We start from the raw sequence: 72,089 nt of genomic DNA, 5'->3' as shown, positions 1-72,089 counted from the left end.
CGTCATTTATATTGGTCGATGTGCAAACCTTCAGGGGGCCAGAGGGGGGTCGGAAAATTTAAAGAAATCTTTTTGACAATAAAAAATCAGATAATAATGTTAAAAAACGAGATCCAGGAATAGTCAATAGAAAATTTTCTACGAAATGGGGGGAGAGGGAGGGGAATGTATGTAAAAGTAGTTTGCCCATCGCTTGATTTATAACATTACGTCGAAATCTTTCAAATGTTTGTAATCATGTTGCATCAAATAGCTATTAAATGTTAAATGTTAAATGTTAAATAAGAATAATTAGTATGTGAATATAATTGATAATTGATTTTCTCTTTTTGGTATTAAACATATCGAGTACGTTTTTATCCCATTGAAATTATTTTCGAAAAAGAGAAACAGAGAGAGAGAGAGAGAGAGAGATAGAGAATATCTTGTTAAACGTCGGTGTCGGTTCCCTGTATATTTGCCGCGGAAGAACCACGCAACCAATCCCAGGAGGGCGATTTGTAAACGAGTTTGCATTTGTTGTTAATGCCGCGTAATACATGGCAAACGCGAAACGACAGGAATTATACCGGTGGACTGGCACTATGGGCTAAAATTCTTCCTCTTCTATCCTTAAATGCAAAAAAGGGTGGAACATTTAAATACGTTCAATAAAACGACCCCTTTAAATTGATCTTCTAGCTTCTCACGAGAGACTCTTACCCGATAATCGAAAGTCCATTCCTGTCGGATCGAACTCTTCCGTTTCGCGAAAAAGTCGTTTTCTCGCAAAGAGACGATAAATTTATGTACTCAAAAACCCGAGAGAGAGAGAGAGAGAGAGAGAGAGACCAAGAGGAAGAAAGATAGAGAAATGCGTCTCGATATTTTACGGTTGAACGTTAAACGTTATACATAAATTTATCTTACCGTTGGTCTCTCTTTTTTTAATATACTACGAAAAACGATCTACACTATGTAAATATATATATATCCATGCATGTATGTAAATAACTATTTTATCAATATATTTAACCCTTTGAATACGGAACTCGCGTAACGATTGTGATCGCCGTGGACGGGGAATGATTTTTAAATTAACGTTTAACTATATTGAATAAAATGAAAGAGAAAAGAAAGGAAAAAGAATTTCGAGCACAAGGTCGACCAAAAAAATTGATAAGCGCATATATGCGCCCTTAGTTCACGCGGATTACTTTCGTTGGGCGCATATATGCGTCCATAACATTCAAACGGATTAAATACGTAAGAAAAAGATGATATTATGTATATATTTACTTTCTAATCGATCCATTTCCATATCCAACTCTAGCGTAGAAATCGTATTGCAATAGGCCAGTAACAAACAGCAACAGCAGCAACAAATACTACCAGCTCGGGTGCAAGTAATATTACATTGGTCTCTCTGTTTCTAATATATTAAGAAAAAAAAACGATCTACACTATGTAAATATATATTTGAGCCGTTTATTTTGAAAGTGGCCTAACTCCATTTGTCAATTATTTCCAGTTACCCACGGTAACGTGTACAGCTTCAAATTATCTATCAATAAAGCATTTAAGATTTCTTATATTCCGAGTAAATACGGTAATTCTGGACACTTAAGTTTTCAGAGTTAGTTGAATTACTGAACCGTTTATTTTGAAAGTGGCCTAACTCCATTAGGAGTAGAGATTTTGGTGTGGTAGAAATGGCATTAAAAACAAATAATTTACTGTTTGTCCCCCGAGAGTATTACAGTATTATCAAAAAGTGTCGGAAAAGTAATAACTTTATTGTACATGAAATGAGACAAGAAGATTTTGTATCAACAATATTATTAGAAGACGCAATTTTTAAAAGGGTCAAGAATTCTAACGGAGAACCAATAAACTGGTTAAAAATATGTTGGATGCGTTTTGTCAAAAATGAATAAGATTTTCTATAAGACATCAATGAATGAGAACGAAAATTTGAAAGTCCTGAATTTAATACCACGTCGGGGTAGACCAAGAAAGTTCGAAAATATTGTATTGACACCACTGTATAAAAATATAAGACAAATTACAACCGCAAAATTCAAGGACATAATTGACTTATTACGATATATACCACCGGAACATCATGATTTCTTTAAATCCCTTTCACATACACAAAATGTAGATGAGTAGAAAATTGTTTTGTAATTTATGTTTGTAAAAAATATTTTGAATCGCATAATTTATGTTTTCAAAGTGTTATAAAGATATGTAAAATAAAATAAGTATTGTTTTTTCGCAATTTGAAGCATCTTAAATTATGTTGAATGGACTTCGGTTCCTTCAAATTTTATAACGAATCTGGTTGTTAATTTTGAAAGTGGCCTAACTCCATTCTTGGTAAGAAAACGCATATTATTCACTTAATAATTGCCATTATTTTAATAGGAACTGTAAATTTAACACCTTTAGATACACTTAAGCAACATAACTCATTGTTATTCTTTACGTATATTTTTAATTGCATTGAAACGCAAACCTTTAAATATCTCAATTTAAGGTTATATGGAGTTAGGCCACTTTCAAAATAAACGGCTCATTTATGCATGTATGTAAATAACTATTATATCTAAATGTTTAACCCTTTTAATACGGAACTCGCCTAACAATTGCGATCGCTATAGACGTGTAATGATTTTTCTGTTAACATTTAACTACATATATTGAATAAAATGAAAGCGCAGAGAAAGGAAAAAGAATTTCGAGCAAGGTTGACCAAAAAAATTGAAAAGCGCATATATGCGCCCTTAGTTCAAGCGGATTACTTTCGTTGGGCGCATATATGCGTCCATAATATTCAAACGGTTTAAATACGTAGGAAAAAGATGGTATTATGTATATATTTACTTTCTAACCGATCCATTTCCATATCCATCTCTAGCTAGAAATCGTATTGCAATAGGCCAGTAACAAACAGGAGCAGCAGCAGCAACAAATACTACCAGCCTTGATGCTAGTAGTATTGCACCGCAAGCGTAAAGTTTTCCATCGTTTATTGGATCAACTTCTACGGCCGTTGTCGACACGATACACTCACGTGTGCGCGCGCGCGTTCACGCAACGTTTTGACGGGCGAACGACGATCGCAATAGAGAAGCAGAAGGGAATATCGAGTGGACCCACAAATTACGTTCGCTCGATCAACAACTAACAATTCCATTGAACGTTGGGTATATTGTTCAATGCGTGTATCTGCATAGAGAAGCCAAACTACGACGATGACACAACAACACAACGCTCTTTACTTTCTCTGTAGGTGCTGTCCTATCTCACGCCTACACAATTTTCTTTGATTAACCTCAAAAAATGAAAACATTTGTTTTTCTCCCCCCACCCCGATTCCTTGTTTTCTTTTTCTTTCTTTCTTTCTTCTTTTTTGCGCGTAAACTTTCTATCATTTCTATCTATGCATATATATATATATGTGTGTGTATCCTTTGTATCTCGGTTTAATTGTTTTTCTACAATGTCTATCAAAACTTCCACAAACATATATATATATATATATAATCGTTCATATATCGCACGTATATTTCATACAACAATGCGTACGTAGTTTAAAACATTAAAAAGCCTCTGGTTATCGATCGAAACCAACCATTGAATACGACTCCGAAATGACGTTCCATTTATTCTGAAATTTCGTATAGGAACAATCGATCACAATTTGAACTGGGGGGGGTAGAGTGGAGGGGGCTAGAGGGGGAGTTCGGGTCATACCGTACTCACCCAAAACTTTGTTCTCAATACAACTGTATATACCTTCTATGCGTACATACACCCCCCACCCACCCCCTCGATCTGGTACACCTCATGCGAAAGTGTCCACACATACGCATGGTTATTATAAACCAAATCGAATAATACAAAAAGTTACACTATTCTCCCGATGATATTCTCCTTTTCCTTTCATTAAATATTCAAAATGGAATCCATCTGACTCTCGAAAAATAAAACGAATCTAAATAATAATAATAATAATAATAAAAAGGAAAAGAAAAAAGATCAAAATGATTAACCCTGTTATCGATCGTCAGTTTTTTATACGTGATTATCGTTTAAGGGTTGTAGCTGGTTTCGGGTAAATATGCGAGCAAAAATTTGCAATATTATATAAATAACATTTTATTGTTAAGAAAAATTATTTTTCTATTTTTCTAAGAAATTAATTACAAATATATGAGATTAATAATTACTTAATTATTATTATTATTATTATTATTATTATTAAAACAACAAAGTATTGTTGTCACGAGTGTGTGAATGAGGGTAGCTGATTTCGGGTAAATATGCGAGCAAAAATTTGCAATATTTTATGAATAACATTTTATTGTTAAGAAAAATTCTTTTTCTATTTTTCTAAGAAATTAATTACAAATATATGAGATTAATAATTACTTAATTATTATTATTATTATTATTATTATTATTATTATTAAAGCAACAAAGTATTGTTGTCACGAGTGTGTGAATGAGGGTAGCTGATTTCGGGTAAATATGCGAGCAAAAATTTGCAATATTAAAAAAATAACATTTTATTGTTAAGAAAAATTATTTTTCTATTTTCCTAAGAAATTAATTATAAATATATGAGATTATTAATTACTTAATTATTATTATTATTATTATTATTATTATTATTAAAACAACAAAGTATTGTTGTCAGGAGTATGCGAGAGTTGACGCGACCGATAAAAAGGTTAAAAATAAATATTCGAAAAAAAAGAAAGAAAAAAAGAAACAATCAGAACGAATAATATTAAATTTAACGATAATGAGCTTCCCTTGTATAATACTTTTCCATCGGAAACGTGATTTGCGATTAACAAGGTTACAAACACGTCGATGTTTAATCCGAATACTACTCCTAAGGTACTTACTATTCGACCTTCTAGGATTACACGGTCTCCACGAAGGTATCTACAAGATATTCCCCGCGTAACCGCAGACTGAAGAATAGACGTGCTATTCCGTGTAGAGAAACTACCGCCAATTTCTAACCCAAACTACCCAGGACTCTCTCACTCTCTCTCTCTCTCTCACACACACTCTCTTTCTCTCCTGTACGAGCTGGATTACATTACAGCCGCGTGAATAATCCGCCAGGTAGTTACGCGCCCGAAAATAGCGTGGACTTTGTGCAACAATCCCCCCCCACCACCACCACCACCAACACTGCCGCGTCCCCCCTCCCCTCCTCGCCCCTCTTCCTTTAATTCGCCTGAGCAACCTTTCGCGAAAACAATTCCGTACATCTGCGTAATTTTACAACGGTACGCGGGAGGACACTTTTCTTTCCGTATTTCTCTTTATCTTTCCTACGTTATACCTAGAGTGGTCGTCTCATAACAAAAAGCTTGATAAAGTTCCCCTAGTACTAGGGAAATTATACGATGATATAATGTAATGCAACAACGATTGTGGTTACTGGGAAGGAGAAAATAAAAATAGACGTTTTTTTAACGAGGTCAATGAAATTTCTGTTACAATGTGTCCGTCATTTACAACAACAACAAGCTTCGGATGTTTTTCTCTTAAGATTTGTTTGATCAAAATTCGAATAAGTTTATTCGTAACACCCGGTATAATCAACACCCCGGGGCGAGATGTTATATTCTAACTTTGACTTAATTCGTGAAAATATTTAAGAAATTTTTGATCAAGTAAAATATTTCTCTCGATTAAAATATACATTTACAGAGAAGTGTTGTACAGTAAAACCTCTTTTTGTGCGGTGGATAGGGACCGCATAAAAGAAATCGTACAAAAAAATATTCGGTAATTTTATAAATACTTACATATTATAAACAACTTTGTACGATATACAGTAAAACCTCTTTTTGTGCGGTGGATAGGGACCGCATAAAAAAAGTCGCACTTAGAAAATACATCAATTATTTGCGAAATATAGATGTGAAAATGCTTTCAATCAAATGAAATAATTGTTAGGAGATTGTTTAAATCAGATGAACAGCGTCGCGAAGTCCGGATACATCGTCGTCAAGGAGACCATGTAATCAGTTCGTCCACACATGTATATGACATTGAAAGAAAACATAAAACTGGTAGCAACGCTGCTGAGATTTAGATACCGCATAAAAATAAATCGCACAAAACAAATCGCACAAAAATAAAATCGTATAAAAAAGGACCGCACAAAAAGAAGTCTTACTGTATTTAATTATATAATTATATCGAATAAAATAAAAAATGTAATGGGAATAGTTTTGGGATAGGATTGGAAGGATTTTTGAATTTGGTATGGGGAAGAGAATATATTTCGTGTGAGAATAAAATTGAATTTACATAAAGCGAAGAAACGTTTCGGTTCAGCAAACCGAATGGTCGGTCGGTTGGTCGGTTGGTCGGTCGGTTGGTTGGTTGGTTGGTTGGTTGGTTCGACTGGATGCGCGGTTTACCTTAGCTTCACGGAAGCAAGCAGCATCGATGCTGTCATAGACCGGATGTTTCTCGAAGCCTGCAGCAACTAATGTCAAGAAAGCGATCAACGCGAAGTAGCCATCGGAAATTTGTCGATTGCAAGAGCAACTTGTGCACGTTCGTTCTGTACCGGTCACTTCGAACAGATGTTCTTGATCGGACAAAGTTACGACGGTGTCCGTTGTTGAAAAGTAACGTTTCTGGACAACCATTAACGGGGACAGATTCTATACTTCGACCATTGTGAACAAATTGTTCTTTGCTAAACGAATCTCGAAGCCCCATCGTTATACGAGACATCTTCAACAGTTTCACGTGAAATTAGATTCGTTCGATAAACAATATATCGAGAAAGGAAATTTGATTTCTTTATGGAAAAAAACTAACAGAATTTCTGTCTCTTCGCCTGATAAGATACTTGAGAATATTTAATGGATATTGTTTTGTTATTTGAAAACAAGCAAAATATGAACAACCGAAAGCAGAAAACTTGAGACCAACGGCAAAACACGGCTGAAGATTTCGTACTTGTTTTGGGGTTGCATGAATGCACCTGATGTTGGCAGATTAAAATTTATTGACGGAATAATGAACCACCTGACCTGTATTGATATTTTAAAATGTGCGATCTTTCTTCTATTACGGAAAAAATAAAAAAAAAAAAATAAAAAAAAAACAGTGCCGTTTAAAAGATCATTTTATTTTTATACGCGGAAGAAACGATCCCAATAAACACATTCCATACAATACGAGAATTATAGATATCGCATAATATCATCAAAAAACGTATTCGCGTATCAACCCGACAAAAAACCTTTTGAGGGATTACTACTCGTAACAAATCAGATCGGAAAATATGAAATGTTGTTTTCAAAAGAAGGCTTATTAAAATGTTTTTATAACACAAACATCGAATATACCTTTGTTTAATATTGATTGGTTTATATTTATGAGACCATTTCTATCAACGCATTATCACATTGAAAATGAAATGAATAAATTTGTAGAAAAAATATTATTCCTATTTTTGTTTGACGTAATAAAGTTGATGATTGAGAGGTTAAGGGTTCGACGACACCGGTACAACTTGCTGCACTATCACAGAACATAGATGAGAGGCCCCCCAGTGATTTATGTACCACACCGCGTTCTAATGGGGATTAGTAAACGAGGTCTGGTTGATTTACACGGCTCACCGGTGTTAGTACCCTACGCTACCATAACGCCAAAAAGGTCCGAATAAAAACGATAATTTGAATTTCGGGCAAACGTACAAGGCAACCTAACCTCAACATTTCTTTTCCACGTTTGACGTTAATAGAAACGTTTTTAATACGATTTACAAAGACTGCGGTATTACGTAATATACTTTATACACTTATTACGCATACTTTAACTACTTAATATTATAATTATTCTCGACGTTAGGTCAGGATCTTAATACCATAATCGATGTAAATGGGATTTAACATTGGCGACATACGTTAAGCCAAGTTTTTAAACGTTCCATAAATTGTAACTAAGTTAAAACGCATTTAATCACAGTTCAGCGTTTAATTAGACTAAATACGCTTTACGCTTCATGAACGATGCAAACCGAATTTGAAGTTTCCGGGCATTAGTTTATTTCGATCTCTCTCTCTCTTCTTTTTTTTTTTTATTTTTTCTTTTTTTTTCCACGTTAACAGATTTCCCCGCGAATACTTATAAATGTACGTTGATTCATTTACTTACTGAGGGTTTTCAAAAAAAAAGAAGAAAAAAAAGGTAAAAAAAATTCAGCAACATGGTCATCAATCCCGAATACTTTCTTTTTTTCTTTTTTTTTTTAAACGGGCGTTAAACGATGTCACACAAATAGTACGAAACTATCGGAAATTTTGACGTGATCGAAAAATCCATGATAACTAATTTAACTTATCCGGAAGAATCTAAATATTCGAGACCTTTCCGTTGCTATTATCGATTCAAACAATTTAATCAATTTCCGACGACTACGTCGTTGAAATATTGAAGCTTAAAAGTCAAATAAACGTGAGTAATCAAACCAAAACTTCATCTTCAAATCGATATCTAGGTTAAAATATAAAATACCGTTTAACCGTCAATTCTCATCTTGTAACATTTAGAAACAAAAAAAATCTTTTAAGGGGTTATACGCAGTTGCGAGGCTCGAAAAAGACGTATTTTCATGAATTTTTTCTAGAAACAGTTTTTATTTCTCAAAAAAAATTGTTGGTAATTCAAATAGAGTGAACTTTTGAGAATACAATAGCGCGTCGATTCTGTAAAAATATTAATCTGCACTGCTCCTGTAGATGATTTCCTGAACGTCCTCTAAAAAAAGACGTTTGGCGGTGATCTCCATTTTAGCGGTTTGGATTATACGAAATTAAAAAATATGGTGGATTCTTTTAAAGGATAGATTAATGCAGGTATTAAAACCAAGGAATAATAAAAATTTTGATTTTTGACAATATGGCGTCTATTTGAAAAAAGTTGTTGTTTTTGACTAAAATTTTCGCTCTAAATTGTTACAAAAAAATAGTAATAAATTTTTTGAAAAATTATTCCTTATACTTAATACCTGAGGAATATATCTAAGAAGATTGTGTAAAAATTTGAAACCGATCGGTTAAGTCGTTTTTGCAAAATCGAGATCACCGACTTTGAAAATACCGTTTTGAGAAAAACGCGTTTAAAGTTTCAAAGAGACGTTTACACATAGTTAAAAATTGTTGTTTGCAGCTTACACGAAGTGAAGAATATTTGTCGGATCGATTTGAAATTTTCAGAGAATATACTTAAATATATGTACATTCCGAAAATGAAAAAAAAAAAAATCGATTTTTTGAAAATCCTAACTGCGTATAACCCCTTAACGCGATAGTACAGAAATCATGTTAAACAAATTCGTTTAATTGTAAGCAAAGTGTGTCCTCCATTCCCCAACCTCCCACCGTTCGACAACTTTTCTAACAAAAAAGAAAAAAAAAACCCCCAAAAATGTGTGGTGGGGGTAAGTCAAAGAGAGGAAGAAGAGAAGAAAAGGGAAAGAAGGGAGTCCACGTGGTCTCGCACCCCCAAACTACCGACGTATAATACATAATGTTCTTGCTAGGTAGTAGAATGTACAAGGTTTCGGTTCTAACATCCATCTCCCGTGTCATAAGCACGCCACCAGGTCTCTTCTACGAGAGAGAACGAAAAGGAAGATGAGAAGTAAGAGGATGAGAATGGCGATGAGAGGGTGGAAGGGAGGTTAGGAAGGTAGTAGTAGGGAGGGGGGAGGGCTTAAAAGGTACCCACCGAGGTAAAACATTGTCGATTTTTCTTGCATAGGTGTTACGTGTTTTTGATAAATGGCGTGCTTCGAATATCGGCTGCTGTGGTTGTTGTAGGGATGATGTGCTCGCTGCTACTGGTTGAAGTCGATGATGGAGAGGATTAGTGGTAGGGAGATGAGGTTAGGTTAGGAGAAAAGTGAGGTTAGGTTAGGTGAGGAGAAGAGAAGAGTGAGGTTAGGTTAGGTTTTGGTTCCTATTCCGAGTACGAACAACAACTGGCCATTGTTTTCCTGACACTTTTCCTAGTCAGAGCTATCTTTCGTTAATAATCATTCTAGGCCGTTTAAATACGCCCACGTTTAAATACGTCCGACATTTAACCTAAAATACGTGTATACTATTGTAATATAGAAAATAACCGGGATAGGTAGATAGAGTAAATAGATGGAGATAAATCTCTTTAAACGTTACCCGTTCGCGGGTCTTTCCTTTTTATTCAGCAATTTGTTAATTATACTATTATAATATACCTGGGCTAAATTTTCCTTTACGAATTTTACCTCGTGGAATAATGATCTTCCATTTTGTGTTAATTGATGTTAATAGCTTTGTCTAATAATTTTCAATGATAAAATATATAAATGAAAAATATTTTTATCTTTTTTGTTTATTAATGAATAAGAAAGAAAGTAACTGTAAAAATAGAACTAGTATAATTCTTTAAAGAAGAAAAGAGAGGAGAGAGAGAGAGAGCGACTAGAGGAGGAGAGCGAGAGGAGAGTTCCTTTTTATTATTATGATTATTATTATTACTACTTCTGTTTTTGTTTTTCTTCTTCTTCTTCTTCTTCTTCTTTTTTCTATCCCTTGTCGTTATACTTATTTCTACGAGCGGTGTAGCCTCACTATGGGAAAATATTAGCATACATACATAAGCAATCAAGACGTTTGGGTGTTCCCATTTAAGTGCCTTGTCTTATATTGATCTCACACTTACGTCTCTTTTCTCTATTTTTTATTATCATATATTTATATATTTTTATATTTTATTATATTATATTTTTATGTTTTTTTATATTATATTTTATATTATTCAAACATTATATATAAAATGTTAACACATTTTACATTATTTTTATATTTTATTATTATTTTATATATTATTTTATTATATTTTATTATATTATATATATTTATGTTTTTTATATTTAAATATTTTATATTATCAACATTATATATATATTTAAATATGTTAACACATTACATTTATATTTTATATGTTTATTATATTATTTTTTATTTATTAGATTTTTATTATATTATATATATTTTATGTTTTTTATATTAAATATTTTATATTATTCAAACATTATATATATATTTAAATATGTTTAACACATTTTACATTATTATTTTATATTTTATTATATTATTATTTTATTATATTTTTATTATATTATATATATTTTATGTTTTTTTATATTAAATATTTTATATTATTCAAACATTATATATATTTAAATATGTTTAACACATTTTACATTATTATTTTATATTTTATTATATTATTATTTTATTTATTATATTATATATATTTTATGTTTTTATATATTAAATATCTTATATTATTCAAACATTATATATTTAAATATGTTTAACACATTTACATTATTATGTTATATTTATTATATTATTATTTTATTATATTTTTATTATATTATATATCTATGTTTTTATATTAAATATTTTAACATTATTGCAAACATTATATATATTTAAATCTGTTTAACACATTTACATTATTATTTTATATTTATTATATATTTTAGTTTATTATATTTTATTATATTATATTTATATTTATGTTTTTTTATATTAAATATTTTATATTATTCAAACATTATTATAAATATGTTAACACATTTTACATTATTATTTAATATATATTAAGTTTTTTGTTTTTAATTTTGTATAGAATTTTTTTTTTTTTTATCTTTTACTTCATATTATATATTTAATATTATTTTAACATTGTATTATATATGTGTGTGTGTGTTTTATTTTACATTATTATTATTCTATATTATATTATTTTATATATTTATTTCATATTATTATAATTTATATTATACTTGTTAGTTGATAAAATAAAACAACCATCAACGAAAAAAGAAAAAACAGATTAAATTAAATAATTAATTAATTAAATTTAAATAAATTCAAATTTTTTATTCCCCTATATATATATATATTTTACGTATTTTAAATTAACAAACATATCAACATTTCGAACGATTGTAACGTTGAAAAGAAAAATGAAATTAAACAAAAAATCAAATGACTGATTCCTCATCCCCTTTAAAGAAACGTTTAATGATTCATAACTCATCATCGGTAAGAAAGAAAAAAAGAAAGAAAAAAAAATCGATTAAAAGGTAGCCATCCCCGAATTGGGGAAAACGAGAGAGCATTTAACATCGAAGTGTCCGGCGAACATTAGACCAGTTAAATGGCCATTTCCTTGGAAGGTGCGTCGCATTAATATCGATCAGTTTTCTTGAAAGGAACGTCACATCAATATCAATTTATGCCTATGAGTAATAAAGGATCGCGTGCTTACTGCCAAAGGGAGAAGTCTTGTCCAACCCTCCTCTTCCACCCCTTAACCCCCCTTTCATTCTATCCCTTTCCCTATCTCTCTCTCACTCACACACTCTTACCCCATCTCATTTACCCTATCGGTGTTACCATAATTTCAACACCATCCCTAAGCTTACCCTATCGATACAACTTCTCATCCCTCATATTTTCCCAACTCACCCTCCCCCACCCTCCCCCCCCCTGATCACGTTCGATCTTATTAACTCACTCGATTGTCCCCTAACATTTTGCCAGCGTGAATCAATTAAATGCGAACTATTCGTTCGATTCGATCAAATTGATCTAAGACAGAAATATAATTGAACTTTAAAAGCTCGTACTATCGTATCATCGAATTATATTAATATAGGTACAATTGATTGCTCATTTTTATCTAATTCTTGCGTAGAATAATTCTATTAATTTTTTCTTTTTATTTTTGTTACCTTTACGCGAATTTTACAAGAAAATAATTGCGCGCTTGTGTCGTCGTTAAAATTCGATACATTTTTTATTCGGTAGTTTGTTTTCGTTTTCTTTTTTTTTTCATTTTTTTAAATGATCCTTGAAATAAATAATACGAAGGATTTTGAATGGAAAGAATTTTAATATCGTTTTTTTTCTTTCTTTCTTTCTCTTTTCATTCGACCGTTAAATATAAAATATAAACGTAACATTTACTGCCTATGTTGAATAAGTAAATGTACTACTCGTTGAAATATACTTTTTCATTGGTTACTTCACTCGAACGAGTATAAATGTCAACTTGGTTATTTTATTAATCGACGAATGAACTAGAAGGAAGAAAGTTTATTGAAAATATGCGACACGAGTAAACAAAATAAAAAGTCAGTCAAATGTAGTGGAAAGGGGTCGAGGGATAGGGGGGGAGGGTACGCTTTTTGCAGTAACCAGTACGAAAGCATATTCCTTGAGTGAAATATATTTGCGGAAAAGAAAGCAGGAAAAACAGAAATTTATATAAAATATAAAATATAAAATAAGAAAAAAAATAAAAGAAAATAAAAAGAAATAGGAAGAAGGCAAAGAAGAAGAAGAAGAAGAAGCATCGGGGTAAAAATTTGTGTTACCTATACGTGCAAAGAAAACTTAAATTGGCATATCGGATTCACGGAAAAGGATACACCCGGTGGTACTTGCTCGCATTAAAAGAAAACTCCGACGAGTGATGCGAAATATTCTGCTGAGAGAATTCTAGACGAAAGTCGGAGTCAAAAGATCCTCGTAGTTTTATACCGTGTCCCCGCTCTCTTTCACGATTTTCAATGAACAACTTAATCTTATCTTTCGTCGCGTCGATCATCGTCGAAAAGATATACAAAAAAAAAGAAAAAAGAAAAAAAAAACAAAAACAAAAAGATGGGAAAAAAAAGAAACAGATTCGTAAAATGCAATCAACATTTTTTCTTCCGTATGAAGAATACATAATTGAAACGATAGTTATTTAAAAATACGAGATGGCGGTAGGTTATGGTACGAATTTTATTTCCCGAATGAGCCGCTAGGGTGTGCTGTGTCGCAAAACAACGAATGGGGAAATTAGAGAAAAACGAGGCCAAAAAGAAACCAAAACGTGGACAAAACGAAGACAAATAGAGGGTAAATCAAGGACAAAATGAGGCCAGTAGGTAAAACGTGGGTAAAACGGTGGTGAAAAAAGATACGAGTTCTCTGTTGTGATACAACACAACCAAAGACGAATTTTAGAAATTTGTCAAATTTGTGTGTCAGATTTGCCATTTTTCGAACTTGCTGCATACAATATTATTTCATTATAATATCTCTTGTACTGTATAATAATTCAATATAATTTAATCATCGAAAATTGATTACTTTTTAAACGTAAATATTATTTTTTTCTATTATCAACCGAGATCTAATCAGAAATCTCACGAATAATGCGAGCAAAAAAGTGCCACGATTTTCGAGGATATTTTCGTCGAATTAATGCTTTTATTACCGTTAGTAGAGAAAATAAAAAAAAATAAATAAAAATAAGAAGAAACATCCTCAATCTTGCAATTTGCTATAAATAACTACATTGCGATTAGAAGACCATTTTGGGTGCGGTAATACGAGCACGGCAAATCTTTGTTATTTGATACCACCACAAGATAAAACATTCATGATAATCAAACGACGTTCTATCTAATAATAATCACATGTTTTATTTTGTTATTATTGTTGTTGTTGTTGTTGTTGAAAACAACGTTACTTATTTTCTTTACACGATCAAATATAACGAAATCGATGCACTCGATGAAAAAATAAATCTTAAAATATAATCAATAATATATTATTGATAAATAAATACATAACATTAAATCGAATAAATAACACACAATCGATTAATATCCTGAAATTAAATGTTTGTTAAAAAACAATGATCTATTTACCTGTAATTACGATTGCATATTAATGGGAAACTGGATTGCGGGCCCGCATCAGGAGCGTAATTTAAACGATTGTAACACTAATAATAGGTTAAAATGAGATTTCGTATTAGTCGTAATAATGAAATAAAATAAAATTCTTTTTCATTGATGTTACGTTCATTGATTTTACGTTCGACGATTTGTTGAGAAATCACATTAAAAAAATAAAAATAAAAATAAAAAGAAAAGAAAAGAAGAATAAAAGATTATTCGTGTTAAACATTTTTTTTCCCAACCTCCCACCCCCTCCTCCTCATTTACTATCGACTGATTTTTCAATAATCAACGAGAATTATTATCTAAAGATATACCCAGATCGAATCTGGAGATATTCTCAATGAAGTGATAGGATAAATGACTAGTTTTTTCCTCTGAAAGGAATAAAAAAAAAAAAAAAAGAAATAGAGAGAAAAGAAAAACCTCAAAAAAAAAAAAGAAAAAAAAAAAGAAAGGTAAAAGCAACTGTTGTTATTACATTTGGCTTTGATTTCATTACGTCTCGACATCTCGACTGAAGTAACGAACGTAAAAGAGAAAGAAAGAAAAAAAAAACAAAATGGAATAATTTTATTTTCTTTTTTTTTTCTTTTTTTTCTTTTTTTTAATAAGCCGATATTCTCTCTTTTCCAACAACAACTCCGTTGGATACCTTTACTCTACTTCGTTACGATTCTTTCCATCTCATTCTATTCCTCCTCGTGCTTGTTTATTCCCAAAGCGATATCGAACGCGTGCATCGTTAAGACCCCATCCCCCTCCCCTCCCCCTCCCCCTCCCCCAACCCTACTCCTACCATTCTCAACCATTTTAGTTTAAATCTGACAAACATCGTATATCTCGTTTGCCAAAGTAAGTATCGAACGGAAAATAAAAATAAGTATCGCTATCATTTTTTTTCCCCCGATCCTTAACAAGAAAAGATAGAAAATTTATTTATGCAACCATAATTATGAAAGTGATCAGTATACGTACAAGTTTTTACAAAAAGAAATTTCGTATTCATTTAATTAGTGTTCAAATGTCATACACATTCAAATATCTCGAAACGAAAGATAATACGATGATATATATTTTGTTTCCCTGTGAAATAAACTTTACGATATGGTTTATCATCGTGATTATTATTACTGATAACTATTGTGCTTACAACACATTTTTAAATAATTAATAGACACAAAAATCGTACTGACATTGGTGACTGGTTGCACAGTGTCACATTCTGACTCATTTCCACCGTCTCTATATTATAATATTCATTTTTTTAACCGATAAATATTGTATACATTATATTCAAAAAAACTGTAAAATCTAATTACCAAAACATTTGTTCACGTATTTTATTCTATCTTATAATAAAATAACTAGACAAAAATAATCAAGTTCAATCCTGATAAATTGGTACCGATAACCTCAAAAATACTTACATTTCTAACACAGAAGTAAAACAATAACTATGAGGTTAATATTAAAAGAAACGTAAGAATAAAAAAGTTCCCAAAAAAAAATTGCACGTAATTAATCTCAACGATCAAAAAAAAATAATACTTATTTTTTATTATATCATTATTCTCATAACGCAAATATATGAAAAGTACCGAAATGTTGCGGAAGCTAGGTGGCGCTAGCGTCGTGTAGGATTCTTATCAAAACAAACAATCCGATTTTCCTAACCTATATCTTCAACCTAAGAGTTACAAAAAAATATCTTACATAAATTTGTTTAATAATTTTACAAATTTATTATATATTTATGTTTAATATTTACAAAGTTTTTAAAATTTATATATTTATGTTTAATATTTACAAAGTTTTACACAGAAAGTATAGTATATAAGTAATTATATACTATAATTAATAAGTAAAGTATATAAGAAGCATAGGCTTCCCTTAACGCATGTTAAGGGTTTTTTTTGGCCATAACTCGGCACGCTGGCCTCACGGGTTGGCGAGTATAAAATGATAGGATATTAAGAAAGGAGAATTTGTGGGTTTGAAAGGAGAGTCAGGAATAGGACAATGGTTTCACCCGTATGGTCTTGGGAGATAAACCAAGGCTCGCGTAGGCAGGGGCGCGTCCCTGAAGTAGATTTGTCAACTATCGGGTTCATAGTTGAGTATCTACCCGCTACCTAGAGATATTTAATTATATCGCAAATATATGAAAAGTACCGAAATGTTGCGGAAGCTAGGCGGCGCTAACGTCGCGTACGATTTTTATCAAAACAAACGATCCGATTTTTCTAACCAATAAGGTAAAAGCCCCCTCGATTGGCCAGTTAAGCCGTTTTCTTTTTTAGAAAAATTATATTCATTCAATAAAATAACTTACATCTAAACTAATGGTTTAACTTGTAAGCTTGAACTTTCAGCTTTGAATAAAAATAAAGAAAAGACAAATTATTCATAAATATTTTAATAATAAATTAAAAAAAACATAGATTTGCAATGTCCCTATTTTTAGCCAACTTTCTCCCTCTTTGGGCCACGCATGTCCCCTCATTTGGCCATGTTTCCTATTTAAAATAAATAATTAATTAATAACTAATTTATTAAATAAATCAAAATTGAATAATTCAAAACTCGTGTACAAAGAAATTAATTACTCATTAGCATTAAAAAAACTAGTTGAATACTTTATGTACAAATATATATAACCTCAAAGCGAATAGCCATAAGTTGGCTAATGATAAAAACAGAGGCAATAATACTGTCTCCATGCTTGGCCACCATATTTTTAATGGAGAATAATTAAAAATCACTTAATTTTCAATTTCTATAATAATTTTAAGCTATGTTAATTGCAGAAAAAAAATATTTTGGTTGCTATTGTCAAAAATGAAATATATAGGTTAATAAAAATCACAGTATCCTTACCTTACTTAACAAGAAACCATCCAAAAACAGAAGTCTTGCACAACTTTATCTTTTTTCGTTTTTAAATATATTTTTAAAATAATCCGAATTACTTTCAATGATATTTTAAAATTAGAATTTTTTTTTTTTTAAACTGTCACCATGTGCACATCAGCATATAATTTATAATCACTGTTGTGGCATAAAGTGGCCAATAGAGGGGGCCTGGCCAACCGAGGGGGCTATTACCTTATCTTCAACCTAAGAGTTACAAAAAATATCTTACATAAATATACATCCAAAGTTTCACACAGAAAGTATATGATATTTTATTATATCGCAATTATATGAAAAGGGTGAAACAGAGGGAGGTTTAGAGATGGGAACGGCCTGGGAAGGTTGGAAAGCACCCGGAGATTGAGTCGAGGCTCATAACTCTTGCTGGTCGTAACGTTCAACTGCAGACTGCTCGACCCTGCGTTTCATAGGCCGCCAGATGTTACGTACCTACATATCAGCAGGTACCACTTCACGTACGTATTCATTACTAAATTACAGGCGTGGCAAGCAAGAGAAAGAGAAAGAGAGAGAGAGAGAGAGAGAAAGGGAAATGCGTGTAGATGTAAGCTAGTGCGTTTCAACCGCGAATCGCCGATGGCACGTAAAACAACGTGGTTTGTTCATGTTTGTTTAGCAACGGGTCGGTCACTCGCTCCTTTCCCTTTCTCTCTCCCTCCTGCATTGCTGCAGGCTAGGTCTCGTTTACGCTCTTCCTATGTGGGTATATGTATGGAAGTTGCATATGTTTATATAGGGTGAGTCAGAATAAATCAGACACCTAAATATCTTTGTTGGATTTAAAGTTACGAAGTATGTCTACGTCGGAATCAAAATGATTTTAAGGGACTCGCGTGATCATCGTAACATCCATGTTTAAGTGTTTTTTAAGTCACCAACATTTTTTTGTTTTTTAAATAACGAAACGAACCCATGAAATATAAGTATTGTATTATACTCATTATTATTCAAATCAACGAGTTGAGAATAGACTCTTCTCGTGTTTATGTAATTCACCCGAGGGAAACAATGATTAAAAAGAAAAGGAACGAATGTATAAACCCGTGACAATATAATTGGCCCCGCGTTTATAGAATTTTTCCGAACGAACCACGACTCGATCGATAATCGAATCGATACGTAAACGAGATCCCCGTATCCGCCATTTTTAATGCATCTTCTTTATTTTCTATCCGTTTATATCGAATCAGAAATTTGTTTTTTTATGCTGTAAACCCCGATGAGTTAATAATGATTTCCTGTTTCTGTTGGGCTCAATCACGCCTTTTATTTTATTTCATTTAATCCCTTTGCTTTGTTTTCTCGTTCCAGCTTATTCAAAATTACGATAGGAGGAGGAGGAGGAGGAGGAGGAGGAGGAGTACTCGGTGTTGAAGGAATCTCTGAACACGCGTACACCGTTGAACTAATCCAAAGTGTCGATTACAATAATTTATAAGAAAAAACAATAATGCAATTATATTTAAGAAAAAAAAAGTAACATTAAAAAACGCGACTTAATTGATGAACGTAACCATATTGATTATGATCTGTAGACATAATTGATAACTTTAAATTCAACATACAATAGATGAATATTCAGGTGTCCGATTAATTCTGACTCACCCTGTATACACTCATGTTAAAAAATACCGAAGAGAGAAAGAAGGAAGGAAAGAAAGAGAAATAAAAAAAAAATAAAAAATAAAAAAAAAAAGAAAAAAGAAAAAAGAAAACAGAAAACAGAAAAGAAAAAAAGAAAGAAAGAAAGAAAGAAAAAGGTAGAAAGGCTTTGAGATTTCGCGTAGTAGTAGCTCTCAGCCGTTCTCGACGTTACCACAATTTTTTTAAATAATCGTGCGAGTAAGAGGATTATTTTTTCGATTTGCCTTCCAATCTTTCCTACCCCGACATTTCCCGTGAATTAACGTCGAAGCCTTTTCGTTTTGCTCACGGTAGGAAGAAGACCCTTGCCGATTCTTTTTTATAAAACGAGAGCACTAGCTAGCTAGCTAGCTAGCTAGCTTGCTTGGCCCTTAGCGAGGAAAATCCTCGACAAAAATTTATCCCTCAATGAATAACGTTCCGATGGAAAATGGAAATGGAAATCATCATAGTGTATTCCGTCTGCTTCATTCACAGACACGATTGACACAAAGAATCATTTATACGGTTATGTTTATTATTAACGTTCGCGACATCTGATATCATATTTTTTTATTTTTAATCCTTTTCTCTATTTCTTTTTATTTTTATTTTACTTTCTTTCTTTCTTTCCTTCTTTTTTTCCTTTTTTCATTTCCTATAAGTGGATAACCGTCTTCGCGTTTTTCTCAAGTCCTACAGTTTTTAACGACTCGTAACTCTTTTCATTCGTACGTTATCAGGAAAAATATATATATATATATATATTTTTCATCGCAAAAGTTATTCAGATTAATAAGATGAAACTTTTTTTGAAACGTATTGAAAATACGTCTACCCATTCTCTACTTCGTATTATTATTCGAATCTTTTTCTTAAATCTAAAGCGAGAAATGCTTCTTCATTTTCTGTATGATCAAATTAAAAAAATCAAAATAATGGGACACAAGATTATGTAAGAACAGATAATCAGTTTCCATGAATATATATATATATATTTTACATTTATACGCATAAAAGTATATCCTTTTCTTTTTTTTTTCTTTTTCTTTTTTTATTATTCCAAATGATACGAAACAAAGACGAGAGAGAAGTGTTGTTCACACTTTCGTTATTCGACGACGGTATGCAATTATCTTTTCTACGTTTCGTGAACGAATGAGAAAGAAAGAAAAGCTTTTTTATTTTTTTCCCTTTTTCCCTTTTACTTCTTTTTTTCCGTTTTTTTTTTTTTTTTCTTTTCTTTTTTCCCTTTTCCTCTCCAACAGAGAAACGGTGAAAAATTCAATCTCGCTTTCCACGCACGCGGTTCTCCTTTCTCTCTCTTCCCCCACCCCCTGCTCCTCTCTCCTCTCTCTTTCTCTCTCTCTCTCTCTCTCTCATTCTTTCTTTCGTGCAGCACAAGTTCTCTCACCGCGTAAAACCGTCGGTTGAAAGTTGGAAAATGAATACATGCATTTCTGAAATATGGCAAGAAAGACTATCTCGCATTAGAATTTTCATTACCACGTTCCCGATAAAGAGAAATTATTGATACACTTATCGTTACTACGTAATAAGTTTTACAATATCCATAAATAATAATAATAATAATAATACTAATAATAATAATAATAATAATATATAATAATATATATTTTTATTTATCTGTTTTATTTTAAATATTTTAAATTATTTTGTAAAATAAATTATCAGTATAATATATGAATATTTTATTTTCTTATAAATAATTTATCAGTATTTATAATATTTAACGGAAATGCATTAATATCAAATATAACATGATACATTAATATAAATATTAATTATTTATTTGAAAAACTAATCAATAAGAAAAGTATAAAAATACTCTGATCCAATAAATAGCAAACATAATTAAAAAGAAACCCTTTCATTTCGTAATCGAATGCGACTAGAGTGGTGTGTCCGTTAAATCTGTATCGATGAATAGGTTCTGAATGTTGTGAGTGACCTTGGGGTGTTTAATTTTAGAATAACGAGGACTGTGTCAGAAAATTGGAAATGAATGCAACTCGGACCGACTGAACAAGGGCAGGTCAAAAATGGGAAACACGTTCCAGGAGACCCCCCCCATCGGACCCCATTTTTCCTCTCCTTCCGTAATGCCTTATTTTTTGAAAGGAAACCTCAATTTTTCACTCTCCACGAGAATTCTGAGTGATTCAGTAAATTTAAGAAAAAGTATCATAATTATTTGGAGAGTATTAAAAAAACTGCAATTGTTACAGAAATGAATAATCAATCAACCATTTAATGAGAATGTGTATCACTATTATTGGAAAAAGTATTATTATAATATTCTTATCGTGGAAAGTGTTTTTATATGAGAACGATATTTTTTTGTTATCTTGAAAAACCCAACATTATTGGAATCAATGTAAGATTCGTGAAAAAACTGAATCACTAAAAAACTGGTTATATTATTGGGAGACCGGCGGGATTCGAACCCACGATCTTTTGATTACCAAACAACTACTCTACCCATTGAGCTATCAAAGACCCACGGACTTATTTAGCATACATTTAAAGGATATATTTATACGTTTTAAAAACTGTACTCACTCGCTCGAGAGTAACGATCAAAAAATAAATGGGAAAAAAATAAATAAAAAAGGTAACAACCGTAATTATAATATACACGTATAACTATACGTAGAAACAGTTTAATGTTTCGAACTTCTCGACGAAACATTGTGATACGTTCTAAACTCGAGAGCATTAAAGTGCATCGTTTCCCATCTCTCTCTCTCTCTCTTCCTTTCCCCCTCTTTCCGACCCTCTCTCTCTTCTCTTCTCATCTCTTTCCCTCACAGTACAGTGACATTCGAGACCCGTAATTCGCAGAGAATGTTAAAGTCAACGTAACACACGGCTACGAATAGTCGAGATTCTACCATCCTAATTCTATTTCAAGTACGAATAATTATCGCGTTGTACGCTATATCCGTAGATGAGTACACCAAAATTCTCGTTTCGATGGCTTGAGACGAAACATAACGTCCAGAGAAACCGTCTATGCTTTTCTCTCTCTCTCTCTCTCTCTCTTTTCTACTCGAGAGTTATTCCTATTTTAATAGAAACTTCGAAACCGTCTACGCGGACGCACCTGATTATTCCAAAATCGACGAAAACTCGTCTCCCATTCTCGCTTCTCAGATTCGAATCTACAATGACATATATATATATATATACGTTTATATATTTTGAAAATGATATAAATTAAATCTTTTTTAAATGAGATATTAGGTATATAATTCTTAATTAATTTAGTATAAACTTTTTATTTATAATTAATTAATAGATCAATTTATACACAGTGTAACATATACACCTAATTCTGTTTTTACACGATTTTATATATATATATCAAAAGCTGTAAGAATTCTTGTGTTTCCAACTTTATTAAAAGGCGCTTTGCATTGTTGACAATGCCTAGGAACTGCTAACAATGGCGGATTTCCGGCTTTAACGGTAACATATATATGAGCCGTTTATTTTGAAAGTGGCCTAACTCCATTTTTCATTTTCTCCGGTTACCCACGGTAACATGTACAGCTTCAAATTATCTATCAATGAAGCATTTAAGATTTTTTATATTCCGAGTAAATACGGTAATTCTGGACACATAAGTTTTCAGAGTTAGTTGAATCACTGAATCGTTTATTTTGAAAGTGGCCTAACTCCATTAGGAGTAGAGATTTTGGTGTGGTAGAAATGGCATTAAAAACAAATAATTTACTGTTTGTCCCCCGAGAGTATTACAATATTATCAAAAAGTGTCGGAAAGGTAATAACTTTATTGTACATGAAATGAGACAAGAAGATTTTGTATTAACAAAATTATTAGAAGACGCAATTTTTAAAAGGGTCAAGAATTCTAACGGAGAACCAATAAACTGGTTAAAAATATGTTGGATGCGTTTTGTCAAAAATGAATAAGATTTTCTATAAGACATCAATGAATGAGAACGAAAATTTGAAAGTCCTGAATTTAATACCACGTCGGGGTAGACCAAGAAAGTTCGAAAATATTGTATTGACACCACTGTATAAAAATATAAGACAAATTACAACCGCAAAATTCAAGGACATAATTGACTTATTACGATATATACCACCGGAACATCATGATTTCTTTAAATCCCTTTCACATACGCAAAATGTAGATGAGTAGAAAATTGTTTTGTAATTTATGTTTGTAAAAAATATTTTCAATCGCATAATTTATGTTTTCAAAGTGTTATAAAGATATGTAAAATAAAATAAGTATTGTTTTTTCGCAATTTGAAGCATCTTAAATTATGTTGAACGGACTTCGGTTCCTTCAAATTTTATAACGAATCTGATTGTTAATTTTGAAAGTGGCCTAACTCCATTCTTGGTAAGAAAACGCATATTATTCACTTAATAATTGCCATTATTTTAATAGCAACTGTAAATTGAACACCTTTAGATACGCTTAAGCAACATAACTCATTGTTATTCTTTACGTATATTTTTAATTGCATTGAAACGCAAACCTTTAAATATCTCAATTTAAGATTATACGGAGTTAGGCCACTTTCAAAATAAACGGCTCATATATTTCATTGTATCTTTTAACGCACGAATTCTTCTCATTTGAAGATTTATTTTCGAAACACTTTGAACTTACAAAGATATTATTGAGGAAAGTATATCACGGATAGAAAGAAAATAGCTCTTTGAATATTGTACAAAAAGATTGGACGAAAAAATTAACACGCAGTTCGATCGATCGTGTTAACCTAACCTAACCTAACTTTCACGACTAATGTAAGTTGTTCGAGAGAGTTAAGATCGTAACCAACAGGTTTACTCACCTTCCCCACCTATTCTTGGAATAATAGTCAAAGGGATGATCGAACTAGGTCGCTTTGTAACATCATTGATCACCAATAGAAGGAGCTTACCTTTGCACTACGAATGCATATAGATTAACGAACGAAATTCGAAGGGGAAGATATCCTTCCAATATTACTTTATGTACTTATATATATATATATATATATATATTATATATACATGTAGACAGAATAAACCAAAATGGGGTGATTCGTTACGTCGATAATATTAACAATTTTTTATTACCAAAAAAAAAAAATCCAATATTAATGGCGATATTTTTCTATGAAAATAATGATTTTACAGATAACGTATATTTGATTTTTATGAATTTTATTTTTCTTTTTGTTTTTTTTTTTCATATATTTTTTGAAGATTTATTTTTAACGAGTTACGTGACTCATCCTTGTGTACACTTTCGCGTATACTTTTTTCAAAGTCATTCTTCTCTCTCTCTCTCTCTCTCTCTCTCTCTCTTGTTTTATATTCTGTTTTGTTTGTTCTTCTTTTATTTTTTATTTCTTTTTTTTAAATTCATACTTCTTAACTTTTTATCCCCGATAGTTAAATTTATCTTATTGTTGGATTTGAAAAGTTAATCCTGGAAACTAAATCGGAATATTTAAGATATAATAGTAAGTTTAATTAAATGTCATTGCAACGGGATTCGTATTATCCGTATATCCGATGTTCAACCATTTTCTTCTTCTCTTTCTCTTTATGTATATATATATATATATGCTATTACTAAAGTGCAGAAATCAGTTATTCCGCAGATTATCTAGGTAATATGCAAATTAACTAGGATTATCCGTTAAAGTATCGAAAATTGTTTCATTTGAGAAATCTGCACATTTCCTACCAGGCACTAGTTAAAGTAAAAATCAAATCTTTGATGGTAACAAAAGCAACGTTTCTTTACGCTTAAATTAACACAATGTTATTTATTTATTTATTTATTTATTTATTTATTTATTTATTTATTTATTTATTTATTTATTTATTTATTTGTCGATATCTAAAGAATCAAATTTAAAAAATTAACAAAAATTAAAAGAAAAAAAAAGACAATAATAGAATCAAACGGTTTCAAATATTATTACGATGAAGTAAATCAATTTGCAAAACGTATGATATAATTATGCTTATTTATTATACGTAAATGTAAAGATTTGCGACACTTTGAATTACGTAGCAATTGATTTTGACAAGTACACCTATTTGCGTTACAATTAAATTCGCATTAACATTTTCTCAAACCTTGCACAGTTTAGCAAGAAATTATTTGATTGCAGTTAAACGTAAAGATATTTCAAGACAGCGAGAACATTTTCTTTAACGATACTTTAACGATACGGAAACCGTTAATGTGCATAGTAATACCTAAATAAAATACGGCTCCGCTTGTCAACGAATCAAATCAAATGAAATAAATTAATCCACAGATTAATTAGATCAACGGGTAACATAAATACTCGATCATTTTTCTTACTTTTCCATTATTTTATTTCGTAAAACCCTCTCCGTATATCCGAAAATCTCGTCAAAGTCCAATTGAATTTTCAGGAAAGAATTTCATTGGATGATAAAAAAAAGTAAAAGAAAAAGAAGAAGGTATATATATATATGTGAGGGGGAAAAAAAAAAAGAAAAAGATACGAAAAAAAAAAGAAAAAAATAGGTAAAGGTTAAACAGAATTAAAGGTAAAAAAAAAGAAAGAAAGAAAGAAAGAAAGAAAGAGAGTGAAGGGAAACGGGGTTCCCGAAGATCCTAAAGTGGTTGGACTCGATCGAGAAACGATAGGAAGGAGAGAATAGAACTCTTAGTAGCCCATCGGGGTTGCCCCGGCCTCTCGAACATCAATATCGGACAAGATCAGAACTTAAGGCAATTGCGCACTGATACAACAAAGAGCATCGTCTAACGCGGTTATATGTCTCGTAAGCGAAACTCTATTGCTATATCCCATCTCTCCCAGTCCTCTTTCTCTCTCTATATTGGCCCTTCTCTCGTTCTGAACACAACTACTCTCTCTCTCTCTCTCTCTCTCTCTCTCTTTCTCTTTTACGCATACACCTATACACACTAACACATTTACCTATACACATCCTTCCTTCCTTCCTTCCTTCCTTCCTACCTTCCTACCTTTACCTTTACTTCCTTCTCTTCCTCTCACCCCCCCCCCTCTCTCTCTCTCTCTCACACACTCTCTTTCTCTATCAATACCAACCTAATCTACTTTGCTAGCAAATAGTGTTCACGTTCCCCAGACAATGCTTCTCTTCTCTTCTATTCTCTTCTATTCTCTTCTCTACCCTTCTCTTCTCTTCTCTTCCCTTCCCCTCTCTTCTCTTCACATCTTCAGGTCTCTCCGTCTTCCTCTCAGCTCCTTTAACCCCATCACCATCCACGTACATATCTACTCGATATCTACTCCAACTAGTATAGTTCGCTACAGTTTCCGTGTTTCATGAGTTTCGTTAATCGCTCTCATCCTCTATTGGTGGTGGTAGTAGTGGTGGGGGTAGTGGGGGTGGCAGGGGTGCTCTCTTCCTACATTTTTCTTTTATTTTCTGTTCTTTGTTTTTTTTCTTTTTTATCTTTGCAAGAACAATGTCAAGGAATTTTAAAGAAAAATTAATTGTTTAGTTGTCTAACAAAAACTGAAACAAACCAATCAATCAATCAATCAATTTCTATTCTTGTCTTGTCTTGTCTCTTTCTCTCTCTCTTTTTTTCTCTCTTTTTTAATCAGCTGTAAAAAAGAAGCGGAACAAGGAGACCCTTTCTTCGTTTTTCTTTTTTTTTGTTTTTAGGTTACTTTTTTGTTCCTAACTTTTCTATCATATTTCTTTTGTTGTCAACGAGGTTAAATTCTCCTCCGTAACTTTTGTCGAGTAAAAAATTTCTTAAACAACAACAACAACAACAACAAAAAAGAAGATAATGGAAGAAAATGAAATCCCATCTACATCTGAACGTCGAGTTTTACGTGAGTAAAACAACGTTTCACATCGAAATCATTGTTAATAATAAAGAATGAAGAAAAGAAGTTAAGGAGAAAGAGAGAAAGAGAATAATTATGAATTAATAGACAAGGAAACCGACAAAGTTTAGCTTTTGAAGATAAACAACATGATACTGACTTTACCATGTGAACATTACTCGAGTGTATAACATATTCACATCGTTTTCTAAACACACGGGGGCCCAATGTTGCCTTAAGCTTCGCTTTCTCTCAGTGCAGTTAACGTGGTAAACAATACAATGAGGTTTTCCTGAAATTGTAGAAATCAAATGAAATGTAACAAATGCAAAGTGTTTTTTAACAACATTTGACTTTGTAAAAAATAATTACCACTAGTTTTAAAATTAGTTTAAAACTAAAAGTTGAGAATTTGTCGAATCGAATTGTTATCAGAATTTATGATGATTAATCATGATGATTCATTGATTTTTACATTTTTACATTTTCCAGATGTGTTCTCGAATAATCTCAGTCGCCATAGGATGTCCTTTTATGCGGATTTATCGTTCATGGAATTTCAACTGGAAAAAAAAAGAAGAGTTAGTATTAGGAAATTATTTCAAAGAGTTTTGAATTATCCTAAACCGAAATATCGCAGTAAAAAATATCGCAGTAAAAAATATCGCAGTAAAAAATCTCGATCGATGTGGGGTGAGAAACTATTGTACAAACACTTGTTCAAATTCGTCCTGATCTTTTAAAAAAATATATATTTATTTTATAGAACATACTAAGTTTGATAAATATTCGACGAAAACAACGTGTCCAAATTGTTTGTATTACATTGAAACCAATGTAAAACATTACAACACTTGTATGACACATTTGATAGCTATTACTTTACTACCAGTGTGGTAAGATATTCATAAATTATTATAGTAAGTATAGTAACAATATAAACCCCCCCTTCCGCTAAATTTGTATTCATTTCAAACAGTATGTGCGTTTTGCCGTATTATTCTCTCAACTTTAAAGATACTGTACACAGTTGCCCAAGGTGTCAAATTTATTTAGGGACCAAATTTTCTGAAAATTTAATTTCCTTACACGATTGATTGCAAATAAAGATAATTGAGGAACGATTTAAATCAAATCAAATTTGTTGATTTATAAATTGTTTGTATAATTACATATAATTATATATACGTGTATGTATATATATATGTAAGATTTTATTTCTGTAATGTCGATAATATACCGACGGGTCAGTTTTGTTTAGTCGGTAACGTAGAAAATTATCCACTTTTGATAATATAAAAATCGAATTATCGATAACCGGTAAAACAGATTTGTCTCTGTTTTACCATTGGAATGACTCGAATGATAACTTAAATATTTTTTAATTTGACCGCATTTAACTCTTTCTTCTTGAAGTATAAAACGTATAAAGTGGCGTTAGTGGATCCACCTTAACAGAGAATCGGTGTAATAAGAAGATCCTGAAACTGCCAGTCATTCGATAATTCAAGCCCATTCTTTTGTGTTTCACGTCATACTTAATGTTATAGAAAACAATTTAAAAAAAAATAAAATGGGATCTGTACGTGTAATCAACAGTGAAAGTCAATTTTATAGCCAATTGACTGGTGCGGGTACGAAATTGGTCGTTGTAGATTATACAGCTACGTGGTAAGTTTTCAAAAGGTTATAGTTTTCCTCATTAATTCCACGTATTACAAATATTGAAAAGAATTTTTTTTTTGTTTTTTGTTTTTACTAATTACGACAATACCTTAATTATAACTATACATACATACATAACAATCTAAAAAATTGGTTGCATTTAAAGTTTTATCGACCCATGTGACATATCAAAATATCATGAAAGTATGAAATTTATTTAAAAAAAGAAAAAAAATATGCAAATATTTTCAACATGATAAATGTGTATAGATTGATGTTATTATTCGTAGGTGTGGACCATGCCAAAGAATCGCACCGGTATTTGAGCAATATTCTACGAAATATCCTAACGCCGTATTTCTCAAAGTAGACGTAGACAAATGCGCAGAAATTGCAGCTTCCCAAGGTGTCAGTGTAATGCCTACTTTCATTTTCTATCGCAACCGAACTAAATTGGGTTCCTGCCAAGGAGCAGATCCAGCTGGACTCGAATCAAAAATACAACAATATTATGGAAATGGTGATACCGAAGAATCAGAGAGTTCAGTTACCGGACATGTACGAAGTAGTGATAATGCCTATTATCATATATTTGGAATGATATTACTTGCTGCAATTCTTTTATACTGGAATAAGTATCAACCAAACCAATAAGAAAGTTGCGGTAACTTTCTTTCAGTGAATTTTAACATTTCATTGTCAATGCATTTATTGGCTTTCGAAACAAATATAGTTTTGATAAGTGGCAAGCGTTGATGATTTTTCTAGCCTTCCATGAATCTTACATTCGATATTAAACATTCCATATATTATTCTATTAGTACTACGTATTATTTTTATCTATCTTGTTTTTATATTTTAGATTTTATTTTATTTTTACTTTAAACGAACATTTAAAATAAATTAAATGAATTTAAAGTAATAACATATTATTGTACAAGTTTTGTTTTTTTAACAATGTGTAATTAAAGTTATTCTAATTACACAATAATAATATAATAAAAGCTTCATTTCAAATAATATTATGTCAATTATTAATTTGTTTTTATTATACAATCCCTTTGGATGATAGATAATTTGGTAAAATGTCTTTACTTTGCAGATGGATTTAAATACATTCATTGCTAAAACGCAATGCGAATGTTTAAATGAATCAGATGACCACAACTTTGTTCAATGCTTAACAACCGATGATGGATATCTAGAGAGCGATTGTGATGAACAATTAATATTATCTATTACTTTTACTCAAGCTGTTAAAGTACATTCCTTAAAAATCAAAGCACCAACAGATTCGGGCCCAAAATATGTGAAACTTTTTATCAATCAACCCAGAACTATAGATTTTGATATGGCAGACTCCAATACTAGTGTCCAAGATCTTACGTAAGTATTTTTCATTTATTATATATTATTATTTATTCATATAAATAAATACGTATGAAATTTGTTTACAGATTATTGCCAAAAGATATTGAAGACGGAAATCCAATTCCCTTGCGTTACGTGAAATTCCAAAATGTACAGAATCTTCAAATCTTTATAAAAAATAATCAAGCTGGAACTGATACTACTAGAATCGATCAATTGATTATATTTGGATCACCAATTTCAACAACCAATATGGGTGAATTCAAAAGAGTAACTGGTAGAAAAGGAGAAAGTCATTAATAAAGTATGTTGGAAACAAGTGAATTCAAAAGAATTGTACTCTAAAATAATAATTGACCATGGCTACCTACGTACAGATAATAAATGTTAAATATTCAATTTAAATATTCAATTTAAAAAATTGCATATTACAACAATTTACTTTACGTTGATACGAGAAAAACGTTTCATGTATTATATTTTTTATTTAATTTCCTACATATTGTTTAAAATATTGTATAAGATATCCTACTGAGATATATAAACCTAATACCAAGGTATAAACCTTTCTTATTCACATATTCTCAATAATATTAAATTGCTTTGAAATATATTTTCAAGAATTCTATCTTACTATTTGTGAAAGAAACAATTGTTCGTAATAATGACAAAAATAAAACTATAACTTACATCTGTATATGCGTATTTTATTTGTTTCATTTTAATTTAATCATATATTTGTGCCATGGTCAGCCTATACTGAAAAATACGAAAATTTATGCATTTTGTTGTATTTATATATTGTATTTGTAAAAAAGAGAAAATAAAATCAACATAGAAATTGCTCAATTAAAAATCATATAGTAAATAATATTTCTAAAATTTTCTATATATATATATATCATTTATAAGAATTATAATTAAAACTGTGTATATATATGTTGATGTATTCTTTTTTTTTTTTGACGTAACAATTAAAATATAAAAATGTATTCTAATTTTGAAATGGAATATACAATAGAAAACCTTAATGCAACTACTATATTACAAGAAAAAGATTTTTTTTAAAAACTATTTAATAATTCTTATAAATATCTACACACAAGTTTTGTGAATTCTCCAAAATCCTCCACATCTGCAAGCACGTGTCCACCTTTGATCCCATGCTCTGATGGCAGCTGTTCTTGTCATATTTTGAACTTGAACTTTACCACCACATCTAAAAATATATATATACTTTTATATTATATACATATTCAAATTGCATATGTGTGTGCAACTTATTACAAAATACCTTGTACACTGTTTAACAAGAAGCGGTTGTTTTCCAAGATATAAATGTCGAATGGTGTCTACTACTTGTCCGCTATGCATACACCCCTCCACAGGATTTAATTCAGGTGTATATAGCAATTGTTCAGGTTCTGTGCCATACTCTAACTAAATTCACACACACCCCAACATAATAGAATTATTTTAATATTTATACAAAAATATATAACGTGCTCATAATTATGAAAGTAGTCTAAGTCAAAATTAAGAAAGAAAAAAAATGAGTTTATCAATAATTTCACGTCAAATTATTTTAAATTAACTTAATTCAATATAATTTTAACGTTATATATAATTGTTAAATAGTACTTGTTATTTCATATTCATTTAGTATTCAATATCTATAAGTATCTTGAAACCAACAGATGACTTACAAAATTAGACCACTTTCATATATATATAATTATAAACTTATATATATTGTATATAAATAAAAGAAGAAAAGTTTTTTAATTACTTGCAAAGGAAGACTTTGGTAAAAAACTGCTGGCGATGTTAAAGCAGTAATACTACTGCCTTGATGTAGCTGAGGTATCATTATTTGATTTGGTAACAAACAACAATCATCTGAAATCAAATAAACCATTGACATACTTCTGTTAATTTTAACTTATTTTATATCTATTAAATAAATATATTATTTACTTATTTACAATCCAAAATTATCGATAAATATATCACTTCTTTGTAATCACTATATATATTTGTAATACTTTCTTTTTGTATTATTTTTAAGCTTATTATATTTTCTAAATAATTCTAATAAATTTAATATCATTTATATATATATAAAAAAAATATAAAACTAAAAATAATTCTTAATCTAAATTTGACATATTTCTATTATCTTTTACGCATCATCCTTCTCGATAGATTTAATTTCTAATACGGGTGGTCCCGAGTTATTTTCATTCATTTTAACTGTACAAACATCTAAACTTTTTTTTTTGCTATCAGATTCATCAAGTTCTATAAATACTTCAGTTATTTCACATTTCGGACTTCCTATTTCGGCAATAAAATATTTCTGTTCATTCTGAACTGATTTTTTATTATCTTTATCATCTTTTTTATTATCTTTCTCATCATCAGTATTATTTGGTTTACTGTTAACAGAATGATCAATCGTAGATGGTATAAAATTTTCTGGGAAAAATCTTGAATGATCCTTGCTTAAATCCTTTTCTTCATTATTTTCTTTATTTTTCTCAGCTTTCTCTGCCTCTCTTATCAAATCAATAAAAAATAAATCTCTCGGAGACATTGGTGATTTTGGTGATTTTGGTGATTTTGGTGATGATACGTTATTTTTATCTTCTTCGAATGGTGTAACAGTAACTAATTTCAAATAATCTTTTATAGAATTTTTATCAACGTCAGTCTCTCCTATATTGTCCATTGTTAATTCGTTATCATCATTTTGTTCTATAGTATTTGGACTTGTATTATCTGTGTTGTTTCTTGACCTTCTGTGAATTACCAAAGGTGGAAGATCACTTTTTCTTTTAGAATTTTTTCTAATAACACCACCGATTACTTTGGAATCGTTAACATTTTTCTTATCAAGATCTTTTTTATCTACTAACGATGAATTAATATCAATAATTGTTTTATCATTATTTTTATCCACATCTACCATTGATCGAATATTTTTACTTATTAAATGTTTATGACTATCTGTTTCATCCGAACCGTACGATCTTCTCTTTATATTGCCATAGTATTTATTTTTTATATATTTCCAAATATACATGAAAAATGATGTAATCAAAATCCAAACAATTAACGCTACTATCCAAAATAGAACAGGCCAGTATTTAGGCCAATGATATAGTACGGAAGATGAGTTACACAACGCAAATATCAATGGGCACATGATAAACCAAAATCCTATAAATGTGCAACACATAATTATGTAAAAAAATGACATTCCAAGTGATCTTGAACATAATCGAACACTTGTAGATCTTTCGTTTTCTCTCGATATCATTTTATGTTCATTTAATGCCATTGAATTTTTGTGTTTGAAAGCCAGTTTGTTGTTCATCGGATACACTTTCTTTATAACGCAATTATCTACGTATATAAAAATTTAATTACTAACTCGCGAATAAACTACACTGTTTTATTAACAATTATATATGACAATTTTTTTTAGTTAATATTTATACGTGTCGAACGATCGCTTAAATTTATATGCACTGAATCAAGAAACTTTCCTTTAGTTTATATATAATGAGATAGGAAGTGGTATCTTTATCTTACTTCCTACGGGCTAATGTATATTTGATAAAAAATAGTGAAGCAACTTATATATATATATATAAAATATTTTCTTAATTATAACTAGATAAGCAGAATATCTAATACGATTTCTTCATATGATTAAAATCATTTATATGAAATAAAACTTACCTATCAAACCGTCATCTATTTGTTGTTGCGTTTCACCATTAGGTTGTACAAGTTTGGACAATAATCGAAATAACAATGCCAAGACATCGAGATTATCAGCACTGCGTAGAAAAACTGGCAAACACAATGGTCGAAGAAGACCCCAAATCCTTATGATGACCAATAATTCTCTTATTGTGTTAAGTGCCTTATGATCTTTGAGTAATTCGTACTGTATTAAAAATAAAATATAACAAAAAAGATTGTACTACGTAGAAATGAAAAAAATTGTTTAAATAAATAACAAAGATAAGTAAGATAAATATACTAACACCGCCACTTTTCATTTGCATTCGTTGTTCAGGAAGTCGAGCTAAAAGATTTAACGCTAAATCTGCAACCCATTGAATTAATTGTTGTAAAGATTGCAAGGTGCTTGGTTCAACCGTAAATTCTTTTGGATCAAGATGTAGAAGTACCTATAAAACAGTAGAATATATTATTTTATTCATTAAAAAGTCATAAAATTTATAACGCAATAAGAAAATATACTTTATCTACGTCGCTAATGGGTTCTGTAATTACTGCAGCCAAACTTTCAGCGGGTCCCTTATCATGTGATATTAAATCCGATGGTCTTAACAATGATTTGAAAGCTGTTGCCACCGAATGTACCATAAGTAAAGAAGATAAATCAGCAGCTTTGTTTTGACCGGATACTATCATTCTATAGATAAATATTAATAGAATTAATTTGTTTTTTTCTGTCATACTATATGTTGAATTGATATATTTTATAATTTAATATATATATATATAATATACCTATACAAGGATGTTTTAATAGAAAGAAATTGCACATAAAGGTACTGTTGTATGGGTTGTGTTTGTCTCGTATAAGAAACATCTAATCGTTCGCACAATGTTTCTATCACTGAGCCTCTTAAACACAAAAGTACATCCAACCAATCTAAACCAGTAACTAAACAATATTCCAATAATGTACAAGCATAAGTGATTGTTAATGATGGTCCTATAAGCATAAATATTACAATAAAAATTATAATCATATAATATATTTGTAAAAATGAATTTTTAAACAAAGAATATTATGAAAACATACCTCCCTCAGGTAAAAGTTTATATAAATATAAACTCCCATAAGTATCGCATGCTAAGAGTACACATCCAAGCCATGAAATATCCATGTGAGCTAAGGATGTTGAACTTTTGAAATATTTATTACTAGGTTCATCTTGTCTCCATGCCATATTTAACGATGAATATGATACTTCCTTCAAACAATCACGATTGAAACAATGAATTGAAGAATCTGCTAATGCAACTATAACATAACTCGGTGGAGGTAAAGTTGTAACGATGGGCAATTTGGTAGTAGTTATTGCTGTAACCGGTGATTGACAACGATATTGTGACTGATGTTGCCAAACCTATATAAAATATTTCATATTTTAATTTTTGTTATTTTTCTTTATATAACTATAATCATTGGGATAAATGTATACATTTACGTACCACCGTTTTAAATGGTTCCAAAGTCTTTGGCTGAAATAACTTATGAACTGGTTGTGACTTTTCTCTTAATTCCCATACTTCTACGAAACCACCATTTTCACTATTTGCTGCAACTACTAAAGAATCTGCATCTTCTCTTACAACAAACTTAAGATGCGTAACATTCGTACCTAAAAGTATAATATTATTTATATTATAATTATATTTAATTAATTTATAATTATTATTTATATTATAATTATATTTAATTAATTTATAATTATTATTTATATTATAATATAACATATTATTAATTCATATACAGATTAATCAAAAGATTTAACTTACAAGTATTATCTTTAGGTGCTCCATCTTGTAAAAAAAAGCTTGGTAATGCCTGCGACGTAATTGTACATTTCTCATCGGTTTTGCGTACTAATACTCTGTAACATCTAATTGGTAAACAAATACTACCACTGCTAACAGCTACCAAAAAATGTCCATCTGTAAGAATAAACAGTTTTTTATAAATTGTAAAATTATCTAAATAATTTAATATTGTATTAGAAAAAGATATTAATAAATATATATACTTTTCCCATAACAAAGATCAACGGATGTTATTCTATGCCGAGTACTGCCTAAGCTTTCGGTAGATGAACATATAGGATTTTGAAAGTCTTTTGTAATCATTACAGCGCCGACCATTCCTGTTGTCGAAACTACTAATACACCTTCAGCTGCTCTGCCTCCAAATTGTCTTACAGAAGGAGCGAAGGGTAAATGACTGAACTTTTCGCTGTAATGAAAACTATCTCTTTTTTCAGCTACTAAACCAGTCTACAAAAATTATAAAAAAGATTGTAAAATATAATAAACGCACATGGGATTATATTCTTGATAATTTATATTATTCATTACGCCTCAAACCTTTTTCCCATTGTGAAACCAAGCTGCGCCTAATATGTGTTCGCCAACAAAACAAGTACAACCTATTAGCGTCCAATCATTGAGAACGTGGTCTTTGAACGTCCACAATTGAACGTTTCCAATTGAATTAGCAACCACAAGTTTGTCACCTGGTAAGTCCCATTCTAATGCTGTAATTGAATGCTTACTGGACAACACTCTAAAAAGAGAGCGAATAATATACAATGTAATATTTATCATGGAATGCATTTTGATTTTTATCCAACTTACTTGTGAACGTGCCAAGGCATATTTAAATCAACAACGTAAACATGAGAACCCCATGTTTTACCATTGTTATCATCTAATTCTGTAACTGTCGTAAATGCAGCGATATTACGACAAGACAATGTACACAATGATTGTCCATTGTAAAGACTAAAAATTAAAATCAAATTAAAATGTCATAAAAATGTTTATGAATAGATATAATTATTAAATAATTGATAATTTAAATCGATGAAACATACCTTTCTTGATTAGAGAATGATTTAGATAATGCTTTCCTATTAACAGTATAAAGCAATTCCATTTTTTTAATGTAGGATTAAATGTTTCTAACCACTAATTATATATCAACTATAAATCTAAATTATAGGAATGTAAAAAACTATATATACTATTGATAAATAAATAATGTTGCATAATTATAATTAATTAAACAATTAATAACACGATAAGTATTAAAAAATAACATAAACGCGTCCAAAACATCCAACGTTATGTCACGTTAACCTCATCACGCGTGTAATGAAACCTGGTGGATAATCGACAAACTAGCATAGGATATAAAAGAACTAGTTTCAAATTCCTAATTTAATTTTAATATTTCTTTCGTTCCTTTTATATTTTATATATTATATTTTAAGGCTTTACACATATTGATACGAATATTTCTTATAAATATAATTAATAATTAATCATTATTTTAATAATTAATCAAAACGCGCGAAATATTTAAAATTCAAACATTAAAATATTATTGGTTAAATTTTGGCGCATAATTTTAAATGGACGAATCACCGAAAATTCAAATGTAGTAGTATATCGTAGTATATAAATAAAAATAGAATATAGAATTGAATATTTATAATTAGAGAGAGAGAAACAAATAGTTTTATTTATATAATAATGTTTATACGCACAACATAATAAAAGTTAAAAAAAACGAGAGAGAGAGAGAGAGAGAAAAAGAGAGAGAAACGCGGGTGTATTGCGATTTATCGTTGTTTTCAACTATCGAGAAATCTCGATCGAGAAATTGTTAACTTCGTCTGACGTTTCTCACCCCCTCACCATCAACCTCTTTTCCGTCGTTTTAACATCGAAAAGTTAATAAATCAAATTCACAGAATAATTATACGCAATAATAATAAAAGTGCATAATCGATCATTTAAAAAAGTTTATTTCGAAATTGCACGGAAATTTAACCTATAGATCATTTCCGTTGTCCTCCAATCATCAGATGAAGCCATGATCTTTTTCAGTTCACTTGACATAGCACGATTTTATACACGTCTATTATCATTTACCAATTAAATTAATATTTCATTATAATTAATCTGTTTTTTTTAATCGTTTACGTAAAGTATACAAATTGTAGTGTATATTATTATTTCATCTACTGAAGAAGAAACGTAATTTGAAATGATCACTCTTCAATCACATAATCAGGTTTGTATCTTTCATTCGAATGATGCAAACTTTTTTTTCTTTTTTAATTTATTATCTTATAATTATTTTCTTGTTTGTTTTTCTTTGTTTTTTCTCTTTTCCTTTCGTGTATCTCATTAAAAAAATATATAAAAATAAATATCTTATAAAAAGTTAACCTTAAATTATTGGAAACAGTATTGTTCATTGTAGATGTCATTCATAAGTTTTTTATGCTATAACCTATCTTATAAAATGTTTGTTTTTTTAATTATACAAAAAAATGTTTTTGATTATTTTTACACGTTTTTTGTTTTTTTTTTAAATGTTACCGTTTTAAAAATGATCTTTGTTTATTAACTTATTTATACAACATGCATATACAAAAATTCTATAATATTTGAAATACATTTAAATACGATGAAATATATGAGATTTTTTAAATACACAATTTGTATAGGTGCTGTTCCATCTGACACAGTTAACATCGAGCATTAATCCTAGATTTGTACCATTCGTAGTAAAAGAAGAAAAAAAAAGCAAACTCATTCATAGGAATGAAGATCTTTGTTTAGACAGTTTTGTCGAGGTAATTTTCTAAACATATTGTTACATATTTCTACCATCATTCAAAATGTTAGTAATCATTTATATTAGGATATTATATATTTATACATTTTTATATATTTATAGGTAGCAAAGAATTGTAAAAATTTGCCAATACTCAAATTAAACGTCAACAATATAGCAAATATCTGCGGAACAAAAAATGATAACTTATGGTTAATATTGGATAATATTTTTCTTAAAACATCCAAGAAATCTTTAAGAATAGATTCCAAATGGAACGTGTCATATACATCGGGAACTAATTTTACTGAAAATAAAAGAAAATTTCCATGTTCGGAACTTACACAATCTATGATTTTACCAGCAATATATTTATCATTTAAAAAACAATATAAACCATTTCATAATGTATGGAATATAATACCGTCAAATTGTAATGTGCAAGTACGTTCTTTTAAAACAGAACGTGACATCAAAGTAACGTATAAAAGGAATCCATCAGTATTCACTAGGATGAAGGAATGGTTTGATTCGTTTGGTCTAGCCTCGGTATGATATATTATTTATTATTTTTTTTCAGAATTACTGTGGTAATAAATATATTAATTTAATTTATTTAGGATTCTCATAAGACGTCGTTTCCCAGCGATCTCAAACCACAAGATATAGAATTTATGAACAGGATTTTTGCAAATATGAATGATATTACTGGTGAAACAAAAAAATCCAAAGTTGCGTTTGCGGAAGGATATGCTTTAGGTTTACAAGCAAAAGTTAAGAATCGCAAGGGGTGGTTAAAATTCATTAATTGGTTAACGATAGCATTGTTGGTGCTCATCATATGCTTCCCTTGTATGCATAATAGATTATACTATCTTAAACTTCTTTTAGAAAAATGTATTAACATATTTTATTATATTAATTTCACATAGTTATCAACCTGGGAAGTGTATTTAGATTTTCATTTAGTAACAAAAGTGAAATTGACCCAGAAGAAATTCATTTTACGTTCGATGACATCAAAGGAGTGAGTAATTGCAACGTTATTTATAAACAAAAAAAAAAGAAACTATCGATTAATGTCATTTTCAATTGATTTTTACTATATCAATCACAATTATTTCCCATTGAAATGTGCAGGTTGAAGAAGCTAAACAAGAATTGAAAGATATAGTGGAATTTCTTAGAGATCCCGATAGGTTTACTTCATTGGGTGCAAAATTACCAAAAGGTGTATTATTGGTAGGTCAACCGGGAACTGGAAAAACGATATTAGCACGTGCAGTAGCTGGCGAAGCTGGCGTACCATTTTTCCACGCAGCAGGACCCGAATTTGATGAAATTTTAGTAGGACAAGGTGCACGTAGAGTGAGAGATTTGTTCAGTATGTGTTACCGATTAAAAACAAATACTATTTTTAAATAATATCTATAATATCTTGATAACAAAATTTTCATTAATCGTATTTCCTTTGCAGAAACAGCTAAAGAAAAAGCACCTTGCGTGATCTTTATCGATGAAATTGATTCTATCGGTGCAACGAGGACACCTTCTGTCCTTCATCCATATGCAAATCAAACTATTAATCAGTTACTTTCTGAGATGGATGGGTAAATTTTCTATTAATTTTGAGTTTTTTTTTTTTTTTTTTAATAATTCTATAAAACACGAACTAATATAATTTTGTAAAAATTTGTAGGTTTCATCGAAACGAAGGAGTCATTGTATTAGGTGCTACAAATAGAAGAGATGATTTAGACAAAGCATTATTGAGACCTGGTCGTTTCGATGTAGAAGTTAATGTTCGAATACCAGATTACACAGGACGAAAGGAAATCTTAGAATTATACTTAGCAAAAATTATGACTCGTGATATTGATGTAGACTACTTAGCAAGAGGCACAACTGGTTTTACTGGAGCAGATATAGAGAATATGGTATTTAGAATGATTTGTTAGTTTTTATAATCACATTGTTATTTATATATATTTAAAGATTATTTATTACTATGCAATGCATTTATAATTCTAATCTGATTCTTTGATGACCTCTTATATTTGTAACAGGTTAATCAAGCTGCTTTACAAGCAGCAATACTTAATTCAGATTACGTAACTATGAAACATTTGGAGTATGCGAGAGACAAAGTTCTTATGGGTCCAGAAGGAAAATCTAAAATTCCTGACGAAGAAACTAATCGTATTACGGCATATCATGAAGCTGGTCATGCATTAGTCGGATTATATACAAAAGAAGCAGATCCACTCCACAAAGTAACAATTATTCCACGAGGACCATCTTTAGGACATGTAATATATAAATTTTATTGTATATTTAATAATGGGTCTTATTAATAATGATTAATAATACATATGATATATATATTATTATATTTTTTATATATTGTAGACTTCATATATTCCTGAGAAAGATAATTATCTTACAACCAAATCCCATCTACTGGCTAGAATGGATTGTTTGATGGGAGGACGTGCAGCTGAAGAATTAATTTTTGGTCCTGACAAAATTACTACAGGAGCAGCTTCAGATTTTCAAGTATACATAACAATTACATATTTTATTTTATTCATATTTTACTAATAATTATATATTTTGTCTATAGAATGCTACAAAAATAGCAGAAACTATGGTACAAACGTACGGAATGTCTGATAAAGTTGGAGTGAGGATGTACGATTTTCAAAAAAATTCTAATTATGCTCCCAGTACCAACGAAATGCTTGATAACGAAGTTAAAAGACTTTTACAAGTGAGTAGAAATAAAATGATGATTTTCTATAGGTGTATTAAGAATTGTGATAAAATATATATTATTCGTTTATATATTTTAGGATTCGTATGAACGTGCTAAGAACATATTGAAATTGCATGCTAAGGAACATAAACAATTAGCAGACGCTTTAATCGAATATGAAATATTAGATTCTGATGAGATAAAAGCTATAATAAATGGAAAAAAAATTAGAACTGAAACTCCAAATAAAAAAGCAACAATTATAGATGTACCTAATAAGAATGTACCTAATCCAACAAATAAGGGATTATTAGATGTACCTAATAAGATGTAATTAATAATATTCTAAAGTATGACTTTTTTTTGGTGGAAATTGAAACGATCTAGACACAATGTACCATATTATCCCGTGGATATAAAATTTAAGAAAATAATTTCATAAACTTCAAATGAAGATGTGTTAAATTTTCAATTCCATATCAAAAAGTAAAAAAAAAAAAATTCATTCTGCTTGATATTTCTTTGAAACACGTTACATCTTTCATATCCACCTCTTTTATTGGATTTTCTTTTTTTCCTGTATTTCTTTCTACAACACTATTGATTTCCATTACACTTAATTCGTATTCTTTTTTTTTCTTTTTTTTTTTTTTTAAGACTTTATAATTGGTAAGTAAAATAAAATAGAAAAGTAACAGTAAAATTTTTTTATATTATTATTAATATTTTTCAGGAAAAAAAAATGATTAAAATAAATTCTATAAAAAATATCCTTACACACAGAAATATTTTTAAAAAGTAATATTAAACCAATTATAAAGTCAACCGGATTAATAATCCTAATATATATTTACCACAGGATATTGTGGTGCATGAGATAATTAATAATATAAGAAGTTGTATTATTTGAAATTTGTGGCTACTTTTTTATGTTATTATTATCATAATAATAGTGGTGTATTCACCACTTCCAGTCTGTCTACATAATAACTTGATTATTAGATTTAATAACATGCATTAACTTTTGTCAAGTTATTACTGTGTCCCCTCTTCTTGTACTAGATTATCTTTAATACAATAAAAGGAATGTTCTTTTAGAACAATACGTCGGAGATATCAAATCATTTTTGTCTCAATTATATTTGATTTTTAATATTACTTCATTTTTCAATACACACACACATACTTCATATTTGAAAATATCTTTCTAAATAGTAATATTAATATCGAATATAATGTACTTACTTACTTACCTACATTTATTAACAAAAACTAATAATATTTAGGCTGTACAATGTTAACATTTTATTTATCATCTCGCGTATATAGATATTATAAATTATACAAAATTATAATACATATATATATATGTATCTTATATTTTGTATATTTTCCTACCTATTCTCTGACACTACAATATATATATATGTTAATATTACAGATTTATAATATTGCCTAAGTTCTATATTTAATACACTGTCATCGTGCAAATTATATATTTCTGGAGCTTATTAATCCTAGAAATAGAATAGATCCTTAGCAGATCTTTTATAAAGATCTACATTGATTTTTAATAATAAATCCTTTTAATTAATTAATTTTAATGAAGTTTTAATTAATTACTTTAATTAATTAATTAATTCATGACAAATTATTAATTTAATTTAAAAAAAAAAGTAAAATGTATTTTATATAATTCGACGTTTAATTTTAAGTACTATGAAACGAAAAAAAAAAATACTATGTAAAGAAAATGACTCCTTAAATTGCAATACTTGGTGTTTGTTTTAAATTGACCAACTATGGTGTCATTATAGAGTTGTTTCATTTAAAATACACTGCATTCACGCATTGAACAAACATACTCAGAAATAATAAAATAATCTAAAATTTGATAGATGATAATAATTAATAAAATATCAAAACTTGTGGTAGGATTAGTAAAAGGATACAAAACACATTGTTATAATTTTTTTTGTTTATAACGTTTTCTAAAAAAAAGACTTTTTATTTACAAAGAAAAGCGAATAACAAGCGATACTTGAAAAACTCACTCAATCGGAAGACCGCTTTTTCCGATTGTTTGATTTTATTCGCTTGCCATTCGACGGTACAAAAGATCAAGGAAATTTCTTTCTTTTTCATTATCTCATTTAATATTAATTATTAATATTATCATTATTATTATTATTATTATTATTATTATTAATATTAATATTAATTATTATGGTTTTTTTTTGTTATATACTTTTTTTTTGTAATTTTTTTATAATTTATATCTATATATATATACGTATATATATATGTATATAGATGTGTATATATATATATATATATATATATACGTATAAATATATAGAAGAATGAAAGAATCTTCTTGATAATATGATATCGTTATAAACCAATTATTTTTCAAGAAATATATATATATATATATATATATACATATATATATACATATACATATACATATACATATATATTTCACCTGCGCGATCATTTTGTTTTGTTTTGTTTTGTTTTTATTTTTATTTTATGTTTTTTTTTTTTAAAACCTTTTTCTTTTTTATTTATACGATATTTCATTAGATTTATTATCTTGATGTGAAAATAATGCGATTGTCGCAAAAACGCAGATAGATCACTCCTGGCAAGATAACAATATCAACGTTACATTAATATGTATGTCAGTAAACGTAAACACACATCGAATTTTTTGTTTGTTTGTTTGTTTGTTTGATACTAATTATTTTCTCTCTTCTTTTCTAATTTTCCCTCTCTCTCTCTCTTTCTCTCTCGCATACACTCTTTCTTTATTTCTTTTATTTTTTTTTATTTCAATACAATATATCTCCCCCCTCCCCTCCCCATTCAACCCCCTTCTCATTCCATACCAAAGGTGTTTTTATTTTCTTGTTTCGTTTTTCTTTTTTTATATCCGCGTATAAATTCAATTTTATGCAATTTAATTTAACAAAGGAATTAATCAAGAGTGACTGTAATTATATTTTTTGTTTTTTGTTGAATGTTCATTGTTGTTTGAAGATCTAATTATAATTATAAACCGATTAGAATTTTTTTCTATGTATATATATATATATATGTAATATGCGTGTCCTGTGTGGCCTTTTTTTCTCTTTTTTTTTTATCTTTTGCACATCGATCAAAATCATTTGTAAATTTATTGCATTCTACGATTCTTCTCTGATATACAATGACTCAGGAAAGTATTTGAACATTTGCAAAATGATGCATTTTATGAATTATAATAAGTATATTATATAGAAAACTTATTTACATATTATTATTATTGGATGGAGGTATGACTCTGTAGATTATACAGGTATAGTTTCAAACAAATTGAAATATATATACAATAGTTATGATTTATTTCTTACAAACGTAACTATTGTATATATATTTTGATTTATTTGAAACTATACCTGTATAATCTACAGAGTCATACCTTCATCCAATATTAATAATATGTCAGTAAATGTTCTATAATATATTTATTATAATTAATATAAAATATATCATTGCAAATATTCAAATATTTTCCTGAGTCACCGTATGTATTTATGTAATATGTTATGTATAAGTTCACTGATCTACCCCATGCAATACTATTGATATCTAATGTAAGTAATAGTTTTGTTTCTTTTTTTTTTCCTTCTTTCTTTCTTTCGATAAAACCATTTTTCTCCTTCGAAATTTGCAAATATACTTTGAACCCTTTGCACTTGTTCCTTCTGTGTCGAGTGTGACTTGACATCAATTTTAATCTCCAAAAAATGATTGTACACTTGTAAATTACAAAATGCAACAACAATCGTATAAATAAAACACATTATTTCATTATGAATTTGTGTTTCTCTATTCTTTATTATTTATTTAAAATTTGATTTTAATTTATAATAAATTTCAAATTTAAATATCTTTAATAAAAGCAAGCGTTAAGAATTGTTGATAACAAAATTGAAATATAATTCGCAGTGCATAGGGTTAAACTTTGGAAAAGAAAACACTTAAGATAATTATCTCTAAATCCTAATCGAACAATAAGTTAACAAATTTATCGCATTGAACTTTCTTTAACATATATATATATATATATATGTATATATATTTTGTTTAAATAAAATCTTATAAAACCAACCAATCGATAGATTTATATAAAACAAAAAAAATATTTATCGTTAGATTTTTTTAAATGGGCCAACTATCGAAGGAGAAAATGAATACGCAATGTGTGATATTACAAGACGTAAATTATTGTTATACTATCTTGAGATAACAAAAACGATCTTGTCACGCTACAATCACATACTTGATTATTTATTACTTTCAAAAAAAAGTCATTAATAGTCTCTCTTTCTTTTTTATTGCATTAGAATAATTTTCGTGGCAGTTTTGTCGAAAACATTTCTTTTTTCAAATAGTTACTTATTTTTTTTTTTTTTTTTTTTATATATTTCGGACAAGATCGTCCCCCTTCTCTTTTTAAATATAACTTTATTTATTTAGTGTTCTTTTGCAAATATATATATTTTAAAACATGTATTGATTTTTTTTGTGTGTGTATATGTATATAATGTGTATATATGTACGCGTGTGTTCGTGTATTAATTTTCAGTTGTTGCAAATAAAATCTAATTATATATCTAGATACAAGTATTTGTATATATATATTTATATATATTTATTTATATATGTATAAATCGATTCGAAGTTATTTTTCGTACATAAGTTTTTTTTTTTATATATATAAATTTTTAAATGTTTCCAAATATATCGATCGAATGTACATTAATTAATAATCGTAGTTGAACTACGAATATAATACTAATCACAATAAGGTAAAATATAAATATCGAATAATCGTCGAAATATATTAAATGTATATATATATATAATTAATATATAATAATCATATTATATATAATAATAAAATAATATAATATAATAATTATATATAATAATAATATTATATATAATAATAGTAATATTATATATATTATTTAAATTAATATATTAAATGTATATATATATATATATTTTTTTTTTTTAAACTTGTATCTAGATAAATAGAAAAAGCACGTACGACAGTACGGTAAAAACCCTGATTATACGATTATATTGAATAACTTCTAGCTAAATCGTTTTTGTGCGTGTAACAATTAATATCATAATACGTGTTCCTTACTTATATTTAATTACAAGTAGCAGTTTCTTTTTATTTTATTTTATTTTATTTTATTTTATTTTAATTTTTTTTCTCTCTCTCTCTCTCTTATAGAAATTCACAAGATTTTCGAGAATTGGTCGAATGTTTTGTTAAATACTTTGCTTATATATTTCTCACAACAAGAATATTAATTCGTAAGTAAGTAGTTACGTTTGTGAATATAAATCCGGTTTTATTTCCTTTCATCTTTTCTCGAATAAGATCTTCTTTCTCTTTCTTTCTTTCTTTCTTTCTTTCTTTTTCTATCACGATTTATTCGTTAATTATATTAAATCCTTTTATTTTATTTTATTTTTATTTTTCTTCTTTTCTTTTCTTTTCTTTTCTTTTTCACTTTTCCTATCACACATACATATACTACTTGATTATTAATCAGTTTAATATTTGTACAAATATAATAAACTTTACTTTTTAATTAATAACTTTAATTTTTCGTTAATGCAATAAAAACAATCGTATTCGAATAATTTTTTTCGGTTGAGAACAAAAATGAAGGGGAAGAAAAATAAATATAAAAAAAAAAAAAAAAAAAAAAAAAACATCCATTTATTTTCTTACACAATTCGTTGTCGAATTTTGCAAAATGCGTTTATCATTGAAAATAATTGAATAAAAAAGAAAAACAAAAGACACTTTTTAACTAATGTAAGATAAAAAAGAAATAAATCGTCTATCAAATTTAATTCATATTTTATTTCGTACCATTCAATCTGTATGGTTCTTACTTCATTTTTCAAAATTATTTTATTTATCTTTCATAATAATTTCTTCATATCGAATATAATATTTGACGTAATCATCGTTTGTAATTGTTATTAACAAATAATTTGATAATGATCGTGCAATTTAAAAAGAATAAAATAATGATTGAAAAGTATACGCTTTAGTGCTTCTTTTTATCTCATTTTTTTTTCCTTTTGTTTTGTTTCTTTTTTTTTAATCAACCTCTTAAGAACATTTATTAAAATTTGTTTAGAAGAAGAAAAAAAAAAAGAAAAAAAAGAAATCATATAATTACATAATTTAATATAACATTTTGTTTATAGTCATATAACATGCCATATATAATAATAATTTATGCGTAAGTTAAATGCGAATAAATCATGATTGCCGCATTTTGATTTATTACATACGTAATGTATGTAATGTTCTACGTTGTAAAACATAAATTTAAAATTGTACACGTGTCATAAGTTCAACCGATAAAACTTTTAACCCTGCCGTTCCTAATTCGTCTCATAAAATATAAAATGAAAGAATGAAAAAAATTTTTTAACCGATCTCAATAACAAATATATATTCGATTAAAATATACATTCGATTTAAAAAGAAAAAAAAATTAAATACATATATATATATATATATATAATCTTAAATATAAAATATAAAACACTTTTTCTCTCGGGATGAATTTTTTTTACAAATCGTTTATTATTAAAAATAAGAAAAAAGAAAAAGAAGAGAGAAAAAAGAAAAAAAAAAAAATAAGAAAAAGAAGAGGAGCAAGAAGATCAAATAAGTAATTAATAACTTACAGTTGTTTTAATAATGATATAAAAAAATGAATATATCATATAAGTATACCAAAGTATGCAAGGGGCTTTAAAACGCTGCGTTCTCCTACATATATAGGATTTTAAAAACAACACCGTCTGTGAATAAATTTTAATTTGATAAGTAATAAAAAGGATCAACTAAGACTGTATACTTTATTACAAAATGTAATTACTAATCAATTATAGGATTATAAAGTATATACGTTCTATTATATATACTGGGTTCAATACCGCACAATACCAATGCCTAACAGTTGATTGCTAATATTTCATAGAGTGGTTAAATAACAGAGTCACATTAACATGTTCTTAAATGACTTAGAAACAAGCGCTTCAAAACGACGAATATTAAAGTATTTGTATAAAATCAACTTTTTTTTTCTCTCTCTTTCTCATATCTAATGTTTTAAGATGATATAAGATAGCAATAGTCCTCAGTTTGAGAGCAATTCTTTTTTTTTTATTTTCTTTCTTTTTTTTCTTTCTTTCTTTCTTTCTTTATTCATTGTCATTAATTTCAACATCGTTATAATTTGAATTTTGCATCAAAAGATAATTCTAAAGACCTTATTATTATAATATTATTTCTCATAATGTTTTGACAGTTGGCAGTCAGAAAAACACTATCAAAAGTTTAGAACTTCGTGTCACAGTGCCTTTTTAGTTTTATATAAATTATATAAAGACAACAATTCAAATAATACGAGTTTTAAAAATATTGGCAGTTATGAGCTTTTTTTTTTCTTTTTTTTTTTTTATTCTGTAAATATATTAGAGAACGTTTCGTTTGTGTTGTTCTCGTAAAATCATCGGAAAATTCTCAATATCAAATATTACAAAAACAGGCTACTATATAAATTGGTTCCATCGCATCTACTTTTAAATTATTTTGTTTCTTTTTTCTTGTTTTTGTTTTGTAATCCATTTTTATATCAATGAGTAAATTCATTAATTTTATGCAATGAAACTGCATATGAGAAAAGGTGATCCTAAAATTTGTCCAACTCTTGCAATAATTATATATATATATATATAAGCAGAGAAAAAAATTAAATTAATGAAAAGATTAAAACAAAATAGCAGCCTAAAAAGAAATATAATAGAAAATTTCCATAGCTAAACGTTAAACTTAAAATAGATTGACATCTGTGACACCGTGAATGAACTTAAATTCATTAATTTCTCTTTGTGATAACGATAATATCGAAGTACTTTGCATAATAATACTTGCGTATTTATTATTTTACAAAGTACTACATATGATATATAATTGATGAAAAACATGCAAACTACTAAATAAAAAAATATTTAATAAATTTCTATAAAGAATGCAATAATATCTGAGTTACCTCGTGTCAAAATAGACCTTTTTTTTTTCAACGATTAGGCTCTGTCACTTCATTGAACAAAGGAGTCAATGGATCAACATCTTGCAATCCATCAAAATTGCTAAGAGGATCCAAATCGTCTGTTTCTCCGTCGTGCTCTTCTAAGAAGGTGGTTCCAAGTAAATCTGCGACATTCCTACAACCATTATCCGATGTTGCAATACTCGTTGTGTCACCGTGTAAATTCAAAGAATTTAACGTAGGACTTGAGAGCATTGGTTCGTTAGACTCTTGATAAACTTCCTGAGATTGAACTGTATGCAAAGGTGTCGAGGGATACGATCTTGAACCATTACTATCTTCTGCGTAAGATGGTGTATATGTTGATACCGGTGCAGGAAGAGGTGTATTTGGATAAGAACGAGATTGTATGATCTTCTGCAATGCTCCATTCACCGAACTATCAAGAACATTAGAAGAGTCTAGCATGTCCTCTTCGGACAAATTGATATTAGAATTAGGTAAAGTATCTAAAACTATCCCATTATTATCTATCAAATCTTCTTCACCAGACTGTTCAGGTAAAATCTGTAAACTTTGTGATCCCTCTTCGCTCAGGATATTAAGAATATTAGTTATATTTTCGGTTGAAATCTCTTTGTCGTTCATTAAAAATTGTTGATCGTCCGATATAAAGTTAGGATCGACGTCATTTAATAAATAAGAAGTCCCTTCCGATTGACCTATAGAACCAAAGTCATTGAATTCACTAGGTACAGGAGTAGGAGCTATTGAACTGCTTGTAGATGGATTAAAACTATGACTTTGAAAACTTGAGAGACACTGTTGCGTTGAGATAGGAGACATTAACGCAGGATTTACCATACGATGTAAAGGAACAGATTGCGATCTATAAAAAAGCTGTTCGGTGGTAAACTGTTTATTGCCGAGCAATAATTCACTGATCTCCTGATCTGTTGGTTGAGATCTTTGATAGACGTTCTTAATCTCTTGTAAATTTTCTTGGCTTGGATAATTAATAAGCAATTGTTTTTGTGGTGCCAAATCGGATGCTAAAAATGGAGGGCATTGTGATCCTTGATTTTCTTGCTTGGATGTTATAGCAATATGTGTCGTGCTACCACCAACCTGTACTTCAGACGACTTTGTACAAGTAAGAGGTGATTGTGGCATAGACACTTGCCGTACTAATTCAGGACCACTGGTAGGTACTACAAATGTATCGTTCTTTCCAGTATATGGCATGCTGCACGATATGGAACGCGATAAAGATTTCTGACTTGCTCGTGATCTAAAACTGCCACCCTGTAGATTACTCCGTGATCGAGGCACTGGTGTATTTCTTGGTGATACGAAGGGACTCGCGTTTGCGGAATTAGATTTGGAAGCACGACCATTGATAGGCGAATGTGGACCAGGCGATATAGGTGTGAAATTAAATATCCTACGACGCGTATTTGGGCTTTGAGGTACAGTGTTCGCAACAACATTGGAATCTTGTACATGTTCAACTACATTCGTTTCAAAACTAACCCTGCGTCTGGTATTAGTCTGATTCGAATGATTTAACAATGTTGGAAGTATCAAATTATGCGTTTGAGTAACCTCCTGTTTTTCACTAACCGTACTCTGCCTGACAATAGTAGCGGATACTATGTCGATAGGTGGGTGCTCGGTACCAGCCTTTAAATTTTGTTCTAATATTAATCTTAGCTGAGACACTTTGTCGGATCTTGAGATTTGTTCTGTGTCCCCGGTAATGGCATTTGCCTCTACATCTGAACTAGACGAACTATTCTGTTGAAAATACTGCAACAATTCCTCTTCTTGTTCTTGAGAATTATTACCCCCGTTTAAATAATCATCCAAAGCATCCGCATCGAGGGAACATAGCTTATCATTCTTACTTATGAGGTTTGAATTTTCTTGCAACAATCTTAGTTGATCCTTGGTTAATAGAGTCGATGTTTCAGTTCCATTTCCATTGGAATCAAAATTACTGGGACAACCATTTATTTTGATGGAATTTTTGGAACATATTGGCAATTCAATATCACAGTTTTTGGCAGGCTGATTACTAACAGCCTCTGTGGCTTTACACTTGGTAGGCTTCAGGTTACTAGCTAATATCACTGATATTTTTCCCGCACGTTGTACAGATGAGAGCCTAGGTAACAACATACTGGAATGCTCTACATTTTCATGTACCTGCTGTTCTGCAAGTTTAGTTTGCTTCTCAGGACTGGATTCCGATGGTTGATTTGGTACATTGAGATTGGCACGCTTTCTGGAATTTTTAGGTTTAACGTCTCGCTTTGAATTAACGCAATTGGTCGTTACTACTCTAGTGCTGCTATTATTCTGAACATCTTCGATCGATTGTACCACTATATTATCACAGTTGGATTCCGGAGAAACGTTGTTGCAAGCTTGACTGCTAGCTTTAAGAACCTTTTTCTGCCGAACTGTAACAGTGGCAGGTAGATTATGTTTGTTTAACACATATTGTCCAGCTGGCGTATTTGTACCCTGAGGCGACTGATTGGTCTTAACTTTTTTACTTCCCTTATTCACTCCTGCTTTATTATCAACTATCTTTTCTTTACTCTGATTCTGAAATATTATTTATATTTACATATATATATATTTAATTGCATAAAATTTCTAATATCATGGATATTTTAATATCATACCAGTGTAACATTGTCAATGTGCCTATGCTTTTGATCTTTTATATGTTCTCGTTGTTGTAGCTTACGTTGTAATTGTATCTGCGCTTCTCTTAATTTTCCTGGTTTTCCAGATATCGATGTAACTGACAAATCAGTCGTTGACTCTATCAATAAATATATTTATTGATTAAAGGTAGTATCAGAATATTTCACATTATATTTTATATTTGCATATACCTTCGTTGGATGAAGTATCTGGTTTCCTGGAAGCGGATAAAATGCATATGGCAGCTAACGATCTTACATCGACGCAAACATTATCCACAAGATGACGTGCTAAGGCACTCAAAGTTGGAAATTTCAAACCTAACAGATTTTCTGCCCATTCCCTAATTAACGTTGAAGCAGCACCTAGCATTTCTTCTGTAATATTTTCTTCCGTACCATCCTCCTAAAAATATCAAACAACTGATATAATCATTATTAATACGCGTTAAAGTATTATTTAACAATTATATACATATTATAAGATATTAAAAAAGAAATAAGATGCGCCTCACAGTTTGTGTTCCAGATATGTTAGGCAACGTTGGAGCTTCCAATTTAACTCTCTTGCGCATTCCTGCATAACAATAGCGAGAATTGCCTCGTGTGCCTAGTCTTCGAGGACGTACCCGTGGATATACTTGTTTCATAACTTTTCCAAAATCTGCAGTTGATAGTGGTTTCATAGAATTCCTTATACAGTACATGCTAAAAATAAATATTGCATAAATAATACAATTTATTTAAAATTACAAGAAATTCATTATAGATGCGCAGTGTATATATATATATATATATATTTATGTTAACCATACTTATATTCTTCATAGACCTCTTGTTTCGGTAAAGAAACTTCGGGATCCTCTTCCAAATGTGTTTTAATCCACATAATAGTCTGATGAATTTCATAACGATTTCCTAATGGATTTAATGGCTGCCTCAATGGATCAACGGTTCCTCCTGTATTATTCAACGACAATGGAAGCTTCAGGTACAGCAACAATTTTTCTTCTATTTTAAGTTGCTCGACTTGGGAAAATATTTCCTGAACTCGTGATTTTGATTCTTCGCTATATTCAAACATACAAGGCAGCTTCATTAATTATGATGTATTTAAACAAAGAAAATCTATCACATTAAAAATCGATGAGAAAGTGGTTTGTTTATTTATTTTTACAAATCATGAATATGAAAATAATGGGTGACATCAATTATTCATCAAATATTTGTACTGATTTTTTTATGCCAACTGTTTCTTTGATTTTTCTTATGTTCTTCAACATAACAAAAGCGCCAAAAATATAAATCGAAATAATTCGAAGTTATAATTTACAAAAATAATATCGATTATTCGGCCTAACTCGAAAATATTTCAAAATACGATTATTATAATATACTATTTAAAAAGAAAAAAGAAAAAGAAAAACATTACCGACATAACGTAAATATAATTATTCCATTCGATAAAACATTAACGCGAATTATTCTCGAACGAGAATACATTATAAATAAACAGAACAATCTTTTCCAGGTATGGAATTACAGCAAAAGATATACAATGTGGTAAAAAAAAGAAAAAGAAAAATGTAAAGAAAGTAATAATACTAGCAGAGAGAATTTATCTTTATCTTTTAATCTAATGAAATACTTGTCGATTTTTACACGAAACCGACTTGGGTTGCGTTGATTGAACTTTTGCGAGCGCGTCAATTAATTAATTTACGAACTTTCAATGTAATATAAAAATCATTAATATGTATTCCGAATAAATCGTGAATAAAAAAATAAAAGAAAAGAAAAGAAAAGAAAGGAAATAAAAGAAGAAGATATGAAAAGCTTATGAATGAGAATAATGAAATAAAAAAAAGGAGTATGAAAAGAGAAATAAAATGAAAAATATGAACCTGACGCTGTCCTCGATCATCAGACGAATCTTGTCGTTTTTGCCGGTGGAACCGTGATTCGCCAGGGTCGTGAACTTGGCCGCGATGATGTCCTGAAGTAGGTCGCCTTCGTGGAACCCGTTGGAGAGTCTACCAGCAGCAGTTGGAGCGGCGGCGGAGGCGGGGGCAGGGGTAGGCCCCGGTCCTCTCTTGTTGTCGTTGATACCGGCTTTTGTGATAGTAGCAGGGTTTCCTCCAGGACCAGGAGCAACACCAGCACCAGTAGCACCGCCACCACCACTGTTTGCTCCACTGAGGTTGCTGGCACCGGCGCCTTCGCCGTTCTCGAGACAAGTGTCACTTTGTTCTTTCTTGATGCGCGTGCCGTCAAAAGCGTACTCGTCGATGGGTACGTTGTTCCTCGTAGAAGAGGATGATAGTGGCGATGGCGATGGCGGTATCGCAGGTGGAGGTGGTAGCGGTGGTGGCGGCGGTGGTGGTGGTAATGTTGCTGTTGCTGTTGCTGTTGTTGCTGCTGATGATGATGATGATGAAGATGATGTTGACGATGATGATGACGACGATGACGACGATGATGATGATGATGGTAGCGATGATGGTGGTGGTTTGGGCTTGGACTGATCATGATTATCAGTACTCATCGTACCCTAACCGCGACGGTACCGGATTATGTAGCACGTACGAATCTATAACCTCCCGCCGACAGAGAGGGCCCTACCATTTTGTCAGAGTCAGCTGGACTTCTATTACTATTACTATTACTATTACTATTACTACTACTACTACTACTACTACTACTACAACTACTATTATTATTACTACTTATTAGCATCGCACTCTCCGGTCTAGGTCCTGCGTGGGCGCCATTCGAGAGCCTCCACTCGCGCGTACCGACAATTCGCCGAAGCGCTTGCAATATGATCGAAAGCGCTTCACCCTCATAACTACAACGCGCGACACTTTAACGCCGATCGTTTCGGCATAAATCGGTCACGGTTGATAGCACTCATCCGCGGCCCATGTTGGACCTCTAACACACAGTCTCACGACAATCGGTTGACGGTCTCGCTCTCTGTATTGCCCACGGAAGTCAGACCGATAGCACTTTGCGCGTTCTTTCGTTTGTCATAGAACTTAAGCCTTTTATTCGACGCGATTCACCTATTACGTATTCGAAAGAATTCAACGAGTTTAGAAATTTCACCGCAAAATGGCGCCCTTCAGTCTGACAGCTGACACCTCATTGGTCCGTTAGAAAGTTTATTCACCAATCGTCTTCAATCCGTCAACTCTTCGACAACCAATAATCTTTCTTCTTTCCAATGTCCGTTCATGTTTTTTTCTTCTTACATATTTTGTTTATTATATTTAATAAAGATGCAACCCCGTTTTTCTTACTACGAGTTAAAGAAAAATCTTCGATTTATTTCATGTTTCATAATAAATGACAAATGGAATATTAAATTTATAAATTTCCCTTTAGTATATTTAGAAGTTATAAACGGATTTCATAATTACTTTGCAATGGCGCCATTATTCTGGAGACTGTAAATTTATGACTATAAAATGGTCATTCTTATGATTATTATTTCCCTGTTCGATTAAAATCGGTTAAACTTCTGATCAACCAACCGTTCGTTTTCAATTTGATTTTTAACCGAAAAAATACAAAGTAATAATCTGTCGTGTCAAATTAGATTGTCAAAACTTGTTTACATAGGAAGGCAATAAAATAAGGTAATAAATAAATTTATATTTATATAAAGTCATTAATCGTGATATAATTTCTTGTAACGCATCATTGACGACAACCGCTTTATTGCATCAGAATTTGTACAATTTGTATGTGTTATTAAGAATTATTTCAATATAAACGTTGTTTTAAATAAAACTATGAAATATTTTGTAGAAATTATATAAAGTAAATATCTTTCATTCAATTCATGATAATTCAGAGTAAAATATCTGTGAGTTTTATTACTTCCCATTAATTCTTTCTATTACTCATTTTTCCAATTAATTATCATATATTAATTATTATATTACTTTAATTAATGAAAAAAAATTTGATCAATTGTACTAATCTGAAAGCATAACATTATATTACCCATACAATTTAATTAATTTACATATGTTTATTGATTCTTTTTAGTGATAATCACAATGTTAAGATTACTGACACTTGTACGCAAAAACTATTTAAAGAAAAAGAACATATTGCATAGCTTAAAGCGACCTTATTCTGTAAATGTAAAATGCGAAAGAATAAATCACGATGGGATAGATAGTCTGTCGGATAAATTCCAGAAGGGAACTGTTCTACATGGTTTTATGGTAGATGAGGTAGCAAAAATAGATGAAATATATCTTACTGCGATAAGACTTACGCATTTATCTACTGGAGCACAATATGTACATTTAGCGAGAGATGACAGTAATAACGTATTTGGTGTTGGATTCCGCACCCTACCTAAAGATTCTACCGGTGTACCGCATATATTAGAACATACGACTCTTTGTGGCAGTGAAAAATATCCAGTCAAAGATCCATTCTTTCAAATGCTTTCAAGATCTTTAGTTACGTTTATGAATGCCCTTACTGCTCCGGATTATACGATGTATCCATTTTCGACACAAAATTTGCAAGATTACAGGAATTTGCAATCCGTGTACTTAGATAGTGTATTTAAACCTAATTTAAGAGAATTGGATTTTTGCCAAGAAGGATGGAGATTAGAACATACCGACGTAAATGATAAAAATTCTCCAATTATTTTCAAGGGAGTAGTTTTTAATGAAATGAAAGGAGTCTTTAATGAAAATCAAACGATATTAGCTCAAAAATATTTTAATTTAATCCTACCAAGTCATACTTATGCGCATGTATCCGGAGGAGACCCTCTTGTTATACCTACTTTGAAACATAGCGATCTTTTAAATTTTTATAATACTCATTATCATCCTTCAAATGCAAGATTTTATTCGTATGGCAATTTTCCACTTGAAGGGCATTTACAATTCATCAATGATCAATATCTTTTCTCGTCGAATAAGATTGATACACCGGTACCGTTAATTCCTTCAGAAAAACGATGGGATAAACCTAAACGTGAACATATTTTCTGTAGACCAGATCCTATGATCGCAGATCCAAATAGGAATGGTTCTATTGCAATAGGATTTTTATGTAATGATATAACCGATTTGCAATTATCATTTGAAATGGCTGTGTTAGCTAAGTTATTATTAGATGGTCCTAATGCGCCATTTTATAAAAGCTTAATAGAATCAAATATAAGTACCGGTTATGGTTCAAGTACTGGATATGAATCAGAACGTAAAGATACGATGTTTACTGTGAGTCTACAAGGTGTGAAGCCTGAAGATTTTTCTAAAGTAGAACAAATCTTTGATGAAACTTTACAAAAAGTTGTTGAAGAAGGTTTTGAACAAAATCAAATAGAAGTTGTTCTACATGGTATCGAATTAAGCGTTAAACATCAATCTTCAAATTTTGGATTAGGTATTTATTTTAAAATAATGTCTCTATGGAATCATGATTGTGATATTAAACAATCATTGAGAATAAATGAATTAGTTACAAAGTTCTTAGATAAAATGAAGAACAATCCTAAATATCTCCAAGATCTAGTGCAGGAATATTTAATAAATAATAATCATAGATTGACGGTAACGATGTCACCTGATGAAAAATATGACGATAAAAAAGCTGCTGCCGAACAAGAATTGTTGAAAACAAAATTGAACGAATTGTCTAAAGAAAAATTAGATCAAATATATGAGCAAGGACAGATGTTACTAATGGAAAAAGAGAAAAAAGATAATAAAGATGTACTTCCAACTTTAAAAGTCGAGGATTTGAAAGAGGACGTAACACGATATCAATTATTGAATGTAAATGTCTCTGGTGTTCCGTTACAAGTGACCGTACAACCAACAAATGGAATTTCTTATTATCGTGGAATAATTAATACGCAGAGATTACCACAAGAGTTAAAAGATCTGTTACCACTTTTCACTACTATTATAGACAAAATGGCTACAAATAATTATGATTACAGAAGTTTTGACCAAATGATACAATTAAAAACTGGCGGATTAAACTTTGATACTCATGTGGCTCAACATAAAAGTAATGTAATGCAATATGAAGAAGGTATTATGATAGAATCATATTGTTTAGACCGAAATATAAATGATATGTGGGGATTATGGTTAGAATTATTCAATAATGTTAAATTAGATGATCTTCAAAGATTTGAAACGTTAGTTAAAACGAATGCGGCATATTTAGTTAGTGGAATTGCTAGTCAAGGTCATCGTTATGCATCCACGATTGCTAGTAGCTTGGTTTCGCCAGTAGCTAATCTTAAAGAAAATTATTCCGGATTACAATTTATAAAAAGAATGAAGAACATAGCGCAACTTGAAGATTTAACACCAATATTACATCAAATGAATGAAATAGCTGGATACGTTTTGAACAAAAAACATTTAAGATCTGCGCTTAATTTCTCTAATGAAAATAAAGAGAATATCTTACGAAGCATTAATTCGTTTTACAAGTCGTTAAAAGATGATATAAAAGAGCCATATATTATTACTACAGCTGCAGATGATGATGATGATAATAACACCAAACAAAATGCAGTTCAATATGTTTTACCATACACAGTTAATTATTTATCGAAAGCAATTTTAACGGTGCCATATATAGATCCAGAATATGCCACATTGCGAATACTATCCAGACTTCTCACATCGCTTTATTTGCACCCTGAAATTCGAGAAAAGGCTGGAGCTTACGGTGGCGGAGCTTATTTGACTACTTCAGGAACATTTACGTTCTACTCTTATCGGGATCCTAATTCGACTAAAACATTTGATATCTTTGACAAATCATACGAATTTCTTCAGAATTACAAATTGTCTCAAACAGAGATAGACGAAGCAAAACTAGCCATCTTTCAACAAATTGATGCTCCATTATCTCCTTCCCAACGTGGTATGCTTAAATTCACTAATAAGATTACCGATAATGACATACAAGTACAAAGAGAACAATTAAAAAGTGTAACCAAAGAACAGATTATGGAAGTAGTTGAAAAGTTCTTAAAACCGGAACAAAGAGGTATTAAAATTGGTCGTGCGCTTCTTGGACCGCAAAATAATGAATTGTCTCTAAGACAAATGGAAAATTGGACTATTCATAATAATTAAGAAAAACGATAAGAGTTGAAGTAAAATAATCAACTGAATGAGTATTATCAAATAATAATTATTATTAATTCGAGAAATTATTAATATTATTTTGAAGATATTTATAAGAAAATGTATACAGTGTATATATATATATTATGTTTATTTATGTTAGACGAAAAACTTCTGAGGGAAAATTTGTATCTGAAGACATAAAGAAGACCTTAAGTAATAATATATAATCAAACTTAATAATTAGAAGCACAAATATTTGTTTTCGAACAAATAAAAGCTTCTCAAATGTTGACAGAATTTTATAATAACGAGCTATCAAATAAAACATCAAATTATAAAGAATATTTATAAAAGTAATTGAATAATTTATAATCATCGTCATTTATAGAAAATTGCATTAAAAAAATGAATTAATTTACTTACACCCACAAAGTGTGTTTAGATATTTTTTATCATAATTAGAAAGTGCCAAAAATCTACATTACCGACAGAGTCTTAAATAACAAAAATTGGCGCTGATATCGTCACGGTAATGGCGGTGTAAAATCTTCATAACTGAATATGAAATAAAAGATATTATTTTGTATTAGAAAAATAAAATTAATATTTATGAATATTTCAATTAATATAATCATTAAATAACAAATATTTAATATATATTTTAAATATGATTGAAAGTGTATATAAACGTTATTGTATTGGTTATTACGCAGATGAAATAAGAAGTTTTGTTTTCCTATGTAACAATATATTTATAATAATATATTTGTAATAATTTTTGTATGTAGAAAAAGAAGTTACACATAATTATATTAATTTTTTTGTATAATTGTTTTGTTTTCTTTATTAAAAAATTCCTTTTTTCTTGTCCTATTATATTCCTGGAAAAATTAACAGTTCCTATCAGATATAATATCTTCATTTGTTGAAATTCTATTGAAATGAATGTAAACATAGGAAACATTTCAAAAAAAGTAATGATAAAATTTATTTTATTTTTTTGTCTAATAAATTTGAAATATTCATTATAAACGCGCGTCTTACATTTTCTAAAGTTTTCTAAAAATAACATTAGAAGGCGCTTCAATCAATTCAGATAGAATCTCAAGTTGAAACATTAAGAAGTTAGAATAATTTTAAATGATACTTTGTATAATTAATAAATTAATTATAATCGTGCACGTGATAGAAGATGTAAAATTATTTATCTCACAATTATCACATAATTATGACGTATTGTCAACGGGATGAAGAATTGTTAAATAAATATTTTCTAGAAGCATTATGTTTATTTCATAAAACACAATGGATTTATAACCATCCAGTTACTGAAATATTAGTTAAAGAATCTTTAGATGCTATTCCTAAAGAATGGTTAGATGTATTGCAAATTTTATCAAACGAACAATTAAATAACTTTGTTGTTAATAAAACATTGGTAAGTATGTTTGAATGATATGAATTTGGTATTGATACAAATTATTATGAACAAATATTTTTTCCAACATTTATAAACACTTGTGATAATTGTTATTTTTTTAAATATTGCAGCCTGTATGGCCTAAAACACTTCAGAATTTCATAGAAAAATGTAAATATATTAATAAGTTATCACGTGTAAATCCCTCAACAACATTGAAAGTGCCACAACAATTTATAAAAGGATTAAATCCTAAAAAACAACATGAAATAATACATTTGGCAGAATTGATACATAAACAATGTAAAACATTAAATATAGAAGTTATTGTTGATTTTGGTAGTGGTTTGGTAAGATACCAATATTTTTTTCATAAGAATATCAAGAATGTATTGTGTGTTTCACAGAAGTTATAATTCAGATTAAATCTATATTATATTAACATGTTTCATATCACGTGTACCACCAGTGGTACACGTAGTCATATTTATTTAATGCGCTAAACATCAAATGGCTTGAACGACAAGTCAGGCAAAAATGACTTGGCATAGAACGTGTTAAAGTATATATAATTTCTTTTTTTAGGGATACGTTAGTCAATTACTGTACCATTTATATGGATATAAAGTGCTTGGATTAGATGGGAACGAAACGAATATAAATATAGCACGTAATAGGCAAATGAAAATCTATCCGACATCTGTAAATCATGTTAAATATGCCTATTGTAAATTATCGTGTCATTCCGTAGAGACAATAGAATCTCTATTATTATCTGAATTTGGAAAAATCGATAATATTTGCTTTATTGGATTACATGCCTGCGGAGACTTAAGTGTATACGTATCAAAAATATTCAATAATATGAAGAACGCGCAGTTATTGATTTTAATTTCTTGTTGTTACCATAAGCTTTCTGTATCCCAAAATGAAAATGTCATTTCTAATAGCGTACAACATTTTGATCATTTTCCAATGTCGCAATGCCTTCAAAAAGCAATTACTTATTCTAATTTAGATACTAGTACGTTCTTAAGACAACCATTTTTAAGATTAGCATGTCAAGAGCCTGCTGAAAGGTGGATTAATATGTCACAGGATTCACATGATACACATGCTTTTCACGTACTTGCTAGAGCTGTATTTGAATTATATGTAAAACAAAGTAAGTAAACGTGTACATAAACAGATATATACATACATATATACATATATTTATATTATAATTTATATAATGGATTTTAGATAATTTACATTTAAAAAAACAAGTTCGAAAAGCTACAAGACGATCTCAATGTTCTAGTATTGAAAATTACGTGAAGGATACCTTACTGCGGTATACTTTGGAACCAATCAATGAAACTATACCACGAAGAGAAGGTAAAATATTATGTTTCATAATTACATAAAATTATCACGCAAATTATAAAATGAACTTGTTTGCATTTAAGGAAAATTTAATGACCACGAAATGATTGAAAATGATATAACTGAATTATGGAAACATCATTGTCAAAGATTACGACAAGTTGAAGTTTATACTGGTTTACAATTAATTTTACAAGCACCAGCAGAATCATTTGTCTTACAAGATCGATTGTGTTGGTTACGAGAACAAGGCTTAAATGCTATTATTATTCCTGTTATGAATAATATATTATCTCCACGATCTAATGCTATTATAGCACAAAAAGTAAACAACATCTCGTTAAATAGAATTGCAAAAAGAAAAGAAAATGTATAAATATAATACAACATGTATACCTTTTTTCAGCAATAATGTTGCATGTTCTAATTGAAAATATTAATATTTTCTATCTTCCATAAGGATGAATTTGTGATGCAGCTTTGATATTTGTTTTGATTGCACTAGGAGCTTTATTCATTTGTCCCACTGTATCAAAATAATTTGAAAATTAATAGAATTCTATAAAAAGTATTATACGATGATTTAGAAAAATTATTTAATTACTTTGCGTATTTCCAAGTGGTCCTTGTCCTCCAGACTGTTGTTGGTTTGCAGGTCTGCCTACCATCATACCACTTGGTACAGGATTAACATTTGACTGGACCATTGGAACTGAATCTGACTGTAGAAGTAATTAAACAATAATATTTTTATATAGCATCGATGTAAATAAAAAAATGAATGAATATATTGTGATTTTAAAAAATATACAAAATTATTACTTTCAATCCTTTTCCCATTCCAACCGCAGCAACAAGTGCATGAGTATCCGCTGCACTACTTGTTTGGGCTTGCGTTGCTCTAGAACCAGCTTCGCTTTCCCATTCCTCTCGTGCCTTATTCGCTATATCCCAAACATGACTAATTACTTTAGTATATTGCGTGACTTGTTTCTGAAACCCGTAGAAACTCATATGAAATTTAAACAGTAATATGTCCTTGCGAGTTCCATTCGCTAAATGGACTGTATACGACAAATGCTTAATTATAAACTATATATATAAATATTAATCAAGCTTTTATCTTATTCACAGTCCAAAGTTAATGGAACTGATAGAAATACAAGCTATCTGGTGGTAGCTTACATTATATTCCTAGTCGTGGTAAAGTTAGCACATTAACAAAGAAATAGAATAAATTACTTAAATGCTTATTTATTTAACAAATTCAATTGTGAAAATATTTTACTTATTATACGTACACAAAAATATAGAATTGTCTTACGTGCGAAGCTTCATGATTTAAATTAGCTGCTTTTGCTTCTAGCTGCATCATTTTTTGTTCTACTTGAGGTTCCAATTTGGTTCTTAAATAATCCGGTACCGAATCATGAGCAAATGTGGGAATTCTGCCTTCGGTTAATCGAAGCAGTTCTTCATCCTTTTCAGGATTTAAACGCAAAGGCAAAACTGTAAGATTTCTTAAATTTGGAGCCTTGTCGTGGCTAAGTATCTTTGATAAACTGGTCAACTATACAAAAAATTATTATTTATAGTACATTCAATTGATATACGTACAATCTAATAATAAAAAAGTTTACCTACATGTCCAGAAATAAGAGCGAAGTTATCGAGAAAATTTGGCCAATTTAAAGTTTCATATTCGTGTTCTAATTTAAATATCATTGATGCAATAGATGTTTTCAAGTCATTGACTCTCATAATAGTAGCCTCTAAGGTAGCATCTAATTGTTTTTCTTCTCGTTGCATCTTTTTTATTTTTGTCTAAATCTTGTCTAAATATAATATCTCTAAACACATGTATTATATGTGTAACAAAAGTAACATATAATTTATTCGATGTTACACATACTTTATAAATATATCTAATAATCAATTAATAAAACAATCGTACAAGTATTTAATTGTCATATTTATAAAAATGAATAAAATGTATTTGATACAATATCACTTGTCTGATTTATAAATACGTATTATTAATATTTATATAATATCTATAAATATATAATTTTCTTTAAAAAGAAACAAAATCTTCGATTACTTAACAAATTAAACGATAAATTTCACTAACGAAATTACTTTTTAATAACAGTTCAAAAAATATTATGATCACTCGTAACATTGTACACAATAGGTTAGGTAGTTCAATCACTGCCATCTATCGACAAATCACGAAACTACTCTCGATATATCGAATTAATCGAATTCAAGATCAATCGATTTTTCGTGGTGCATTATTAAGGAGGGAAATAAATAAATTTTGAATAATTTCGAAATATGTTCTCAAATATATGTGTAAAATGACTTTATAATATTAATAAATAACATAAATTTTTAATACGTTAAAAAAAAATTCATGAAAATCATAATGAAAACATCGTTTTACACGTATTTCCCTCCTTAAACGAATGATTTTAATTCACCAACCCCCACTAATATACATTTATTTCGATGAATTATATTAAATAATAATATTAACAAAACTATTTGTAAAATAAAAATGTAAATAGAATTGCAAGAGTAAAACACCTTTGACTAACTTATCGCGAAAACATCAAAATGAAGTATTAGAAATATCAATAGAAACGGTAGAGAAAATAGAAAAGTGATTATCCTCCTATGTTGAATGTACAATAAAAGAGAAATAATAATTCGTCATAGAAACTCAAAGGAAAACTATCGGAAATAATTGTTGATCATAAGTTTAACGTTTTAATGTACGTGTGTAAATGCACACATGTTACATACATAATTACGAATGTCCTCTTATCGTCAGACAGCTATTATCGTCACTAAGGGAATCTTAAATGACAAGAAAATGAGCGAATGTATTATGTGCACTTTCATATGGAAAGGGTATTTCTCTTTTAGTGTCTATTTAATAGTACACCAACGTAATGGACTTCTTTGACGGTCGTCACTATAAGATCAATAAAGTTTTACTATCCTTTATCGGACAATGGCCTTATCAAACGATCACACGAAGAAATGTTACTTTATTTATCTTATTTTTATTAGCTGGTACTCAATACATAGCCAAGGTATCAATAAATTCATTAAATTATCCCTTCTGCCGCCTTATTTTTTTCTTTCTTATCACAGATAAGACGTTATTTAATATTCTCGTTTGATTTTCTTCATAGTTGTGCGCTTTAATACTTTCATTAAATGAGATAGATGTTTTATTGGAAAATTTGTCGCCGTTCATCGTTGATTTTATTAGCGTAATTAAAATATTAAATTGTAAATTTAAAATGAACAAGGTAATGTCGTATTATTCGAATTCAATTTTATATAGTATCTTCGTGTAATTTTTTTTATTTAATATAAAATGAATAAAATTATTAATCGTAGATGGAGATACTCATTGATCGTATTCGTACAGATATTATTTCATATGCTAAAGCTGAAGAAATAAGTAATCTTAAAAAATACGCCGAAGATGGTAGAAAATTTACGATTATATACGCGGGTAAATAAAAGTAGAATTTACAAAAAAGAAAAAAAAAAACAAACATTTGTTAAAAATAAAAAGTTAATCTTACGAATGATGGACACAATTTTCCAGGCTTTTTGTATGGGGCAATGGCGATGTTTATGATTACGCCATTGAAACCACTTATTTTTAATACGTTAAACGAAACGACTGAACGACCAATGATACATCACGTTGAATATTTCATTGATAAAGAAAAATATTATTATTTTATTATTCTTCATTCTTACGTTACCATTGTTATTTGTATTTCTGTAGTTGTTGCAACTGACACAATGTTTCTTGTTTTCATACAACACGTTTGCGGATTATTTTCAACGATTGGGTATGTACGTGACTCTTGTTTTTCTTCAACCCCCATTTGCAACCAAAGTTCTTTCGTTTTATCTAATATGCGATCATTTAAGTGTTAATTGTGTTATACACGAGTATAACAATAATATCCAAACGATATTTTTGCAGATATCAACTTTATCATTTGGCAGAAAAAGAAACATTAGATTTAGACATAAATCTTGCTATAAAAGATGATAAACCTTATAAATATATTGCCGAATGCATTTATAGGCACCAGAAAGCAATAGAGTTCGTAATATAATGTGAATTATTTTCCTTTAGTAATATAATGAATTAATTCATTAATAATAATAATAATAATATATATTATATAATAATAATATTTATAATATATATATTTAATATAATATAATTTAATGTAATATATATATTTATAATATATATTCTTATTATTAATAATATTTTTATATTATTAATATATGTATATATATTATTAATAATTATATTATAATATTTATAATAATAATGTATATTACTATTAATAATAATATAATGAATTATTTTTCTTGTGTACGATATTAAACAATGAACAATTCTAAAAAAAATGCAATAATTTCTTTTATCAAGGTTTGCTAATTTGATGGAATCCTATTATTCCACATGTTTCTTTCTGCAGGCAGGACTTGTTATGATTGCAATGAGTATTACGAGTTTACAAGTACGTATTTATTCACGATTCATTTTGATTTATGTTCAAAATAATTCATTTTCATTTTATTTCCACATAATTATAGATGTTTCTTTTTAGGCTTTTATGTATATGAACGAAATGGCAATGTTTATTCGACAATTGTTGTTCTCTTATGCTCAATTAGCTCATTTATTTTTTGAAAGTGTAAGTGCTCAACGTCTCATGGATCACAGTAGTCAAATGCATGAACATTTGTAAGTTAATAATATAATATATTATATTATTTATTTTTTATTTTATTATTATTATTATTATTATTATTATTTATTGTATTTTTTATTAATAATAATATATTATATTATTATTATTATATTATTATTATTATTTTATTATTATTATATTATATTATTGATATTATCATTATTATTATTTATTTGATAATTATAACTATTGAAATTCTCCAAACGTTCTAACATTAAGTTTAACTTTTATATTAATTCTTATAGAATAAATGTGCAATGGTATCAAACCTCAATTAGAACGAGAAAAGTAATTAACATTATGTTAATTAGATCACGAGAACCTTGCAAATTAACTGCCGCAAATATGTTCGTCATATCTATGGAAACTTTTAGCGCTGTAAGAAATGATTTATTTTCCATATCGATTATTATACGCGATATTAAACATAATTTTAATATTTATAGTATAAACAAATTGTTATTTTTTGTTCTTCTTCTTTAAGATCGTCCGTACGTCCATGTCGTACTTCACTGTTCTGCGTTCTACGCAATAAAATTTGAGAAATTTCTGAACAATGTATATTATCAAGATTTAAAATAAGATTTATTAAAGTTTAATCTGATTGTGAGAGTAATATAAATCTAATACGTAATATATAATAAACTAATTATTTATTAATGACCTGTTATTTAAGAATATTTAAAAAAATATTAGAAAAAAAAAACAAAAAAAAAACAAAAAAATAAGAAAATAATAATTTAATATATTAATATACATAAATATATTTATCACATATGTTGAAAAAAGAATTCTTTTATGCACAATATAAAAATGTTCAAAATATATTTATTTGAAATAATTTATAATATTGAATAAATATATCTATATATATATATATAGATTATAATATATCTATTAATATATTATAAATAAATATATTATAATAAATATTAATATATTATATAAATATATATATAAAAAAAAATGAATTCCTGTGTTTCCCTTGGTCACGCCATAACTTGAGAACTACTTTATCGATTTCATTTATCTTTTTTTTTTTTTGTTTTTAAGTTTTCTAATACTTTGTAGAAGATTCTTACGGAAAGAAAAATACAGAAAATTGTTCAACAAATGTACAAATTTGAGAAAAATAAAACCGTTAATTATATAAATTTATATATGTCGGATAAATTACGTGAAACTTTAAATATCATAATATTATTATTATATTTTTTCTTTCTATACTTAATTTTATAATAAAAACAAATGTTTATCAACGTGTCGTCCAATGTCACAGATAACGTTGTTGATTACAAATTTCGATATTTTTTGATAATCGAAATTAGACTCGATTCTCGAGATATCAATTAAATGAACAAAATAATTGATATTTTTCCAAGTAATTTTTCAAAGAAAATATGTTCTTTTCAGAAGATTTTTTAATCAAATAAATCATATAAACTTGGTTTAATTAATTATTTACAAGTTAATCTATAATTTATAACATTACTTAAATAGTGCGTGTGTAAATATATCGTAGTTCGAGATTCGATACTTGAGAATCGAACTATTCAAGAATTGTTTATAGTATTCGAATTGTATCATATTTAATTTAATTTCAACGTTAATTCTGTACATTTTGTCAGTTTGTGTTAGTTTGGTAGACAATCATTACGTAAAATGTGCTCCTTTTATCATTGATAATCTAAATTGCGAAAATATAATTAATTACAATTAATATTGACTAGTATTTTTTTTTTTCAAATATTTACTTATCGAATTTTTTTAATTGTGCTTTTTTACTTTTTTTTTTAATTTTTTTTTTTAATTAATAAATTAAAACATTAATAGAAAAAACAACCGATAAAAGAAAAACCGTAATAATAATAATAATAATAATAAATTGGGGTAAGTTATTTTTCATGAAACAACAATCGATTTTGTCAAAATAAGTAACTATGATTAATTTTTTATTCTGTTTAATTTTGTAAATTATTTTTTAATTGATTTTTAAATCTTTTTAGGTTTATTTCATATGACATATATATATATATATGGTAAGTTAACTAATTATTCACTATATACATATATATATACATATACATATACATATATATATATATATATAAGGAAATAATATAGTTTACTTTAAATATATTGAATGTATATATGTGTGTATATTGAAACGTGTATAAACATATATTATACATATTTATTATACAAGATTTATTGTTCACCTTAAAGCCTGAGAAGAAGAGTGTGTAAATATACAAATATATATATATATATATATATATATATATATATATATATATCTCTTATAATTGCATAAAATTTTTAATCAAGGTAATTTATTGGAATTATCTGTGATATTTTATTGTATAATTTGTATTAATATTATATTATTTATATAATATTTAATTGTATTTTTAATATTAACTTTTTTTTTTTCATGCATACAGATGAGCGAAGAAGAACTTTTTTATTGTCCTCTTAATCCTATTCATCGCCTTCGTAGATCTGAAATAGCAGCGCATTTAAGAATATGTCTATATATGGACGATACTAATTCTAATAATCCTGCAACTTCATCCCAAGGCGAGGTAATAGATTACATATGTTTTTTTGAAACTACGTTGTTACAATACTTAACCCTTTGCACTCGAGTCCTTTTTCGCTTGCTCGAACCAGCAACTCGAGACGATTTCGGCGAAATTAAGTAGACATTTTACAGGTACTTTAAAAACATTTATAAACAAACAAGCGTATAGAAATAATAACATATCATCGGTTTATTCATTTATATGTCGAAAAAAAAAAACAAACTTTGATAAATATTACACTCTGTAATTAATTTTGGTTGAGTTGACACTTGAAATGTGAGCCGGGCGCCGTATCGGCGCCGCTCGAGTGCAAAGGGTTAATATTATATTTGGATAAGATATGAAAAAATAATTGATTAAGTGATACAGGACAAATATTAATTGATATTAATTAAACAGCAGTCAGGATCCTCAACATCTTTCCAGGAGTCACTTGATAGTCATGGGGCAAGTACTTCAAATGATCCATTTCAAAATTTTCGCACTTGGCGATCATCTCAAAGACCAGAATCACTGAGTGAATCAACAGATATAGAGCACAGGGTATGAAAATAGTTGATCAAATGAAATAAGACATATACTAATTGAAATTGATTTAATACCAGCAAGGATCTTCAGATGAATCTTCAAATGATTCTTGCGAAGATCCATTTAAAACAGAAGCTACAGAAGCTGTTGAAGCTAGTAACGATATAAGATTACAAACATCATCATGGTCTTCGGATGATGAGGAAAAAATAATGGTAAATATAATAATTCATAATATTTGAATGATTCGAGCTTTCTTTTGTTACTTTTTGTTTTCCTCCAATAAAAATCATTTGCTGTAATATATTAGAAATTAAGATATCTGACATTAAGGAGTTCTGATATGTCATCAGACAGTGGAACAACAGACTCAACAGCTATGCATCAACAAAGATCATCAACAAAGCCAAATGATGGAAAGAAAAGGAAACGGGAAGAAATAGATATAGAAGAAATAATAGAAGACGATACGATACAAATTCCAACACAAGAGAGCCCATCTTTTTCGACTGAATATGTTAGAAGAGAACAACCAGAACGAGTTATTCATCGTGGTGAAGGAATAGATGATTTGGGAAATCCTCGGAAAAAAAGGAAACATGGACATGTGAATATCAAAATAATAGTAGAGGATACATCGTTAGAACCAACACAAGAGATCCCAGTAGACGTTGAAATGATAGGACCTTCTACGTCTGGAGATATTTCAAAACAAAAATCTATAGAAGTTGTTATTCATGGTGAGCCGAAAGATGATTCAGGTAGTTCAAGCAAAAGGAAACAAGAAATGGATACAGAAGAAATAAAAGAGATTGAAATGTTACAAGTTCCAACACAAGAGACCCCATTAAGGACTGAAATGCCAGGACCTTCTTCGTCAGGATATGTTCGAAGAGAACAATTAAAACGAGTTGTTCGTCATGATGAAACAAAAGATGATTCGGAAAATCCAAGGAAACAAAGGAAATATGGACATGTGAATATCAAAATAATAGTAGAGAAAACATCGCCAGAACTAACACAAGAGACCCCAGAAGATGTTGAAATGATAGAACCTTCTTCGCCTGAACATGTTTCAACAGAACAATCTACGCAAGATGTTACTCATGATGAGACAACAGATGATTCGGATAGTTCAAAGAAAAGGAAATACGATGAAATGGATATGTAAGAAATAATGAAGGATTAAACGTTACAACTTTCAACACAAGAGACCTCATTAGAAGTTGAAATGATAGAACCTTCTTCGCCTGGAGATATTCCAAAAGAACAATCTATGCAAGTTTTTTTTCATCGTAAGATAATACATGACTCGGGTTGTTCACAACAGGCAAGTAGCTCAAAGAAAATGAAATTTGAAAAAATAAGTGTCGAAATGATAGGTATTTCACAACAAGCAAGTAGTTCGCAACAAGTGTCTGCTTCAAAAACAGATAAAATTAAACGTAAAAAGGAACGAATTAAAAAAAAATACAATATTTATCGTATTATTGTTCAAGGACCTTAATTTCTTCTATGCAAATGTATTATATGTATATGTATATGTATATAATATTTAATTTAATTATATATATATATACATACATATATAATATATACATAATATAATAATTATAATATCATAATAATATATTCTTATGAGATATAATCAATGTACGATTCTGCTAGATTAAAAACTATCTTTTATTAGAAAAAACAAATTTAATATTTAGTAAAATATATATAAATAAATAAATGTGAAGATATATCGTGATAGTATTTATATATGTATATATATATATGTATATATATCATATATATACATATATATGATATAAATTACATAAAACTTAGCTATCAAATTATATTGTATGGATAAATATAATATAAGGATTTAAGAATA

The 72,089-nt window shown here is 29.2% G+C and overlaps 8 protein-coding genes and 1 long non-coding RNA gene across 13 annotated transcripts; 4 read left to right on the top strand and 5 right to left on the bottom strand.

Moving 5' to 3' along the window:
- Positions 1–26,911: 26,911 nt before the first annotated feature.
- On the bottom strand, positions 26,912–27,815 carry LOC122513400. The gene is made up of 3 exons (XR_006302747.1): positions 27,640–27,815; positions 27,428–27,559; positions 26,912–26,944 (listed from the first exon to the last, which is right to left on the bottom strand). It is a non-coding gene; the product is annotated as an uncharacterized LOC122513400 (long non-coding RNA).
- An 857-nt stretch (positions 27,816–28,672) lies between these two features.
- On the top strand, positions 28,673–31,000 carry LOC122513399 (thioredoxin-like protein 1). The gene is made up of 4 exons (XM_043629728.1): positions 28,673–28,938; positions 29,223–29,490; positions 30,035–30,318; positions 30,390–31,000. The coding sequence occupies exons 1-4, from the start codon at positions 28,841–28,843 to the stop codon at positions 30,601–30,603; spliced, it is 864 nt and encodes a 287-aa protein (XP_043485663.1). The 5' UTR covers positions 28,673–28,840; the 3' UTR covers positions 30,604–31,000.
- A 235-nt stretch (positions 31,001–31,235) lies between these two features.
- LOC122513397 (mediator of RNA polymerase II transcription subunit 16) lies at positions 31,236–37,264 on the bottom strand. Its single transcript, XM_043629726.1, has 14 exons — positions 36,984–37,264; positions 36,745–36,891; positions 36,475–36,673; positions 36,138–36,384; positions 35,893–36,048; positions 35,566–35,735; positions 35,153–35,480; positions 34,855–35,062; positions 34,582–34,756; positions 34,362–34,508; positions 34,051–34,261; positions 32,093–32,202; positions 31,598–31,743; positions 31,236–31,522 (listed from the first exon to the last, which is right to left on the bottom strand). The coding sequence occupies exons 1-14, from the start codon at positions 37,043–37,045 to the stop codon at positions 31,399–31,401; spliced, it is 2,430 nt and encodes an 809-aa protein (XP_043485661.1). The 5' UTR covers positions 37,046–37,264; the 3' UTR covers positions 31,236–31,398.
- Positions 32,473–33,850, bottom strand: LOC122513398 (uncharacterized protein PFB0145c-like). Its single transcript, XM_043629727.1, has one exon. The coding sequence runs from the start codon at positions 33,680–33,682 to the stop codon at positions 32,486–32,488; it is 1,197 nt and encodes a 398-aa protein (XP_043485662.1). The 5' UTR covers positions 33,683–33,850; the 3' UTR covers positions 32,473–32,485.
- A 506-nt stretch (positions 37,265–37,770) lies between the features above and the next one.
- LOC122513407 (ATP-dependent zinc metalloprotease YME1L) lies at positions 37,771–41,942 on the top strand. Its single transcript, XM_043629745.1, has 12 exons — positions 37,771–38,188; positions 38,628–38,756; positions 38,861–39,286; positions 39,358–39,589; positions 39,670–39,764; positions 39,878–40,121; positions 40,215–40,347; positions 40,437–40,674; positions 40,804–41,046; positions 41,147–41,293; positions 41,361–41,507; positions 41,590–41,942. The coding sequence occupies exons 1-12, from the start codon at positions 38,162–38,164 to the stop codon at positions 41,824–41,826; spliced, it is 2,298 nt and encodes a 765-aa protein (XP_043485680.1). The 5' UTR covers positions 37,771–38,161; the 3' UTR covers positions 41,827–41,942.
- A 7,605-nt stretch (positions 41,943–49,547) lies between these two features.
- Positions 49,548–55,440, bottom strand: LOC122513235 (DNA-binding protein RFX7). The gene is made up of 6 exons (XM_043629503.1): positions 54,267–55,440; positions 53,178–53,432; positions 52,878–53,070; positions 52,555–52,768; positions 52,339–52,481; positions 49,548–52,258 (listed from the first exon to the last, which is right to left on the bottom strand). The coding sequence occupies exons 1-6, from the start codon at positions 54,905–54,907 to the stop codon at positions 49,673–49,675; spliced, it is 4,032 nt and encodes a 1,343-aa protein (XP_043485438.1). The 5' UTR covers positions 54,908–55,440; the 3' UTR covers positions 49,548–49,672.
- A 371-nt stretch (positions 55,441–55,811) lies between these two features.
- On the top strand, positions 55,812–59,843 carry LOC122513236 (presequence protease, mitochondrial). The gene is made up of 2 exons (XM_043629504.1): positions 55,812–56,003; positions 56,419–59,843. The coding sequence occupies exon 2, from the start codon at positions 56,430–56,432 to the stop codon at positions 59,505–59,507; it is 3,078 nt and encodes a 1,025-aa protein (XP_043485439.1). The 5' UTR covers positions 55,812–56,003; positions 56,419–56,429; the 3' UTR covers positions 59,508–59,843.
- Positions 59,844–60,578: 735 nt separating this feature from the next.
- LOC122513233 (protein RRNAD1-like) lies at positions 60,579–63,090 on the top strand. Of its 3 annotated transcripts, none has more exons than XM_043629499.1 (6): positions 60,579–60,939; positions 61,053–61,271; positions 61,507–62,086; positions 62,167–62,301; positions 62,373–62,614; positions 62,945–63,090. In XM_043629499.1, the coding sequence occupies exons 1-6, from the start codon at positions 60,730–60,732 to the stop codon at positions 62,978–62,980; spliced, it is 1,422 nt and encodes a 473-aa protein (XP_043485434.1). In that variant the 5' UTR covers positions 60,579–60,729; the 3' UTR covers positions 62,981–63,090. The 3 variants fall into 3 exon arrangements, with proteins under 3 accessions (XP_043485434.1, XP_043485436.1, XP_043485433.1); XM_043629501.1 differs by lacking the exon at positions 62,945–63,090 and adding an exon at positions 62,696–62,857; XM_043629498.1 differs by lacking the exon at positions 62,945–63,090 and having other exon boundaries at positions 62,373–62,860.
- LOC122513234 (mediator of RNA polymerase II transcription subunit 8) lies at positions 62,417–64,349 on the bottom strand. 3 transcript variants are annotated; one of them, XR_006302699.1, is made up of 7 exons: positions 63,934–64,347; positions 63,614–63,859; positions 63,475–63,483; positions 63,112–63,282; positions 62,894–63,011; positions 62,686–62,815; positions 62,417–62,597 (listed from the first exon to the last, which is right to left on the bottom strand). XR_006302699.1 is itself a non-coding variant. In XM_043629502.1 (6 exons), the coding sequence occupies exons 1-6, from the start codon at positions 64,096–64,098 to the stop codon at positions 62,736–62,738; spliced, it is 789 nt and encodes a 262-aa protein (XP_043485437.1). In that variant the 5' UTR covers positions 64,099–64,347; the 3' UTR covers positions 62,524–62,735. The 3 variants fall into 3 exon arrangements, 1 of the variants encoding a protein (XP_043485437.1); XR_006302700.1 differs by lacking the exon at positions 63,475–63,483 and having other exon boundaries at positions 63,934–64,349; XM_043629502.1 differs by having other exon boundaries at positions 62,524–62,815.
- Between the last annotated feature and the right edge of the window lie 7,740 nt (positions 64,350–72,089).

Source organism: Polistes fuscatus, unplaced genomic scaffold, assembly GCF_010416935.1.
Source record: "Polistes fuscatus isolate 324 unplaced genomic scaffold, CU_Pfus_HIC Scaffold12, whole genome shotgun sequence".
Taxonomy (NCBI): domain Eukaryota; kingdom Metazoa; phylum Arthropoda; class Insecta; order Hymenoptera; family Vespidae; genus Polistes; species Polistes fuscatus.
This window is presented reverse-complemented; position numbering and strand designations above follow the sequence as displayed.

Coding starts and splice junctions, on each gene's coding strand:
- LOC122513399 (XM_043629728.1), top strand. CDS start 28,841: ATGGGATCTGTACGTGTAATCAACAGTGAAAGTCAATTTTATAGCCAA. Junction 29,491..30,034: donor AGAGTTCAGTTACCGGACAT/GTACGAAGTAGT, acceptor TTTACTTTGCAG/ATGGATTTAAATACATTCAT. Junction 30,319..30,389: donor ACTAGTGTCCAAGATCTTAC/GTAAGTATTTTT, acceptor ATTTGTTTACAG/ATTATTGCCAAAAGATATTG.
- LOC122513397 (XM_043629726.1), bottom strand. CDS start 37,045: ATGGAATTGCTTTATACTGTTAATAGGAAAGCATTATCTAAATCATTC. Junction 36,385..36,474: donor GGTTTCACAATGGGAAAAAG/GTTTGAGGCGTA, acceptor TAATTTTTGTAG/ACTGGTTTAGTAGCTGAAAA. Junction 34,757..34,854: donor ATTAAAACATCCTTGTATAG/GTATATTATATA, acceptor ATTTATCTATAG/AATGATAGTATCCGGTCAAA.
- LOC122513234 (XM_043629502.1), bottom strand. CDS start 64,098: ATGCAACGAGAAGAAAAACAATTAGATGCTACCTTAGAGGCTACTATT. Junction 63,012..63,111: donor GAATGGGAAAAGGATTGAAA/GTAATAATTTTG, acceptor TTACTTCTACAG/TCAGATTCAGTTCCAATGGT. Junction 62,816..62,893: donor ACCACTTGGAAATACGCAAA/GTAATTAAATAA, acceptor ATTTTGATACAG/TGGGACAAATGAATAAAGCT.
- LOC122513233 (XM_043629498.1), top strand. CDS start 60,730: ATGACGTATTGTCAACGGGATGAAGAATTGTTAAATAAATATTTTCTA. Junction 60,940..61,052: donor TTGTTGTTAATAAAACATTG/GTAAGTATGTTT, acceptor TAAATATTGCAG/CCTGTATGGCCTAAAACACT. Junction 62,302..62,372: donor AACTATACCACGAAGAGAAG/GTAAAATATTAT, acceptor TTTGCATTTAAG/GAAAATTTAATGACCACGAA.
- LOC122513235 (XM_043629503.1), bottom strand. CDS start 54,907: ATGAGTACTGATAATCATGATCAGTCCAAGCCCAAACCACCACCATCA. Junction 52,769..52,877: donor ACATATCTGGAACACAAACT/GTGAGGCGCATC, acceptor TGATATTTTTAG/GAGGATGGTACGGAAGAAAA. Junction 52,259..52,338: donor ACATTGACAATGTTACACTG/GTATGATATTAA, acceptor ATAATATTTCAG/AATCAGAGTAAAGAAAAGAT.
- LOC122513236 (XM_043629504.1), top strand. CDS start 56,430: ATGTTAAGATTACTGACACTTGTACGCAAAAACTATTTAAAGAAAAAG.
- LOC122513407 (XM_043629745.1), top strand. CDS start 38,162: ATGATCACTCTTCAATCACATAATCAG. Junction 39,765..39,877: donor CGTTCGATGACATCAAAGGA/GTGAGTAATTGC, acceptor TGAAATGTGCAG/GTTGAAGAAGCTAAACAAGA. Junction 41,508..41,589: donor AAGTTAAAAGACTTTTACAA/GTGAGTAGAAAT, acceptor TATATATTTTAG/GATTCGTATGAACGTGCTAA.
- LOC122513398 (XM_043629727.1), bottom strand. CDS start 33,682: ATGAACAACAAACTGGCTTTCAAACACAAAAATTCAATGGCATTAAAT.